The following is a 72,089-nucleotide window of genomic DNA, read 5'->3' on the forward strand; positions in this document are numbered from 1 at the left end:
CCTCCTGCTTCTTCTGCCACTCTGTGTGCCAATTTGGCTGTTTGGTTTTTAGCGATTCTAAGACCTGGATCCCACTTCTTCGCCTATGAACACATAGGCTCCAGGGGTTTCCGTTGTCTACATTGTACCTAGAAGGAGTGCTCCCTCTGGCTACAGGTTACAGGCACCTGGGATCTTTTCATTAAATCAAAGCACTTGGTCTCCACACGCAGAGATTCTGACTTGATCCTGGCCCCCATGCCTGTGAGCTTGGGAAAGCTGTCAGGTGGTTCTCAGGTGCACAGTCAGAGGAGAGAACCACTGTCCTGATTCACACATCAGAACTCAGGAAACTGGCCACTAATTTTCAAAACTAGTATTGCCCAAGCAAAGCCACCTTTCTGGAGCTGTGTTTTCACACTGGGGTTACACAGGTCTGCACAGCAATAGTGGCATTGTCTTTACAAAGGCTGTTTTACCCTAAAATTTCCCCAATCTGAAAAGCAGTGGCTATTATCTAGACAGGCTGATTTTGAAGGGTTTTCCAGCCCACAGGATACTGATCCCCTTGGTCGGAGCCCTGCTTGGCCAGCCACCTTTGTCCCCCATCTGAGCATGATCTTGCCTGAAACCTGGCATGAGGTATAAAATGGTTTGGGGAGAAAATCAACTACATTGAATACTCATAAACATATTGTTTTGATATTTAATGAGCACCTAAAGCATATGACCCCAACTTTTGCACACATGATGAATCAAGCATTGGTCACTCCAGGTGTCTCTGCATCTACATGGAAATCAATGGCTTCCTCGGGTCCTTATTGAGACTTTAATGCCACAGATTCCTCTTCTGTAAGTTGAAGAAAGTAATACACGCTACCTCATATGGAGCGCTATGCAGATGGGATAACACCCAGAGAAACCTGGAGCACAGGCATCATCCAATGAGCAGTAGTGGCTATTATTAGTATTATTATTACTATTGCTATTGCTATTATTAGAAAACAAGGACTGTTCCTGCATTTCTGAAGCTGTTATGCTGAAACAGGGTAACTGCTCTGATAGTCAGATGCCCTGGCCCTTAGTAACATGTTTAAAAACTGCCCCACAGTCGAGTGATAGACATTCTCACAAGTGTTTGAGTTCTGGCTGCAAAGAATATGTCACTTTGTGGCTTATGTGGGTTTCATCTCACCTATTTAGCCTTTATCTTTTCTGAACTTGGTTTAATGCTACCCCAATTGACAAAATCTTTCAGAAACACCATCCTTGTCCCAAATGCTAATTTTCTCTAACGTGCTCAATATGAAAACACAGAGTTAATAACCTTTTTCAGTCTCAACTGGTAACTTTACCAAACAGTGTTTCCCAGAGGAATATAAAAGTTGTCAGCTTGGCAGTTGACACTCCCAGTGAAATCTGCCAAAATCCATAGACGCCATCGAGCCTGCAGAGAACATGATGACTCTCGCCAACTTGAGGACGTCCTCTCCCACAGGTAACATGTGTTCTCCTTACATATGTACTCATTTAATATTTTCAGAGATACACGTTTCTGTGTTTTCATTTATAAGTCACAGTGTTCGTCTAGAAGTGATTTTAGTTAAGAGCCACGTGGTTTTTGGCTCTTATACTTGAAAAACTTGGAAGCAGAATGAAAGCCTTCTTTTTGCTAATATATTCTGTGGTTACCCTTTTTTTAAGCTGTCATTTTGATGTTTACAGCAGAAGTATTTTCAAGGTCTCCAAATTCCAAAAACCTGGACAACTTCTACTAATTTGTAGGAGACATCATCGTGCTATACTTCTGCCAAAGAGGTTCTCCCCCAGACGGTTTCCCCCAGTCATCTCCAGCAAAAATGCAAGAAATCCCTATGTACCCGCACTTCACCATCTGTGACATCTGGTCCTTACCTGTCATCTTCCTGCTGGGTGTACAGAAAGTTTACACCTTGGCCCGAAGTACAATTTGTGAGCTGTCATATGGATTCAGAATCTGAGGCAGACTGCTGATTTTGTGTCTGTTGATCAAGAACTTTGAAAAATCAGCCAACATACCTATATATGTGCCTTATTTTTTCAATCAGATTCTAGGCTTTCAGGGCATGGACAAAATTTCGTGTATAATGCAAACTGTAAAGCAGGCTATATAGCAAAACTTTGTTTCCAGATGAATTGTATTCTGCTTATTTGGCTCCATTACTCACACACACACACACACACACACACACACACATACACACACACACTCACACACACACAAATATTTATTACTGAGTAAGAAAGATCTCATACGAAAATAAAGGAGCATGTACAATTTTATTTGTTTTTTGTAAGACACACATAAAGGAAGAGAGTATGAATTCATGGGGAAGGTGCTCTGTGGAGGTTGGTGACTTGCCTGGGGCACGGGTGCCCAGAGGGCTGACACTAAAACATAGAAACCACCATGCATTATTCACAGCTGACACCACGAGCAGATTTTTTATCAAGGAGTTGTCTAGCTGCTTTCTTTAGAGTTTCTCCTGAAGCCTCTGAAGAGGCTGAAACACTTAAACTCTGGGAAGAGTTTTAAGAAGGGGACTGGAATTCCGGTAACAGGTTAGCAGTGAAATGTGGTCATTCAAAGCAAGTTACTAAACAAAAAAATCACACGTTTTTTTCTTTACCTAGAGCCACTGAAATAGGAAAAGCCTCCTTGTCTGCATCCTATAGACATTTATTAGTTAATAAATCCACATTTCAGAATGATTTGGATCCCAGTTGTATTTCTTGGAACTTCACCAGGACCTCTTAAATGGTCTTAGAAATATGAATATTCTTGGTGAGTCTAGGAGATTTTCATTCGTTGCTCTTAAGAGCGTTCGGATGTGTGTTTGCATGGGATGTGTACAAGTTTGAGGATTGGCTATTTCTAGTTATTAACATTAGCCTGTGACTGGGACTCTCCCATCCCATTCAGTCGAGTCAGCGAGTTTGCAGCCTCCTTCACTTATTCTCCTGCAGCGCCACCTTTTGGCTAAAACTATATTGAAAAATACAAGTACCTAATGCAAGCAATTAGGCACAATCAACAAATGTCTCTTGAGAACAAACGTATGGATACCAAGGGGGGAAAGCAGAGAGGTAGGGTGGTGGTGGTGGGATGAATTGGGAGATTGGGATTGACATTTATACACTAATATGTATGAAATAGATAACTAATAAGAATCTGCTGAATACAAAAAATTATATTAAAAACAAAAACAAATGTATCTTGCAGCCAACAATATGCTGATAGACTGAAAAACACAGCGGTGCAGAAGCAACACAGCCGCTGCCTTCATGAAGTGACCATCCGGTAAAGACAGACATGAATCAATAATTGTAAATAATTAAGTAAACCAGGCCTGAGTGCAGAGGACTAAGCAGAAGAATTAGGTACTACAGGAGAGTGTGATGGTGAACGTTGCTCACTTTCAGGGAGTTTGAGCACAGATTCTTCCAGAAGGTGGTGCTTGTTACACTTGGAAGGGTGACTGTGGATTCTGCACAGTGTAAGCATCGTGAAGGCAGGAACTTTGTTCTGTTCATTGCTGCATCCCCTGGGGGGGCGTCTGCAGCTTAATCAGATCACATGGTTTCCAATCCAGATCCTTTCTATCTTCTTTTTAATTCAATTGCAACAGTCATAAGCACTTATTAAGCACACATGGGGTAACGGACACACCCAGGCATGTTACAGCGGTAAGGACAGCGGCCGCCGAAACCTGGGGGGCATGGGTCCACATACACCCTCTGAGCCCCTGCTGCTCACTGCAGCCCCGAGACTCAGCTGGAGATCAGTACAGGGGGACCTAGGTGAGACCCAGCTGGAGATCAATACAGGGGGTTCTCCAGATCTGGGTCCTTGCAGCGCGGGCAACCTCTTGACCTTCCTGGTTTTCCCCACTTTGGGGTTTGTGTGTGTTTAATCTGCCTTCCTTTAAATCTTAATACAGAAAGAGCATATTTACATGTGTTCTCTGGGCTGTGGCAATACTGTAGCCCACGAGAGGCTGTTCTTTAGGCCCGGGATTTATCCGTGTTTTCCATGACTTTTCAGCAGAGGGACTGCATCGGGGGTTGTGAGCCAACAAGCAAAGCGGATGTTGTTGGCTCTGAAAAGCCCAATCACGTTTCTCCATGGGTCAGTGTGAAAATGTCTCTGGCTTGTCCAAAGATGCGATAAACATCATGAGTCTTTCCAAGGTTCTTTGAGGTCCTTCAAACAAGTGTTTTACTTGTTTGTTTTGGACGTGAGGAAATGGCCCGTCTTACAAAAATAAATAAAAGACACTAGTCTCCTTTCCCCCAGTCCAAAGGGATTTTGATTCCAGGTCAGAATTCCTCAGTGGAGAGGAGTCTTCACTCCCCCTGCCCCAGAGCTACCCTAGGGTTCGACTTTCCTTCCCTACCTAATGGGGGAGAAAATGCCTTTTTTGATATTCTGTTTAAAAATCTGAGAAAAGCAGACATTTTAAAAACAAACATGCTACAAAATTAAAGAGGAAAAAGCCACAAATGGTATAAAATGTCTTTTCTAAAATACAAGTTTCTGATGTTATACATCTCGAAACAGGACAATTTCTGAGATGCCCCAAGATAACTGATCACCCACCTTGGATGAGTCCAGGGCCAGCTACACAATTTGCTAGTTGCAATGCAAAATTAAAATGTGTACTTCTGTTTCAAATAGCAGGAAAAAAGTGCTCCTAAGAGTACTAAAATATAAAGTTTTTCTCTTTCTTCCATGGTTTTTCTCTCAAATTGCCATAGCAGTTTTTAATTTGCCATTTGAGTTTTATGTGAAGAAAAATTTAAATTTACATTATTGGCATAAATTTAACCATAAATCTTTGTACTCTGCAGTGCCAGCTTTGAATGCAAATAAGCATGTAACTCTTACACAGAATCACTGAAGCCACACAATTCGTATTTTGTAGCTTACATATGCATTTGTATTTTGTTCTTAGAGAAACGGTTGACATGCTACACAAAACTAATTCAACTGCTTTTATTTCACGTCTTGGTACACTCACGTGCTACCAACACTCTCTGCATTCCGTTTGCTGATAAGAAAGGACTAAGAGGAAAAGGAACTAAGGTTTGTCTTTCTTCTCTTTCTCTCTGTGTCATTACTTTATACCTAAGGCTTTGGCTAACCAGGGAAAGGACAAGAGTGAGAAAGGATGGGGTAGTGGTTCTTTCAATGTCATTTTTTTCTCCCTTCTTTCGAAACAGATTCTTGTTCAAATGGAAAGCATGTCCTCTGGGGACTGCCAAGGCTCCACCCCTTCCTGGGCCACAGGTAACACTCCCACCTTGCACTCCCATGCATGGGGGTCCGCTGGAATTCGGGGCTCGTGGGCACCAGGAACGTTAAAGGCCAATGGCGCCGTGGACAGGTGGACATGAGTATCACGTGTACCTCCTCTGCTCACGACGCCCTTGTCCTGTGATGTCACTTGCCAAACACAAGTTCAAAGATAAAAGTATTGAACATGTCCAGCCAGGAAGAAGAGAGCACCACGCCAAGTGCCGGGCTCTCTCGGGGTGAGAGTGGGGGCGGGGAGCGGCTGCGCCCTGCCGGGCGGGGCCTCCCATAGCCGCCCCATGGAGTGGGCGTCCCTCCATGGCCCCCCACCCAGCCCCTCCCTCCAGCTGTGTGTCCGGGTGTCGTCCTCAGTGTTGGCTCACCCGACATCCAACTCTGTTCCAAGTTCCAACTACTCATAAGATGGAAACCTGGAAAGCAGCCCGGGAGGAGGCTGGAAGAAGAAACCCCTGGCCAGCCAGGGAGTCGAATACTCTCAATCCGTGTGCCCCTGTGCGTTTGAGGGGAAGCGCAGGTAAGGAGGTCGTGACCACCTCCCTTTCCTTTGCCTCCAAAGTGGGCTTTTCAACCCCCTTCCCGGCTCACGTGGCACCTGGGCTGCGAGCAGGTGGGACCCGCTCTGGGTGTCACGGCGAGCGAGGGGCAGAGTCAGGACCCGGGTCTTCTCCAGGACGATGGCGCGTGGCCCCTCGTGGCGGAGCACGGGGTGCAGGCGTGGGCTCGCCCCCCGCGGGGCTCGGGTCTGGCAGGGACCGCAGCACCGCATGGTCTGCGCATCCTGGACCCGCCCAGCGGCGCAGGGATGCAGGGCTTCAACCGGCCCCGAGAATCGTCAGGAAGGACAGAACCCACACTGTGCAGTGAGGTCGCCCTGCCCCCAGCCAGAGCACAGGTGAGCACACCTGCCAGAGCGGGGACTGCCACCCAGCGCTGCAGCCCTCCCCTCTCCTCTAGAGTCTCCACCCTCCTTCCTTCCAGTGGAAGCAGGGAGTCGGTCCGGGAGGCCCTCTCGTACCTCCACAGTAAAAAAAACAAGAGTGTGTGTTGTGCGGTGGTGGAGGGGATTTGAAGTTAAACAGATCTACCTTCAAATCCCACCTTGTGCACTTGGAAGCTGCAACACCCAAGACAGTTACTTAAAATGGTGTGGTTTTGTTTCTGTTAAAATAATGAAGGTGAAGTGTGGACAGATAGGACGGTCACCTCACCTTTTGTGTGGAAAAAAAGATCCAGTGAGGATCTGGCCACTTGGGCAAAGGATGGCTGGAAAGAAAGAGCGGTTCAGCCTCTTTCCCAGAAACATGGGAGTTACCCCAGACCCAGCGGCTATAAGGATGATACGTGGCATTCTCTGGTTCCTTTTTCTTAAGAGCTCAGAGTGCTTCTGAGACATTATCTCATGAATTTGCAAATCGTTCCTGGGAGTTAGGTAGAAAGGAAGCCAGACAAGTTTCTAGCTTGCCGCTTTACTAAGAGCCAAAGATTGAAATGTCCTCTCTGCAAGTAGACACACCTTCTGGGCATAGAAACACTATTACTCAAATCACACATGGGGTAGGTCAACGTGCAGATGAAAATAACACACACCTTCCGGAAGGTAAGTATTGTAACAAAAGTCTTCCTCCCTGATTTCTTGATAATGAAAGTGTTTATGGAGTTTTGCTCCCAGAAGTGGGATGGGACATTCACGTCCACGCAGGTACTGTGTCCCTGCAAATGTGAGCCGTGATGGGAGCACGATTGCCCTTTGAGAGCTAACTGTAAAATCAACCCCAAACTGACGAGGCCGGAAACGTGCAGTCACCTTAAATACACAAGATAAGCCGCGATCAACATGACCTCACTACCCTGATTGAAGACGCTAACAGATCTAAAGAACGTGCTAGTTAAATGGAATAGAAACGTATGGAAAGCGCAGAGCAGTCCCCCCCTGTGACCAGATAAACACCATGCCATAGAAAAGGAGACTCAGTCAATACGCCATCAATATCTGGTCCCATTAGCAAGGCAGTTTCTAGAGGGAATGTTCCCCTTGACAGTTGCTTTTGGCACAAGGATAAGGAGGTAAACATGAGGTCCCCAGACTCACAGACTCTGGGAAATGCACCTCCAGCCGGGCCTGAGTCCGGGCAGGCAGAGAGAAGAGCCTGTCGGAAGAACGATGGCCCCGCTGAGCAGAGACTTGGGGTTGGGGTGGGGGGGGGGGGGATTCTGCTGCAAGAGCTTGGCTGAGGGGGGCTCTCAGGAGGAGGGGGAAGGGGAGGGAAGCAGGTGGGCAGGGCGGAAGATCTGAGGAAGGCTGGGGACTCACAGAGCCCAGCTTGCACCTTGGTTTTGATGTCACCCATACATATTAGGAAGAATACTATGCACCTGCAAGAAAAGAATAACGATGAGTTCCATGTACTGATCCGAAGGATCTCATGCATATTGTTAAGTGAAAAAACAAAGGGCAGATGTACACATAGAATGGTCCATTCTGTGTATAGAAGTGAGCCAAATAATAACGTAGAGTCATATTTACAATAAAATAAAATGATTCACAGGGACAAATAAAAGGTGCCTATAAGTGTGTGAGGGGAGGTGGAAAGAACAGAGTGGGAATGGGAATTCTCAACATATCAATTTTGTATTGTTTGGATTCTTCACCACACAAACTTATCACATAAATAATTTCTACTAGACCAAAATTGTTAAAATTTATATTTCAAAGTTGTATTTAAGATTGGATTTTAGTAAGCAATTCTAGAAGACTGTAGTTCAGTTTAACAATGGGTGAGAGTATATACTGTGAAGTGAAAAACACAGGGGGTAGAACAGTTAATTTAGTGTCCTGTCTTTTGTGAAAGAAAGGAGAGGAAGTGTGTGTGTCTGTGTGTGAGTGAGTGTGTGTGTTTGCTTATTTATGTAAAAAAAATACAGGATGGATAACCAGAGACTGAGGGCTTGGATTGGAGCAAGACTTCTCTGAGTGTACATTTTAATATAATTTTGATATATAAATGGAACATGTAAATATTTTCTATATTTAAAAAGTTAAATTACATAAAAAGATATAAAAAGAAAATCCTAAAACTGAAACACAAGTGAACTGAATTCTATATTACATTGACATCTTAATTACAGAGAGAGAACATTTTAAGAAATCCTCAAACATGATATTCCGACTATAATTTCTGCACACTTTTTCAGTGGGGAATTGTTAACAGCAATATTGGTACTGTAATCTTGAAACTATTTTATGCTTATAAATAAAAAGATAAAACCAAAAGAATGAATATGTTCATAGGAATCAGGAGTTTTGTGTAAGAAAAAAAGAGGTTCAAATACAAAATGATTTAAGAAAAAAACAATAACACTGAACTTGAATTGGAAACCTCCATATTTACTCATGATTTAAAAAATACATCTTTACAGCTTTGTCCCCTGAAAAGTTCAGGAAACAAGGACGCCCCTGTAGCAGTTAGCACCCCTAGGGCCATATTTGACTTTCTAAGAACCATTTCCCTCTGGAAGGAATCCTGGCTCAGAGAAGAAATGGCTGAGTCCAGGTCTGAGATAAGCAAAGTGCAAAGTGAGCCGGAAAGCAAAGGCTCCCAGAAGACGGGACTGGCCAAAAAGACCCCGGAGACAGTTTGCAGATACCCTTCCTGGTCAACTTGGGGAATTCTGGGCATTAGTAAAAATCATCACGATAATGGATTTTCACACACTGAATAAATAAATGAGTCCATACTAATATTTAAAAAGTGGGGGCTAGAGAGAACACGTTTCTTTATATATAATAACATACAAATAATAATAATAAAGAAGAAATGATGGAATTTGGTGCACACAAACACAACACACGCAGAGATCTGGGCAGGAATCATTAATGGGATCTAAAACCATTAAGTGGAAGGAGGAAAGGAAGTTGTTGGCAAACAGGATGTTTGTGAAACCTCACCTGGCAGATTATTCGCCGGTTGCTGAAGGAGAATGGAATGATCTGTCACTTTAACCATGTCATCACATTTCATTTCACCAGTGGGAGGGCCTGGCATCATGGGCCTCTTGATGTGATGCTCCGTGAAGGACCCAACGTCAGCTTTGAAGTGTTCAAACTGAATGTAATGAAGCCTCGAGAGTCCCAGTTTAAAGGACATTCAAGGAATAGCATGGATGAGTTACATGGTACCACGAGGAGCCTAGATGTTCAGGCCAAAAATCTAGAACCTCCAAAATGTGGGTGGAACATTTTACAAGACAAAGGGGAGGCATAACCACCAAATGCAACGCATGAACTTTGATCAGACGCTGCTTCAAAAAAAAGCTATAAAAGACATTTTGGGGGTTTTGGGGGAAACTTGAATATGGATTGGATATTGGACAATATTTTTAAATTATAGGTTTTTTTGTTAGATACAATAATGATACTGTAGAAGGAGGTCTTAGGAGATGCCTGCTAAACTATTTAGGAGTGCAGTTTCATCATGTCTACAGTTTATTTTCAAATGGTTATTATCAAAATATATATATCTTTATTTTCAAATAGTTAACAGCAACAATAACAACTATATATATATGTGTGTGTGTATCTATATATATAGATACACACACACACACATAGAGAGAGAGGGGGGAGGGGGAGGAGAGAGAGAAGGGGACAAATATGATGCACATTAAAAATTTTTGAATCTACGTAAACGATATGTAAGCACTTATTGTATTTTCCTTTCAACTTTTTCTGTGTGTTTAAAATTTTTGAAAAGTTGGTGAAAATTTTAAGTATCTTTTTTAAGTAGTAAATAATTCTAGAACAAGAGAAAAGACAATGGTTTTCATCAAAAAGAAAATGCTCATAAAGCTTTGCTGATTTCAGACTATTCCCTTTTAATGTCATTGAGTGCAAGTGACAAACTGCTCATAGGATTAGATTTTGAGACAAATATGTCCCATGAATTTTTAGCCCTTAAATAGCTGTGAAACCAAAATGTCATTTAATTTTTAAACAGTTTGTGTCTTTTCATATGTCCATATTTTAAAAGTGACTCTAACATTTAAGACTTTTCATGTCTCATCTATAACTAAAGGAAAGCTTGTTCTGACTTTCAAAACTTTAAAAAGTTAAAAAGATTAAAATTATCTTAAGAGGTTTTATGAAGTTTGTGAGAACTGTGCAGCAATTTTGTGACAGCACAGCTTGGAAGGCACCTAGGATTTTGGTTTGGTAATTACAGAGCTATGGTATTTAACATCATATTTTTGCAGTTTTGTCTTGTGCTCTTCTGCAGCCAAGAAGAAAAGTAGCAAACCATTTTCATCCCACTTTTTCCCAAAGAAAAGAGAAACAGTACCATGACAATGAGACCATTGTATTAAATTCACATGAATTTGCAAATGCAATGAATATATATAGTAGCTCTTCTGAGCTTTGAAGTTCCCTGGCTACAAAATGCTCACATAATTCTCCATCCCCTTTTTCTTCCCCCCGCCCCCTGACCCCCGCATTCTCTCTCTCCCTCCCTCCCTCTTCCCAAGTCACAGCTCTCACTATCAAGTTCAAATTCAGTCTCCCTGGAGCATCTTCAAAAACAGGGATGGGGTGACAAAAGTGGCCGAGAAAAGATGACAGAAGGAAAAATTCTGGGGGAATCAAAGACAAACAAAGCTCAGGAGACACAGAAATCAGCAAGCACCAGCTCGCTGGCCACTGAATCCCTGGCCGCGTGGCCCACTTGTACTTTTCATTTAGAGGGCAGCCCTTCGCCCAATGCTCTCACCTCTCCTTCTGTATGTCCACCTCTCCATTCCTCCCTCCTTCCAACCCCACTGTCACTTTCAGTTCAAGGTGCAGCCACATGTGCCTTATAGTACATCGTGATACTAGACTCTCAGCCCATCCCTTCTCTGGCTTCTTTCACGCCTGAAGGCCCTAGACACATTCGGAAGGTGTATGAGTGACCAGCTGAAGGAAGAGAGGCGAGAAGAAATCTTCAAAACTGAAATGCCTAGAAAACATCTCTCGGGTGCCCTATATGCAGCATAGCTACACTCAATCTATTCAAACTATAGACACCAATCTCTGATACACTAACCCCATCTTCAACTGATGTTTTATAAGAAAAGTTGATTGACTAAGATTAAAGTGATCTGCAAAGTAAAGGAAACTCCATAGTCACCACTGGGCCTGTTCTTGCCTTTAAAATCACACAGTGACACCCATGTAAAGCAAACACCTCGCTATAGGCCTGTGAGCCACAAGGGAGAGCAGCAGGGCACCCAAACAGCCTTAAATTCCATCACGTAGAGCTTTGGGTGTCTTTAAGTTCAGCGCTTGGAACACAGATGGTCTTCATAACATATTACACCTGTAATAGCAACTTAGAATTTGTAACCCAGGCCCCAGACACGCCCTGGAACGTGCTCCCTAATCCAGGACAGTTGATACTAAGTGTCTCTTGGAAGGCTTGTGTTTCTCAGGTTATGCCATTTGGCACATTTCAGGATGTTCTGGCAGAGTTTATTCACCTCCTTCCTCCATGGGCCTTGCAGGATTGCCAGCTGAAGAGATTCCGTATGACTCAGACCATCCACGGTCCCACATCTCCTGCAAAAACCATCAGAAGTCAGTGCGAGGTTGAATAAAACTCCAGAGGACCATCAGGTGATGATGCCTTTTCCCTGGAACATCAGTCCTAAAATAACCTCGTCCATGTCTAGGTCAGGCAACTCCCCCTGGAAGCATCAAACAGGCATTCCAGCCTGAAAAATAGAAAAACTGGGCTGCTCCCAAGAAGGAACCCAAAAGGCACTAAGGGAGGAATGCCACAAAACCTCAGACAAGGTGCCCCCTGCGTCCCATCCTGCTCCTGTAATCAGACACATCAGTAACATGCACTGTGTTCAGAGATGTTCCCTGAGCTCCTACTGTGGGCTGGGCAGCCTCCTCCTCCCCCGTCTGCCCCCCCCCCGCCGTGAGCTGCACTGTGTACCTTCTTACATACAACTGTACCTGCCCCTACACACACTCGGTCCTAAACTCCTCCAAGGGGACAGGCTGTGTCTCGTGTGACGCTGTGCACTCAGCAGGAAGTAGCGTGCTCGGCACGCAGTGGGCACTCAGTGAAGAGCTGCTGAGTGAATGACCACTGGCGGGGGGCTCGTCAGCTCTCTGTTGGAATAGAAGGTTAGAACAGTCTGTTTTGAGCTCTTGCTGTGTATCAGCCGCATGTTCAGAAATGCATTACGTCACTTACTTTAGTCCCGACGACAGCTCTGCGGGGAAGGAGCCACCATCCCTGGGTTACAGACGAGGTGACCCGGGGGAAGGGGGCAGGTAACTGGGCATGGCCGCGATTTGAGCATCAGTCTCTGGTGCCAAAGACATTCCCTTTCCCCCAGGAACCTAGGACTCCCCGAGGGAAGGCATGGGTGACCTGCAGCCGGGGTGACCCCTCACTCAGGCTCCCTCGAGGCTGCTGTGGATTCAGTGCTGTTGGGACGTGGCAGGGGAGGGTGAGGCACGTCCAGGCTGGTGGTGAGGGACCAAGGGAGGTAGTGGGGCATCTGGCATCAGGTCATCATCAGAAAGATGCAGAGCAGGCAGGCAGGCTCACCCCCAGCTGTGGGTCAGCGGAACGATCCAGCAGCAGGATGGAGTGGGGCTGGTCCTGGAGACAGGACACGGACCAGATTCTGGTGAAAACTGGATGAATAGGGGGCTGAATGGCAGGAGAGGGAGGGGCTTGGGTGAGGCGATGGAGAGGTCGTTTGCAGGGGACTCGGGTAAATAAAGTAACATGGTGGGGCACCGTTTTTGAAGAATGAGCTGGTGCGTGTTTACCCCGGACCTTCCCGTCCAGGTTATGGGTCGGAGGACGGGGCCGGGCTATGCCACAGCCCCTCCAGTTCGTGGCTGCAGTATCCCTGATGAAATCCTGGGTCCTGAGCTTCCTGCTTCCTGACGCCGATTGCTTGTCCCTTTCCACTGTGTCAGGGGTCCCTCCGGCTGAATTAACCCCAAGAAACCATCAGAGCACACGGGAAGAGGTGTAGAGCCAGGTGCAGTGAGGACCACGGCCCCTGTCCCCGATGGCAAGGTTGGTGGGTGAACAGTGACACGGTGCATGTTACTGATGGAGTCTTAAATTTAGGGGGTTTGATAGAATAAGTGCTTATCTGGGGTTTGGAGTGTGAGAAGGAGACAAGCTTTGGCTAAGGTGGCCCTCAACACAGGGCAGAGAACACAGACCCGGTTCAAGGCAGCCTCTTCTGTGCGTCCAGGAGCTGGTGGCCTTCCAGAACTGCCCCGCTGCCCCGCAGGTGGGCCGCGCAGATCAGCAAGGGGCGGGCAATACCCCCTCGCATCCACTGGAACCCAGGGTGCTTCGCAAACAGCATTTAGAGCTCCCATCCGGACTGGGGGCAGTGTGGACGCCTACAGTTGGGTGCCAGCTGAGGCCAGAGAAGGGGTTTTGGAGTCAAGCCAGCTGCCATGGGGGTGGGACTGGCTCCAGCACAGCCTGCCTGCTGGGTGAGGGCACACGGCTGCTCCAACCGGGACTGCAGTGTAGACGGATCCTGCAGAGCAGGCTTGGAACGTGAGAGGACGCTGGAGGTGCTGGTGGGGGGCGGTCCAGACAACAATCTGTGGGGCCTCCCTGACAGCAGAACCTGACAGACACAGGGAGAGCTTGCAGATTAAAAAAAGACCCTCTCCTTTTGAGGGAATTGGGCAATCTGCTCTTTTTTTTTTTTTTTTTTCATTTGAAAGCCTCACTTCTCCCCTAGGGAATAGTTACAAGGAGAGAAGGGCTGCGTTACCTGTGAAATAAAATCTTCATGTCACAACATTTGTGGCTTTAGAGCAAATGGGAGAGAGAGGGAGAAAGAGAGAGAGAGAGAGGGACTATAGAAGCCACGAGGGCATGAGTTGGCCCCAGGCTTTGTGAACAAGAAACCCACAACTAAATTTCTGGCTCAGCCCCATAAAAGAGGCAACAAAACCCAATGCTTAAATCCAGGCTGGTGACTCAACAGGGTGCCAAACTGAGTGGGCACCCTGATTGATGGCCCTGTCAAGCTCTCAGCAGTTTTCTGGTTTGTTTGGGGCACAACACCTCAAAGTCCATAAGTCACTGCCACCAAAGGCTGCGGGCATGGGGAGGGGGGCTGAGACCCCTCCCGCGTGCACACAGACCTTCTTTGTTGAGCCCGGCAGAGTTCACGGCAGCAGACTCCCATCTCTCGTTTCTTTTTGAGTTTACTTTAAATTTGACTCAGAAAAGAAAGAAATCAAACATTTTAAAGATCATTTGGGGCTCATTTTTCATCCAGACTTACTCAATTATAGAAAAACAAATTCATTTTCAAGGAACAGAGTCTTCGTCAATTACATTGAAGAATCCATTTCAAACACAGGAGTAATTTAATAGGGATGTTGCTGCATTTATAGGCATTCATAATATACGCTTTGCTTTAAAAGAGAAATAAGATGTCAAAGGTCTTTCATAATTCTAAAAGTGACAATAAATGTCACTTCATCACAGTGACATGACAATAAATCCATCATGACAGTAAATCCATCCATTTTACTAACACATCGGTTCTATCAGTGATAACATTCTCCTTGAGAATAATCTATTTCAAGCATCTAAGAGAAGAATGCAAATTAGCAAAATGACATGTGTTCCCAAAGTTTAATTATATTTTAGTTATTTGTGCTTAAAATCCAGAATTGGAAGAGGTGGGTTACAGGTACAGCAATAAATAAGCCAATTTATTCAGGATATGTCAATCCATTATACAACTAAATTACAGCAGTTCAAAATCTAACCACCAATTTAAAACAATATTTCTGGAACAAGTAGCTTTAGGTTCCAATTTAGGCTATTAGGGAAAAAATTAATCCCACACCTCCTCAGCCTCTCGCTCAAGAGCCTGGGTATGAAATCCGAGGGGCGCCGAGCTCCCTCTGGGGTGATTCTCCCATTCTGGGGGAGTGGGGGGAGAGGCTCATTGCTGAGATGCTTCTTAGGGCTGGGCAAGTCCTAAGAAGAAGAGGCAAGTCTCCTCCTGGCAGGAGCCTGAGAAATATTTAGCTGAAAGATTGATTCATAAATGAGAAGTGAATGTGCTTTCCCATCATGCACAAAATCATTGATTATTTGTCATTGTTTATCACGTGCCTTCTCTCCCACTAGACTGCAAGCTCCAGGATGTCAGGAACCTTGTTGGCCTCACTCTTTGTGTGCCGTCAGCACAGACCCTTGTTCATAGGAAGAGAATGGAGTCCGGTGATTTGGAAGGATATTATGGATATTACATGTGCCATAATGACTTAAGATCTCTGAGTCTTAGAATATTGAAAAGGACAAATAAAATGAGACTGTGTAAGGGGGATAAGAAAAGATATTAATAAACTCTAATTCAAAAAGATACATGCACCCCAATATTCATAGCAGCACTATTTACAATTGCCAAGACATGGAAGCAACCTAAGTGCCCATGAACAGATGAATGGATAAGAAGATGTGGTATATATATATACATACACACACACAATGGAATATTACTCAGCCATAAAAAAGAATGAAATAATGTCATTTGCAGCAATGGGGATGGACCTGGAGATTATCATACTAAGTGAAGTAAGTCAGACAGAGAAAGGCAAATATCATATGATATCATTTACGTGTGGAATCTAAAAAATGAAACAAATGAACTTATTTACAAAACAGAAATAGACTCACAAACATAGGAAACAAACTTATGGTTACCAAAGGGGAAGGGGAGGGGGGAGGGACAGACAAATTTTGAGTTTGGGATTAACAGATACAGACTACTATATATGAAATAGATAACCAACAAGGACCTACTGTATAGCACAGGGAACTATAGTCAACATCCTGTAAAAATCATAATGGAAAAGAATATAAAAAAGAATATATATATATATAACTGAATCACTTTGCTGTACCCCTGAAACTAACACAACATTGTAAATCAACTATACTTCAATAAAAAAAGACAAGATATTAAAGCACTGAAATTCTTCCTCCTTGTGCACCATAGAAATCATTGAACATTAAGGCCTGGAGGGAATCCTACAAGTTATCTGCTCCAACCTAGTCATGTTCGTTTTCCTTTGATTCGAGGCACTAATGGAGAGCAGCAAACTCATCCTCCACATTGGTTATCCTTAGAGAACTGTGTGCTTCAAACTCTAAGGAAGGGCTATGAACTGTTTTCGAGAGCAAGGATGTTTAAAAATATGTCATGTGAAGCACGGTAGGCCTTTTTAGGGTCAGATCATGTAAAATGAGAAATCAACCAGACTTACGGAAACACTTTGGACTAATCTCCTAACCGTCTACTCTAAATTAATGCTTAATTTAGCTTCGTGCCATAGTCTAGTCTCAACCAAATAATGTTGATAAACCAAATGTTCAGAGACAGATATGCAAATTTTTAGTAATTACCTTATTAGGTTCACTTTGACTTTTCTAATTCAGAGCAGTAGTATTAATAATAACCTTCTTGAGATTGTCCGTCTTGTAGGGTTAGGCAACAACACGGCCCACTAAAAAGAGCTCTTGATTCTAAGTAGGCAGGGGTCCTTAAAATAGTCCTTCACACCAACCACAAAACTAAGCACATAGCAGGAGTTTTAAAACTAAGTTACTTAGTAACTTATGAAGATTTCATTGTAAAGATTTTGGTTTTAAAATGACAAAAAAAAGAAATAGGGACAATAACAAGAGAAGAAGCTATTGATGTTGTTTTCACTAAAAACTACCCAAGGCAAAAACAGGCCAGCAGCATGAGGTACTCAATCACTACGCTGAGATTTCCCAGAAATAATCTGAACAGAGAGAAGAAAGAACATGATTCTAATTTAAAGCAGAAGCTAGAAGCTTCCCAAACTAGAACATCTTCTGACAACATATAGACAAAAATACCATTGTTTTCATAAGGAAATACTTCTAGAAGTGTCTTATAATCAGGAAGTTAATCAATCAATAATAAAATACAATGTATTTGATTAAACGGGGCTGAAATTTCTATAGTATAAAAAGGCCATCTTCAAAAGCTGGCCTTTTTTATCATTTAATAATTTATTATTGAAATAATAAATTTCAACAGGGAAAATCCCACAGTTTCCAAATAGATCTGTGATAGGCCAGAGTGAACTGATGAGGCATAAAGAAAATAGCAGAACCGAAAGCATGAAATTAGTACTTGTTTTTCCCAACATAATTCATGGTTAAGCACAGAGGAAATATTGACTCAGAACACAATTTGAGTAATGCTTAATAATCAGTTGAGTGTGTAAAGTTTTACGCATTGCCAAAGAGGCTAAAATAAAATAAATTAAAACACCAATATACTGAATGATTCACATCAGCTTTTAAGATGAAAAACATCTACTTACTATGAAAATTATGATTTTATTTAGAATGACAGATTTAAAGTTAAATATCCATTGGCTTCCTATGCAAAGAATTAAAGTACAATTTGTCGTTTATCTAACTTAATTATTACAATTATAAGTTAATAGAGTCTGCCTTCCCCAAAGTCTCTATCCAGTGTTTAGACTCTGACTCTCAGCATTTAGAAAATCATTCATTTCCATCACTTGGCTAAAAGGTTTCAAGAGCTCAGAGAAGCTGGGTCATCAGTCCGGAAGTCATGAAGTCAAAGAAAAGTTAACCACAAAATGCAAACTTGCTTTTAAGTTCACAGAGCCGTTTAGAAAGGTTACTGTCATACTTAATGCGAATTGAATCACACAAAAGTCAATACATAAAGACATATTGCCTTTGTTCAGTAAGGATGTTTCCTCAGCCCATGCCAATTTTTTACACAGACCTCTGCACAATCAGCATATCAACAAGGAAATGAGATCTACGGAGACTTTAATTCACTTTTGGGGGTAAGGCTGAAGGGAATTATAACCATAATGTGACAGCCTAAATATGCAGTAATCTAAGAAAATTTTGTTTATTTAGCAGAAAGCATAGTAAGGGGTACATTATAAGAAACCCTGTAGGTAGCTGCTTTTTGTTTTTTGCTTGTGTGTTTTCTTTTCTAATAAAAACAATCTTATTTATACCATATTGTGGAAAGCATTATTAAAATATTCAGTTATTCTCTAGGCCAGAAAAATATGTGTTAACATACAATATTAATATAATCCCATAATTAGCTTAAAATGAGAGGTTTAAAGAAATCCTGAGTTAAATAGTATCAGAAGTGAGAGTTTTATCAAGGGAAAAAAATTTAGTTACAAATGTAAAAATGAGCAGATTTAAGTATATCAAATTGTTCTTTCTTTCTACTTACTTTCTTTTCATATTTATCCATCATTTTGTGATAATATCATCACAGTTTGCCTTTGGACCGAACGTGCTGGTCTGTGTCTAAGCGGCACTTTGGTGACCACTGGTTTTTTAGCTGAAAAAGCTTGGACACAAGGAGTGGCCTGGGCCTTGGAGCATGCACACGCGATGGCATCTTCTAAGATGGTTTTCTTTCCTAAATAACCTACGAGGATGCAGCCCCAGTGCAGGAACTGATGAAGAGGACCAGAGCTGGGCCTGCTGAACTTTCAAATTCCTTGAGGATTGTTCTGTCGAAAGCCAGAGCTGGCAAGAAATGTCTTCCTCTCCTCTCTCTGATCCTGGCTTGACTTGGAACTTTGGCTTCACATCAGTCCAAGTGGACAGGCCCCAGTTACCTGTGGCCTACAGTCACATGTCATTGTTCAAAGTCAATTCTTTGATTTCCATTAAGCAAATCTCTGGTTTGAGAAAAATATGTAGTTGAAAAATCATCTGTTTTAGAGTCATAACACTTGGCCCCGAAGTCCTGACTACTGGGCAGAAGAATGGTCCCCAAAGACGTCCACGTCCTAATCCCCAGAGCCTGTGAATATGTTAGGTTATGTATGAGGCGAAAGGAGAGGAGGATTTGCCAATCAATGACCTTAAAATAGGGAGTTGATTTCGGATTATTTCAATGGGCTCAATGTAATCACAGTGGTCCTTAAAATGGGAAAGGGAGGCTGAAGATGAACGTCCGAGAAGGCATGTGATGAGAGAACAGGTAAGGGAGACGGTGGGCTGCTGACCTGGCAGGTGGAGGAGGGGCCACCAGCCCCAGGTGCAGGCTCCTCTAGAGCTGGACCAGCATGGAAACGGGTCCTCCCTTGGGCCTCCGGAAGGAACATCCCTGCCAACACCTCGATTTTAGCCCAGGGACACCTGTGTTGGACCCTGAACCACAGAACTGTGAGATAACACACTTTTGCTGTCTTAGGCCTCTAAGTTTGTGATAACTTGCTAAAGCAGCAGTGAGGCAAGAGTCACAAAATCTCTTTGAGATCCGTTATGTGTCAGATAAATAGGTTACATTAGGGCCTTTAGGACTCTGAAAATAGGACACATCATGAACTGCCCTTTGAGTCTGCAGGACCAAGTATGTAACAGAAGGGCCATGTGTGCCGCTTCACAGAAGGCTGGGGAGAAGGTGGGGTTTCAGTTACGTGCAGAGCACGGCTGGTGGTCAGGCAACTGCAGAGTCTGGCATGTCCCGCGCGATGCTCATGCTGTGAATCTTTACTGAGCACTTACCAAGCACCAGACCCTGTGCAGGGTCCTTCCCGTATATTCCCCAAGAACTTTATGAGGTTGGTATAAAAATTATGCCTATTTTACCTGTATGAAGACTGAGTCTCATTGTCATTGGCAGTCTTTTGTCCCAGTCCACACATCTGCTAAGTGGCTGAGCTGTGATTTGGACACCCACACCTACGTATTTTGATAAATTAGTCTTAAAATAGTGAGGTTTGACTGTGGCAAATGGAAGAGAACATTTCTACATAATAAGTTACTAAAAATCAAGTGGGCAAATACATTGAAAGCTAGGAATGAGGGGATATCACAGGTATGATTCTTTTTCCCCTATATGGTGATATCCTGATCAAAGTTCAGTAGAGAATATAAGCTTAAGTATTTTAAATAAAAAAAAAATCTTGGTTATACAGGGGTTTTTTTTCTACCAACAAATTTTAAGCTTCCCTCAAAAATAAGTAGTAGAGATTATTCTCTAAGGTTACACCTCACATTTCCAGTAATATGTACTCTCTTTGCTAAGGCAGTAGAGTATTATCTTTTAAAGCAATTATTCCTCCTATGAAAAGAAAAAATATTTTTTGATAGTTACTTTTTTCCTTTGGAAATTAACCTGTATTCTATACATGTAAATGTGCACTACACACACACGCACGCACACACACACACACACACACACGCTACCTGACAATTGCTCTAGATACCCCAAAAGTCAAGCAAGAGGGAAAAAAATGGTGACTGACTTCAGATTTGCCTTTGGAAGAAAATGCCATACATTATAAAGACCCAAACTGCCAACAGAATTAAGACAGTAAAGGGAATTAACTTTGGTTGAGTGTCCACATGCAAATCCCCACCAAGTTGCTGGGGGGGCGGGGCTGAGGGACCCCAGCTCAGGAGGACTGCACAGCTGGAGAGAAGACCCCAAGGAGGGGCCACCCTCCTTACGATAGAAAATGTAGGCTCTACATAAAGTCCTAAGATATTTATGAAAATGGTCAGAAGATTTGTTTCTTATGCGGCATCTACTACCAAGATGTCTGTGTTGAAAAGATAATTACAGACGAAAGCCATTGCTTACCTCATCTTCTTTGGGAAGAAAGAATATTATGTTAAGAAAATTTTTAAAAAGAAAGAAAGAAGCTTTTAGTGTTGGAACTCTGAAGTTCAACTGTAGTAATTCTAGAAGGATGGAAAGATAAAAAAAAAAAAAAGCCAAATAGACGCTTTGTCAGCAGTGATAGACTCTGCAGAGGACAAAAGGAAAAGCAATGGCAGGTGTTGTCAACTGTGTAATGAAGATTTCTTAGCAACTGCAGACATCCCAAGTCTTGGCAGTATCTGGCTCATCTGAAATGTTTGTCTATAAATTTCTGTAGGCTGCTGACCTAAGTGTTATTTAAAAAGTTTCTGTACCCATTAGGTCTGGAATGCCACAGAGAAGGTAAGACTTATTGCTAGTTGAATTTTAAGGTCAATATGATTGATCTGAAATCCCCACATTGAATATGTACATGGTAGACATCTCTACATAAAGATTACTTTTAAATATATATCTGTAATTAATGTATATGTGTATTGAAGACTTTGGGTGGGTAAAAGGATATTTAGATTTTTAAAACATCATTTTGCCAAAGTCCATTCTATGTCCCAATTTAGTTTAGTAACAACCCCCTGAACCTGAACACTTCTAATGGGGATTGTAATATGAGTAAGTACCCTTGTTTAAGGAAGGGTCCATCGTGGCACGGTCAGCCCTCCACATCCGCGGTTCCGCATCCCCGGATTCAACCAACCGCGGATGGAAAATCCTGCACTATTCGCCATTGGTTGAATCCGCAAATGTGGAACCCGAGGCTACGGAGGGCCAACTGCAAGGACTTGAGCACCTGCAGATTCTGGTATCCTCAGAGGGTCCTGGAACCGATACCCGGCGGATACCGAGGGATCACTGTATTTAATAAAAAACGATGGCGGTTGTCATTTACTGGAACATCCTGTGTGTGGAGGGGGGTTTAAGAGGCAGCTACGCTGATAGATCTCACCAGTGCCCTTGCTCTTTGGGGGACCAAAAAGCAAAAGGAGGAGAGCATTCCTACTTAATAAATTACTAAAAATCAAGTGAGCATTATTTATTGAAAGCTAAGAATGAGGGAATATCACAGGTATGATTGTTTTTCCCCTAAGTGGTGATATTCCAATCATCCCAGCACCTAGTCTGGGATACCTGAGAGATAAAAAGAAAACCCAGAAATCCACCACAATGTGTTTCAATACCTCTGTCTGTTTTTAGTATCAAAGTAATGCTGACCTCATAGAATGAGTTGGGAAATATCCCCTAACTTTCAACTTTTTGGAAGAATTGTCTATAATTGCTATTATTTATTTCTTTAATGCTTAGCAGAATTTGCCAATAAAGACATCTGGGCCTGGAGTTTTCTTTTCAGCTACATTAGTAAATATAGTGGAATTCAGTTTCTCATTTTTTTTTGAGCAGGTTTTGTCAGGTTGTCTCTTCCAAGGAACTGACCATTTCATCAACATTATTATTTGTCATAAAGCTGCTCATAAGTTTCCCTTATTATTCTTTCAATATTGTGATGTCACCTATCTCATTTCTGATATCTGTGATTTGTGCATGCTTTTTTTTCCTTATCAGTCCGAATAGATGATTGCCAGTTTCATTTTCATTAAATTCAAAAGACTTTCTATCCCTCCCCACATTCCTTCCCCCCTCCCCGGCCTTTTTCCATGGACTACTTGGTGTGTCTCTTAGTTTCCAAATATTTAGGGATTTTCCTGATATTTTTCTGTTATTGACCTTTAAATGATTGTCACTGTGGGAAAAGGACATACTTTGTATGACTTGGATCCTTTTGAATTTGGGGGATTTGTTTCATGGCCCAGAATATGGTCTGTTTTGGTACGTGTCCACATGGACTTCTGAGCACTCTGACCGGTGCCCCATGACTTATGAGGTGTCCCGCTCTGGCTGCTGGGAGCAGGGAACATTCCCACCTGATTGCAGCTCCAGCTTCATTTCCTCTTTTCCTTTTGGGTGGGTCTTTCCCCAGCGCTCGGTATTTTCCTTACTTCAAGCAGTGACTCACAGTCAGCTGAAGACTTCAGGGCAAAGATCTCCGTGGCTCCTTCTCGGGGCTCCCCCTCCGTGAAGTCCAGCTGCTCAGCCCTGCCCAGACTCACAGCTTTCCTTCTTCTTCTGGCAAGACCACCCTACTAGCCCTGGTCCCCCCACCTTGGGCAGCCTCCTCACTAACAGAGAGTGGCTCCCCTATCTGCCTCCACACTCAAAGTGTACCAATGTGTTGTTTGGGAGAAAGAACATCCAGCCTCACAGAGATGTACAATGTATTTGGAAAACACAAGATTATTTTAGTAGTTTTCCCAGATTATTATAGGTATTTTTCATTGACGGTACACCCAATTTTGACACATGGTAATTTCTCAAAGTTTAATTGCAGCGAGGAATCACTAATCATGTTGATGAAAAGGGACCCTCCTATGCTGTTGGTGGGAGTGTAAATTGGTGCAGCCACTGTGGAAAACAGTATAGAGGTTCCTTAAAAAACTAAAAATAGAGTTGCCATATGATCCAGCAATCCAACTCTTGGGGCATGTATCTGGAAAAGATGAAAGCTCTCATTCAAAAAGATACATGCACCCCAATATTCATAGCAGCACTATTTATAATAGCCAAGACATGGAAGCAACCTAAGTGCCCATCAACAGATGAATGGATAAAGAAGATGTGGTACATATATATAAGGGAATATTACTCAGCCATAAAAAAGAATGAAATAATGCCATGTGCAGCAACATGGATGGACCTAAAGATTATCATACTAAGTGAAGTAAGTCAGACAAGGAAAGGCAAATATCATATAATATCACTTATATGTGGAATCTAAAAAATGATACAAATGAACTTATTTACAAAACAGAAATAGACTCACAGACATAGAAAACAAACTAATGGTTACCAAAGGGGAAAGGGGGGGGGGGTGGATAAATTAGGAGTTTGGGATTAACATACACACACTAATATATATAAAATAGATAACCAACAAGGGCCTACTATATAGCACAGGGAACTATACTCAATATCTTGTAATAATCTATAAGGGAAACAAATCTGAAAAAGAATATATATGTATTATATGTATAATATATTATATATATATATATAACTAAATCACTTTGCTGTACCCCTGAAACTAACACAACATTGTAAATCAACTATACTTGAATTAAAAAAAAAAATTGGTCTGTGCTTCACTTGGAATGGATCACTATCTATACAAGATTTTGCTACATCATGCATTCATCATTTGGCAAACACTGACACAGAGCTATGCTGACTTTATAAAGGCTGATACATTTCATCACACAATATGAAAAATTGACAGTTGTTATTTTCATTGCAAATCTCATCATCGAGTCTTTAAAACTGGGAAGAGGTCAGGCTCACAGTAGCTAATTCCAAGTTTTCAAGAATTCTAATTTTCACTCGAAACTTTGAAGTTTATCATTGGCAACAAATACTGTCCATTGTTTTATTTAAAGTAACAGACTCTGTTCTTTTCTGAGGACATCTTTGGCCAAAACCCAGGTCTGGGAAACTGAAGTTTGTCAGGGATCTTTCAGGAAGAATCATGTTGATCACAGCTGATCCACCTGTGAGCGTGTGGCCATGAAGAGGACAGTGGTGACTTCTGGTTTTGCCACGATTCCCGCCCAGGGGCTAACATTTCTTCTGATCTTTTAAATACCAAAGTCAACATGGTTAAAAAGGCAAATAGCATGTTAGTTTTATTATGAAAATCATTTTGTTTTTTTGTTTGTTTGTTCTTTATTTTTTGGCTGCGCTGGGTCTTTGTTGCTGTGCGCGGGCTTTCTCTAGTTGCGGCGAGCAGGGGCTACTCTTCATTGCGGTGCGCGGGCTTCTCATTGCGGTCGCTTCTCTTGTTGCGGAACACGGGCTCTAGGCACGCGGGCTTCAGTAGTTGTGGTGCACGGGCTTAGTTGCTCCATGGCATGTGGGATCTTCATGGACCAGGGCTCGAACCCGTGTCCCCTGCGTTGGCAGGCGGATTCTTAACCACTGTGCCACCAGGGAAGCCCAAGAAAATCGTTTTGACCTCATGAATTTTTAAAAAAATTCATAGAAACTCCAAGAGTGCACCCTTGGAAATCCCACTTTGAGAGTCACTGGTTTAGGGAAACTACATATGGTTACGCTTTGTCCCGATTCATGGAATCAGGTCCCTCTGGAGTGGAGCTGACCCTCAGCTCTTTCCCCGACACCATCCAAAATGTTTTCTCAATCTTGAGCCTGCTGTTTGGAAGAGTTAAGAATATGCTGAGGTGAAAGAGAGAAACTCCATGTTTCTTTGCAGCCAAGGCTTAGCTCCAACACCTTTTTCTTGTTAGCTTGATGTCATTCTGCCTTCCACTGGGTCAGTTATAAGAGCTAAAAGCATTACTGTTCTCAGAGTTAGGGACTTTGTGCCGAAAGCCAGCCAAGCTGCCTCAGGCCGAGTTTTCTTTCTTTTCACCCTGAGGCAAGAGAAACCCAAAAAAGTCTAAACAAAAGACATCCAGACCAGGACGCTTGATGTTGCTGCTGAATTTTAATGTTCAGACACATCATCTCGCCAGAAATTTCACTTCCAGCCGCTGACGAATGCCAGGCCTCGAGTTCTTTCATATTATGTCACTCATCTGTCTGGTTGGGGGGAAAGAAAGGGATATCTTTTCACTGGGAAAATATGTATTTACTTTGAAATTATTCTGTTATAGTTATTGAATCATAAGTTCAATTAAGAAAACATACTTGCATGAATATCCTCTTTCTTTAATTATCTCAAATTACACATAAAAGAGAAATCATTTGCAGGTGAACGTTTTCATTGCTGTTTTCTGTACCAGGGTCCCTTGTTTATGACCTGCTGGGGCGCCCTGGCCCGCCCGTCCCAGGACTCACTGTATGAGACCCCTGAGCCCTGCTGTCTGTCACTTTCCAGACGATCTGTATTCGGAGAAAAGGAAACTTGGGCCAGCTAGCAGACTGGCTCAGTACACACACATTTCCTACTGAAAGTATTTTCAGGGCTTTTTAATTGTCCCTGAGATTTTTTTTAAATGATTATTATTTTAGGTTAAGGTACTGATATGCCATGAAATGTCGTGCTCCACGTTACTTGAGAGAGAGAGTGTATTACTATTCTTCACATCCGAGATAAGCTCTACCAAATTTTCACCTGGGAAAATCATGAAATGTGGGAGACAAGACAAGTGAAAGTTAAGGAATATGAAGGCGTGGAGGGTGCAGGCTGTGTGGGACACCCGTGCTCTTGTCTTTGGAAGCATCAGATAACTTCCGGTGTATTGTTAACAGCAACACCTTATGTGAGTCACTGACAGATTTTTACTAACTTCCGATTTGAATCAACATGTAAACAATTATGGAGAAATCACTACATATAATACACCTCTATTTTTTAAAAAAAACAACTGTCCATGCCCATCGTACAGGGATATGAAATAATTTTTTTATAGGAAAAAAGTTCTGCTTTCCTTTATATACAAGTTTGTTAAGAGCTAGAAGTTTGTAGAAAACAAGTGATGGTAACAACGTATCTGAATTGCGGCTTAAATAGCAAACACTAGCTTCCTAGAAAAGGGCAGAGGTCACAAGCCTAATACAGGAAAATCTCCTAATTGGAGAAAAAAAAAATCACCATGTTTATTACCACTCCTAACAACTCCAGTCTTTCTTGGTTCTCTCTGGCTTGAGGAAAATCAAGGCAAAGAGCTAATGGGAGCGAGGAGAGAGGCAATGCAGTGACTTTTAGACTCTTATTAACAGTGTGTATTTTTAGATCCTCTTAGAACTCTTATTAGTGCACTAAGAAGCTGTCTAAAGTCTGGAAACAGACTTTCACACACAGCGAAGGGAAAAGCAAGGAAAAGAAATAAAAGGAAGAGGTGGCGTAGAAGATACAGTTGCAGATAGAGGAAATTTCATTTTTATTCTTGTTTAAATTACATCATCTTACTCTTAATATTTGCAGAGATATTTCTGAAATTCCTAGTCCTGTTAGAAGCCTGGTTGTCTGGCTAGGAAGGCGTCATAGTTACCTGCCCTCCAAACTGTGCCAGGTGCCCACCATCACTCACCTCTGCCAAGGAAGAAATGAATAGCTTCATCCAGGCCAGCAAACATCACTGCAGTACAAGAAAACCAGCTTTCATCCTCTTTAGCAGTGGGAAAGGACTACATCGTGCTTGCGGAAACCCACTACACTGGCCGTCTTTTTTCTCCTCCTGATACAAATGTTCAGTATGAAACTGTTTCTGTTGCACAGTGCATGAAATGGGGGTGTTCATGTCATTCTACAGAATGTTTGTCATGTTTTGAGGCTGCTCAGTAGTTTTTGAACCGTCTAATATTTGAAGAGTTTGGTACCCTGAAAGCCCCAGATCCCCAGGACAGAGCCAGAAACGCACCGCCCGCCTCCCTTGCAGATCTGGGCCTCACACGGCGCAGGCTCCCCCGTCTCTGGGGTGGGTCTGCCTGCGGAGGTGATTCCTGCATGTGGAAAGGTGGTCAGAACCCGGGCCTCTGCGTCCGGAAGACCTGCAGTCAAAGGTTAGATGAGGCCACCGACAGTAAGAGCAACACTGATTGATCTGGTGCTCACCTGGTCCGTAGCAGGCACTGCATACACTTGCTATCGAGGGCAGTTTTTACAACTTTCCTTGTTATTATTATATACATTTTATAGAGTAGGAAATAGAATCAAAAGGAGATAAAATAATTTTCAGAATTACATAGCCAGTAAGTGGAGCTAAGACTCAAAATCACCATCCTCTTCCATTTGTAAAGCCCATGTCCTCCATATTCTCATCTCCAGCAGTTTGCCGCCCTTACAAGCCCAAACCCTTTTCCTTCCTTTCTTTTTTTTTCTTTCTTTCTTTTTTTTTTTTGGTGCATTATGTGCCTTGGCAACATCTTTCATATAATTATCATCCTGGCAAGTAGTTCTTTCCTCCTCAGTCATAGTAAATCCTAACCTATGTTTATAGTTGAAAGGAACAAGTAGAAAAGACCATGAATGCAATGCTTAATTTGCATAATGTTTTGATTAACTATTTGCAAATCTCTAATGTTTGGTAGTCAACTAATTTCTAAGTGCTACGTTTTCTGTCTCCTTTTTTTTTAACCTTTTGAGCCCTTTTTGTTATCATGTCACATCTACACAATTTATGGCTCTGTTGAAATGATATCTAAGCTCTCAGGCCAACCCACTTCTTTGGATCTTCGCTTCTTTTCCAGGAAGGCACTTTTGTCATGTAAAAATTAACATCAAATAAAATTTGTATGCTTCTCTCCTGTTAATCTGTCTTTTGTCAGTCTAATTTGAACCTGAGAGGGTAGAGGGAAAAGTTTTTTCCTCCCCTCCACTTGCTAAGTGAATTCAACTAAATTTATATGTCTAGATAATTCGTCATTGTAAGACTAGGGAGGGTAAAACACGGAAGCTTAAGAGCCGAGTGTACAACAATGATGAGCAATGTGGTGCCTTTATTCCGCACCCAGAAAAATAATCCCACAAGAGACACCCAGCCAACATGGGCTACCAGACAGGGTGTGAGCTGTGACAGTGTTGGTGATAATAGAAATTCACCTCCACGCCTGGAAAAGTGGCTCCAACTGATGTCACTAGCATATGTGCGGACCGTCAACCATTCAGGAGAAAACACTCTTAAGAAGTTACTCTAAGAAGAGGGATTTCCTGGTTTAAGAACAATATTCATGATGTCGGCCAATGAACCAAAGGGGAGTAACCTCGAACCCATTTGTTTGTAGCCTTGAACGAAGGAAAACTCTTTCTGAGCAAAAAGTCATCAATACTCAAGAAGTGGAACTTTCAGAAGCCAGTTTAAGGATTTTATCAGCGTCCCATCCAGGTGGGGAGCAAGCGGCTGAAATTCTCTTTTTCTTTTTCCATTTATTTATTTATTTATTTATTTATTTTATTTTTTCCCTGAGTTTGGTCTTCGTTGCTGCGCTCAGGCTTTCTCTAGTTGCGATGAGCGGGGGCTACTCTTCGTTGCAGTGCGCAGGCTTCTCATTGCGGTGGCCTCTCGTTGCAGAGCATGGGCTCTGGGCACTGGGGCTTCAGTAGTTGTAGCACGCGGCTCAGTAGTTGTGGCTCACGGGCTCTAGAGCACAGGCTCAGTAGTTGTGACGCACAGGCTTAGTTGCTCCACGGCATGTGGGATCTTCCCGGACCAGGGCTCGAACCCGTGTCTCCTGCATTGGCAGGCAGATTCTTAAACACTGTGCCACCAGGGAAACCCTGAAATTCTCTTATTTAACATAGTTACATATGGATGCCGAGTCACATTATCATTTGACCAATGCCTGTCTCTTTTTTTATCAAAGCTAAAGAACTGATATAAATGATTATTGCAAACGTTTTGATATCAAAGTCACTGAACTGTGCTTGAGTAAAGAGTGTTGAAAATATTTTTTTGCATTCGTGATACATAATTGAATTAAAAGTCATTTCTGCAGTTAGAAAATACTTGTTTTTATGGGAGGGACACACTGGACATTAGGCCAGCCATAAAATTCCACATATTTATTGAGGATACAGAAAAATCAGTCTTCTTAACAAAACAATCACATCTTCTTCCTTCCTCTTCCCAGCCTCCCTCAAGAAAAAGACATAGAAACACACATCCAAGTATTTTCCCCATCATTATATGATAATTCTACCAAAAGTGGGAAATATATAGCAGAAGACAGCTGTATAGCAAGAAAGTAATATCTACATACTTAAATGCTAATTAATGCTTTTCCTAAATGTTTGTAATAAACATAGCCTGAAGATCCTAGACCCCTACTTTATTTCCAGATAAGCTGCGGGAAAAAATAGTAGTTTCAAATAATATCCCTGCCACTAATCTAAAAAATTAATAGCGGGACTTCCCTGGTGGCGCAGTGGTTAGGAATCCGCCTGCCATTGCGGGTGACACGGGTTTGAGCCCTGGTCCAGGAAGATCCCACATGCAGCAGAACAACTAAGCCCCTGCGCCACAACTACTGAGCCTGCGCCCTAGAGCCTGTGTGCCACAACTACTGAAGCCCTCGTGCCTAGAGCCTGCACACCACAGCGAAGAGTAGCCCCCACTTGTTGCAACTAGAGAAAGCCCACACTCAGCAGTGAAGACCCAACGCAGCCAAAAATAAATAAATAAATTTATAAATAAAATAAAATAAAAAATTAATAGCAGAAAAGAATTGTAAAAGAGTATTTCTAATTGTCCTTCTGAAGGATAAATTTTATTTGTTTGGTCCTCAACATTCCCATTGTCATTTGCCTAAATATGTTTATTAGACCTATCTCCTGCCTATGGAATTGAAAATAAAATTTACTGTTGGAGAGATGGAGAAAAGATCTGAATATGTCCAAATAAAGTTCTTCCAGCTGATTGAAAATGAAAACATTTTTCCTATTTCTAGTAAAAATTCAAATCAGAAAAGCTTAATATTTATCTTCATTAGTGAGTCACACACCTCTACCGCTGTTACTACGGCAACTGAGATCTCAGGTCTCTGATAATCAGCATCACCTCTTTCTTCCCAGGTGGGTTCTGGCTTCTGTAAGTAAGTTCTGCCCCAATCCCATCCCTGAAGTTGGTTCAGGCAAGCCCAACAGCCTGTGTCCCACAGCTAATAAATCTTGCAAAGTTCATGGAAATACCATCTACAAAGTGTCTCATCTCTAAAGCTAGGCTGCAGACAGTATTTTTGTATTTGCAATTAATTATCTCCAGCTGTTGGAAAGCAAAATCTCCAACCTAAAGCATCAAATGAATATTCTTCATGCCCTGGGGGTGCAAAGTTCACTGCGCTCTTGTGAACGTCACAGAATCGGCACAGAATCGTTAGGGGCAGGAAATGACGTTCAGTTCAACACTCCCAGTTTCACAGGGAAAGTGAGTCTCAGAGATTGTGAGTTCTGTGTCCAAGGTCAAACTCCTGACTAGTAGTTGGTCCAGAACATGCTCTGAGTCTAGAGGTTTTGTGTGGTATGTTTTTCTTAAATGTTGTTCCACTTTCTTAACGAGGAATCCTAGATACCTATAACCTACCCTCAGGTGTACACAGCACGTGTGTGTGTGTGTGTGTGTGTGTGTGTGTGTGTGTGTGTGTGAGAAGAGAGGAAAAGTAAAGAAGCAGCAATGTAAATTAGGGAAAACTTCAAGTGTATTTTAGCCAACAGGCACGTGTCCAAGCAAACCCCTTCCCGGGGCTGCTAAATAAGAAAACAAAGTGGCCCTTTGAGTTTTGCCTCTTCTTCCCCCCTCTCACCCAGACTCTCACAGAAATGATGTAATGCAGTGCCTTGGATGGAGAGTGGGCGTTTGGAGGGGGAGATAAGAGAGAAGGAGATTGGAATCCATGAAGTGCAGCCCCTCAATTACTGAGTGTTGGCTGCAGAATTACACTGGGAGAGTGTTGAAACACTGCCCAACTTTTAGTTAATAGAGTCAAGAATGAATAATGTAAGCTTCTTGCTCAGTATCATAATCATAAGGTACCAGTGAACAACTGACTTTGTCTCAAAAACCCCTTTTAGGTGCTGAGATACACCATCTCATCAAGACCACGATCACTTGGAGACGCATCAGGAGCCATCCATCACGGCCACTCACTTCGCGCACGATGAGAGGCCTGTGTCTTCCCTTTACGGCATCGTCTCTTTGGTCCAGCAGGTTGGCACACCACTGCTGAGACGTGAGATGACTCACGGGGATCAAAGGCGAGGCCACGTTTCCCTGCTCAGGGCCAACCCACAGAGAAACGACGCTGACTCGTTTCAGTGGCCACGTTTTCCCAAGCGCTCGTCTGTAAAATGTTAACAGTGATCAGTGAGATGCAAACCCTTCATGTCCCCGTGAGCTCGCAGTCACCCACATGCCCACAGTGACTGCGGGGCCACCGGTCGGGACCTGCCATCCAGGTCCATGGCTCTTGGAGGAGCCCACTCCCACCCCCATGCTCGTGTTGCTGATGGAGGTAACTGGAAGCCCCAGCGCTGGCCTGGATATTGCCCGTGCGTGCACACAAACACACACACACGCACGTACGTGCACACACACACACGCACACTCCTCACACTTCCGACTGGGGTCGCACACGTGCTGACACGGCCGTGCCTTCCTTGCCTCTGGGACCTCACGTGCTGCTCCCCTGCTCTCTCCTCATCCAGCCCCTGACAACGCCTGGTCAGCCTTCAGAATCCACGTCAGCTGCCACCGTCTCTGTTCAGCCTTCTCTGTTCCTCCAAAGCTTGATTTGATTCCTCTCTTTAGGCCATCCGTACACTCCCGCTATGCATGTGTCTGCAAGCACCTAACTTTTGTTAGAATCGAATGTTTCTGGGTCTGTCTTCACTACATTGTGTTTATCTCAAGAATCTCGCACATAAGTTGGTGCCCCATAAATTAAATAATGATTGAGGAGTGAGTGTGTGAATGGGTTTTGCACAAAGACAATCCCTTGGGGGAGGCATTCTATACATCGGGGATGGGCTGCCTTGAATCAGAAAGCTCCCAGAAGTGATCCTTTGAAGAATTTGTCCATCATCCAGTGAAAACAGCGAGCTTCAGGGAACTCAACACCTCCACGGTCATCACCACCGTGGGTCCCTCCACGCATACACTTACACACACACACACTTACACACACACACACACCCCATTTCCTGGGAAACTTTGTGGTTATCAGCCAAGCCTTTGCTTTTGGACACACATCCACATACCACAAAACAACTGTTGCTATGAAATATGTACACACAGTTGGACTTACTAATAAATAGCAGGATGAACTGGCTTTACTCTGCTCACACCCTCTGGTAGTCACTGCTTTTGAGCTGAAATCTGTGGTGTTCTGTCTCTTTTTACATGGTTGATACTTTTCTTCATTCTCACATCCCTTACTCTGTTTCCTTGCCAAGAATTTACTGCTTGTTTGGGGGCTTCTCATTGGAGACCTTCACTGAGAGTTTTTAAATCTTCCTTTCTTGCAAAATATGCTCATTTTGCAAATTCCTACTTATCAGGTCCAAGAAACTCTGTAGCCAAGAATCATACAGTTTCAGCATTTCTTGGGCTCTTTTTTGCTAAGATATCAGAGTATTCACCTCCCTCGTACATTTAACTCTATTCCCCTCATCGTTCTCTGTACAGGAGACCCTCACCTGCTCCTGGCAATTTCAAATTAGGAATTTTCTCTCATGTAACAACATTTAGGAATCCTCTATTTTTTCGGAGTGATCTGTTCATACGAAAGGCAGGCTGAGCAGAAAAAGTACAAACTGCAGAAATCCCAACCCTGGGGGTTGGTTCCTCTATCTCCCCGTTGGGGGTGCACACCCACCCCTGGCCACCCTGGACTTCCCGGGTCTAAAATTGCCTTTAAGACCAAGATCACATTCTTTGCTTTGCTGAAGGATACACAGCAGCTGGGACTCTGCTTTTCCAATAACACAAACTCACCTCAAACTCCATAAAGCAAAGCAGCAAACTTACAGTGAAGATATTGGGTGTCAGAGACCAGGGGCAGCAACGGGGTTGAGCTTCAGGCTTGATGGGGACCAGAAAGACGCCAAGCTTCTCTCTCCTCTCCCTTCTCCCTGCATTCTGGGTATCTGAGCCCTTAGTTCTCTCCGCATCGGCCCCCTCTGCTGCTCAGTCGGCAAGGCCATCACCTGTTCCTTCCCTTCATATCATAGGATGAGGGCACCCAGAAGAGACTGATTCTCTTTTTTTGCTCCTTCCAAAATTCTTGAAGGAGAGATTTGTAGTAACCTGAATTGCTCTCATTCCCAGCCCAGGACAAATACATGCTGGCCTGCAAGGGGGGGTTACCTGACTGATACGGTAGTTCCCAGAATCGCCATGTGAACCGGGATTGAAGACAGCACCTTTCAGGGAGGGATGCTGGGCAAACATTCCTGCTGGTCTCCATCATTGTCGCTGTTGATAAATCCTGGACAAAATAGCGTGTACCTCTGTGTCTCAGCTATAACTAGGGTGTACTGTCAGTGATATTTTATCTTCCTCCCTAGACCCAGCTTTACCCCAACCCGCTTATTCCCCTAACACACACACACACACACAGTGGACAAAGAATCTAGTCCCATATACAGGCTAGAGAGCTTGTCTCAGGAAATTACTGACCTGGACCATGAGAGAATGAAAAAGTGTTACCAAATGAAATTCTTTTTTCTTACACTTCTAAACAAATGAAGTTCATTGGGAAATGCTAACCCTTGACCTCTAGACCAGCTGAATATTTTGTGTAAAACTTCATTAAATTCTTATCTTACCCAAAAAGCTGACTTCATGATTTCCTTTGCAAAATATGCCTAACAGCCAATAGAGATAACAGTGTTTGTGATTTCTGGAATAGCTGCTTCTTCTCACTCGTGTCTCAGTTGCCAGAACCATTTCTATCAAATCTTCCCTGGGTACAGTTTATCCATAAAAGTCAGAGGGAGATGGGGTAGAATTTTTGTCACCATAGCAGAACCAGGGGTGAATAAATAACTCTGTTTGTGAAGAGTGGGCTTAATTTGGTGAGAAATTCCCTTGTTCTCAAATAGATCATTGTGAATATAGGAAACGATTTTTCTTTTACTTGGGGCCCTCTAATGCGACAGCGGCTCCCAAGGTAGAGCAGGGAGGACACGCAGGGTGGAGGGAGCCGTGTGGGGAGCAGGGGCTTGTGGATGTAACGGGACATTCACGGTTACCTTTCCTGCTGTCCCAGGTCTGACTAAGGCCCCAGAGGCTGAGATCCTTACATTAGATGCCAAGTCTGATCACGATATAGACGCCCCTTGACCACCTACACGTCTCCTGCTTAGAGATGCTCCAATGAGTCCTCACAGCCCTGGCCCATCACCCACCTCCAGACAGTGTAAGAGGCGGTAAATCACTCGCACTGAGCCTGAAGGGAGCAGCATCAGGACACCTTTGAAGGTCAGTGTCACTGGGCCCTGTGTTTCCATTACTGTTGGGTTGGACAAAAAGTTCACTGGGGTTTTTCCACATCTTTCAGAAAAACCCAAACAAACTTTTTGGCCAACCCGATACTACATCCAAAGATGTTTCCCTCTAGAAAGTTTCTCTCTCCCCAGTAAGTAAACGTCCTGAGGGCTTGCCTCACTGATTTTTCAGAGATGTCTGAGTGGGCCTGGGAAATTGTCCTCCTCGTCCCTCCCAGGCTCAGAACACACTGAGACATAAGTCCAAGAGGGATACAGATGGAGACCCAGAATATTTCCTTTTATTACACATAAAGGCCACGTTGGATGAAGCATCTAACTGTGAGAAGAGAATGGATCTTCTCACCTCAGACTATGGGTACCTCTTACGACAATGTCAAGATGACATTGATGGTGGTGACGATGATGATGATGTGAGGATGGTGATGGTGATGATGGTGATGGTGTTGATGGTGTTGATGGTGAGGATGGTGATGGTGATGATGGTGATGGTGATGCTGCTGATGCTGATGGTGATGGTGTTGATGGTGAGGATGGTGATGGTGATGATGGTGATGGTGTTGATGGTGAGGATGGTGATGGTGATGATGGTGATGGTGATGCTGCTGATGTTGACGGTGATGGTGTTGATGGTGAGGATGGTGATGGTGAGGATGGTGATGGTGTTGATGGTGTTGATGGTGAGGATGGTGATGGTGATGATGATGCTGCTGATGCTGATGGTGACGGTGGTGATGATAATGGATGATGTGATCATGGTGATCATGGTGATGATGAGGATGATAATCATGGTGACCACAATAGAGATGGGAGCAGAAGCCAGGGCAGAGTCCCAGACTTGGCAAGTGCCATCTGAAAGAGTGACACAGGGAGAGGTGGCACCATCGTGGTGTCCCCTGCTCTTCGCCTCTGGGCTCAGGCTGTGTGCTGCTCCCCTCATGCCAGACACTCCCCCATCCTGCAGAACTGGAACCATACTGTCTGAGCCCTTTACTGAGGTCTGCACTGACAGTCTGCATGTCACGAGTGCACTTTGCTGAAGAAACACTGAACTAGAACAAGTCCTGAGAACTTCACCGTCTCCATCTGAAATATAACCAGGCAATTCCACTGAAATCTCGAGGCCAATGAGATAAACCCGAGTCTGCAGTCTGCTCTGGAGGGTCTTCGGATGACAGATATTATTATAAGTCCCAATTTCAGACATTATATCAAGTCATCATGCATTTCAAGGTCAGAAGCGTCAACTATATTGTATATTATGCACACTAAATATTATATATATGCACAAATATATACATATGTACATACATATATGTATATAATACTAAATACAAATATTACATTTAACCAGATTTAACTATCAATTATCTAAAATCCCTAGGATTTCTGAGACTGCTAAACTAGTTATCCCAAATATCTATACACTTATTTGAAGTTAGTGAATAATTTTTACCTTTATCCGTTTAATTTTAATTAATGCACATTCAAGACCTATAGCACGTATTCAGCCATTTGTCTATAGTAACACACTTCTGTTGGTACCAACTCAGAATATAAAGTACATTTCATCAAATCTAAGGCACGTCAGGGTTTCAGAGATAATAAAATGTGAAAAAAATGTGTCTTAGAATCAAGGAGATATAATATATTTTCTATGTGTGAGAATGACTGCATTTTCGTAGATTGTCCTACATTCTCAGGCCACCCAGAGCCAGAAACGTGGATAAAGGCACTCAAAAAATAACACTTTTCTTTTGGGAAAGCACAGAATATCTCCAACCCTAAACTGAGTGGCTACCTCCGTCGATATCTAGTATGCATTCAAGTTCATTGAAAAAAAGCTTTAATATTAACATTAGCATAAATAGGTGCACATCACCCGTACAAAGTTAAAAAAATACATTTTCTAAAAGCCAAATTTTGAGGCATTTTATCAGTAATGTCCTTCTATCAGAAGCTTGACCCCGTCTATACATCGGCAGATCCCTCGTTCCCTAACTAGGCTGCCCCATTCTCCCAGCTGAGCCTCTGGGGACTCGGAGGCAGAGAAAGAGGTGACAGAAGGAGCCTGAGACGGACTCCGAGAACTGTGATCGTTGCCCTTGTATGTAAATTCCACTTTGTAAAATTGACACCCACCATCTCAGTGGCACTTTACATCCTAGAACCACATATGAGCATCACATAAATCAATCAGTAAGAAACTGCTTTACAAATATTTGAAGTGGTGGCCCATGTTAAATTAGATTTACTTTGAAAGCACTTGGATTTTACTTCATTGTGATGTATGCCAAACTTATTATAAGGATTTACTCCTGTGGTTAAATTTCTCTTCATTTTGTGACAAAAAAAATCAATCAAGAAAATGACAAGGTTTATGATGTCTCAGCCGGAAAGATGACAGTGGCTGATGAAATTGAAGCATTATGCTTGTCTTCCCAGATACCATATCACCCTAGACCACATCTTTCAACCTCTTCTATCTCCCACCCATAAAGTTTTAAATGGCAAGGATGAATTTTGATTCTGTACTAGAAAGACATTTCTAGAATGAAATTAATTGGTGTCATCCATGAAATCAAAAAAGGTAAATAAAAATTGTTCACTAAGTGAATGATTTTTAGTTTTTCCTTCCCTCTGAACCGTCACTCTTCTCATCCTTGACAAGATCAGCAAGACCCTATGGGGCCTTCCCAGGACAGACCCCACGCCCCATGCCCTTGCCCGCCTCTTGTCTGTAGAAAAGCTTTAGCCTCCTAGGCCTTCCCAAAAGTTTCAAAGAATAGATTTACTCAGATAAATGAGAAAATGCAGAAAGAAAGAAAAAGAGTCGAGCAATACAAAATAATAATAGTTTAGCCATTAAACAAAGTCAAGGGCTTTTAGTTCCTCCTCAAGGGCTATAGATAATATTCTGAGCCATGTCCTTTGAGCTGTTATTTCCACTGCGATGTCTATTTAGAGGTAGCGCCACGAGTTCTAAGATGAAGCAAACTAATCACAAACCGCGGTCAGACTAAAGGGGTATGGGAGAGGCCTCGCTGGCCAAGAGTCACCCTTTCGTTCTGCAGGGGTCATTGGCTGGTGACCGGAGCCAGCCTGAGTCCAGTAAATACTTTCCATCCAAACTGTAACAACATTGGTAATCAACTAGACCCCAATATAAAACAAAAATATTTATCAAGAAGCCGGTATGCACGTCAGACTGGGTGCTAGAGGCACTTCTGGGGAATCAGAAGGGTGGTCGACTACATACTTGTGGGTTCGGATGCAGAGATTATAAGGGAACTTTTATTTCTTTTGGCCAGTAAGGATACATCTTCCATGAATCATAGTTTTTTTTCACCCTAATCCTTAACTACACTATAAAAAGACCTTTGGAAATACGGTTTTTCAATAAATTACAGGCGTTTTTTTTCTAATCCTTAGTTACAATATTAAAGGAACTTTGGATATAGGGAGATTTAAGGCTTTGGAATTTTTTTTAAGGCTTTCTTAAAACATATACATGGCTTGTCAACCTGTCACAGCAACTTGCAGCAGTGCTGTGGGCATGACCAGCACACACGACGGACTACTGTTAGGGGGTGTGTGACCCAGGGATTCTTCCGGGCAGAACTGACCGTGTGACAATCCTCAGGCATTATTTCTCAGGCACAGCACCAGCAAGAGTGAAGCTGAGGATTAGAAAGTGTGTCTCAGCATCTTCCCCGCTCCCATTAGTGCCCCGTCCCCTGCCCCGATGCGGCCAGTCTTTGCTCTCAGTCCCCCACGTGGCACCTCAAGGCCTTTCCTTCCTGAGCCATTCCAGAACCTTCCCCTCCAGTTACTCTGAGCCTGGTGAGTCTGTCTCCCTCTCCCGTGGGGAGAGACGGTCTGTCCCTTGCTCTTCCCCCCGGGGTATCTGTATGTCCCCACGGCTTCCAAACTTGGGATACCCCGAGTGGAGGCCCAGTAGGTGGCTGTAGGGCTTGGGGGCGAGCTGGCGGCCCTGGGGTGCTGTCTCTCCTACACCAGCACCAAGCACTGAGCCTGACTTCCTGACTCCTCCCACCCCCCCCCCAAATCGCTCTCACGACTCACACACCTGCTGTGAAGCCACCCCGGTCACCCCTCATCCGGCCCTCCTTTTTTTTTTTTAATTTTTGTTTTATATTGGGGTCTAGTTGATTACCAATGTTGTGCTAGTTTCAGGTGTACAGCAAAGTGATTCAGTTCTACATATATATGTATCTATTCTTTTTCAGATTCTTTCCCCATTTAGGTTATTACAGAATACTGAGCAGAGTTCCCTGTGCTCTACAGTAGGTCCTTGCTGGTTATCCATTTTAAATGTAGCAGTGGGTACATGTCAATCCCAAACTCCCTAACTATCCCTCTCCCCCTCCCATCCCCCCTGGTAACCACAAGTTGGTTTTCTATGTCTGTGAGTCTGTTTCTGTTTCGTAAATAAGTTCATCTGTATCATTTTTTAGATTCCGCATAAAGCGGTATCGAATGATATTTGTCTTTCTCGTCCTGCCCTCTCTCCTCCCGCGTCTCGTATCCGCTCACACTGACATGCTATTTCCCGCCCCCAGCACCCCTAAACCAATACACAGATATATACAACTCCAAGTCCCCCTCCCCCCGAAACTCAGAAATGAAATAAAAGCGAATATAGTTCTCTGCCATGATGGAAACAACAGAACGCAAAGGGACAAATGAACGTGTAGTGGCATGATGTGCGTGAGTGACTGGAGACGGGGTCTGACAAGTAAAGAGAGACACCGTAACCAGCAGGCCTTTCCCCACAGCTGGAGCGGAACTTATTTCTACAGAGAAGACAGCGAACAAGAGACAGAGCAGGACATCATGAGAGACGCAAGACAGGAAACCCAGAAGGGCAACTCATCTCCGCGCAGGAGTGCCCGCCGGTGCCCGCGAGGAGGCTCCACACTAACGAGAAGGTTCCGCGGCGCCCTCAGTGGAGACACGTCAAAAAGCCCGTCCCCGCCCACAACCCCGCTGCTTCTGGTCTCAGCGTCCCCTGCAGCGCACCTCTCCCGAGGCCCTAAGTGCCGCCTCTCCAGACTCCGTTCAGCTCCTCTCCACACTCGTTTTAATATTTCATGGTTCTCTTGGAAGAGGGAGGAGCAGCATCTCTCTGTGCACGTTCCTCTTACTCGATTTGTTACGGCGATTATTATTTTTTTACTCCAGAGGATGCGAAGGAGACTGCTGCTTCCTGGAAAGGGAGTGTTTTGGAAGATGGTGAAATGCAAGTGTCCTCCCCACGGTGCCACTTGTGGCGTGTTCCCCGGAGACTTCCCCGCTTTTCTGGAAAGCCAGGGTCCTTCCAGCCTGGGGGCTGATGGCTAAGACCTCGTCTGAGGTGAGTGGACAAACTGTCGGGTTCATTTGGAAGAGGAACTTAGACAAGAGAGAGTTGGGCCAGAGGCTTCCCTCGAGAGAAGGTGCGGAGATGGGTCTCTTCCCATGAACGTGGCCTCGTGGCTTCCCGCAGTCCCACAGAGCTCGCCGAGCCCTGGACCTCCAGCCCCGTCTGCGAACAGCCAGTGAGCTGTTCGTCCCAGTACATCTAATGTTTTCTTGAAGTTTTTACTCCCAGATTTGGAAATGATTGTTTCAGGTAACACTGATTAATTCTGCATTGTTATATTCTGGAAATTTCATAAATCCAACATGGAAATAATATGCAAAATAGTAGCTATTGACTAAAAAAAATCAGATAGAATTATGCTAAATTAACCTCGTAAACATTTCATCTTTCCTTCCTCCCTCCCTCCCTCCTTCCTTCCTTCCCTCAGAAGGTGACATGATACAACCTGGGTTTTCACAGGGTCACTGTTGCTGCTGTGAGGCCAAACCACAGAGGCTGTTCCCATCACGTTTGTAACCATCCTCATTTCCTCAACTTTCGATACGTAACCTGTGTCAAAGCACAGAGTTATAGCTGAGGACAGTCTCTGAAATAGTATAATGTGTAGTCACCCTGAAGGAACTGGTGAGTGAAAACAAAACTATGACTTTTCTGTAAGAACAAAACAGCCACTTTTTTTTCAAAGTATGGCAAAGATTTGATTAACCTGAGGAATGCAGGGTACTGATTGAGTTTTCTGATGAACTGACAGGTTAGTCTGATGGGAAAACAGATGAGAACGAAAACCATCCACGTTCCTATCTTATTAAGAAAGTGTATAATGCACAACACAGGTCACTTTGATGGTAATATCTTTTTCCTACTCCAAGTCATTGTCAGAAATACCTACAGGGCCAGAGAGATGGTACATGGGCTGGGCTCATGGACAGATAGTCCTGGGGGCCACGAGGGAAATTCCGGGGAGGAAGGACCTTGTGGGGAGATGGGGGGAGGGCAGAGGGCACTTGACAGTTCTTCTCCTGAAGAATCGACTCCTTCAACTGAGCTAAATAAATAAGATTCTGGGCCACATCGAAATGAGAGGAGATGCTCTCAGAAGGAAGTCTCCAGACTCCAAGTCCTCAGCCAGCATCACGGGGGTGGGGGGTTGGGCAGGGAACTCTGCTTTCTTCCTCTCACAATGGCTCACGTGTCCGCTGGTACATTTCACCATGGTCGACTCGTACCTTGTATCTGCGTGACCACCCCTGTCTCTTGGGCACGCTCACAAAATAAACTTGTTCTCAGGGAAAGATTTAGACCACTGGCCAAATCACCCCCCTCAAACACAGGTTGATCTTTCCCAGCCCTCCTGTTATGTTAATAATTTAACTCTCATCAGACACTGACATCTGACACTGAAAGTATTTGAATGTTTTGTTTTTTCCCAAGTGACCGAGTTTCTTCTTTGCTCTCTGCCATCCCCAAGCAGGAAGGCAGCTGAGCCCTGGGATTCAGAGCCTGGAATCACATTCCTGGGCTGAGAGTAGCTGAACAGTCACTGAGCCGCAGGTCAGACGCCCCTCGGCCCTGGGACGCGGTGGGTGTGAGCACAGGGCCTGAGGCGTGTGCAGCTACTCAGATGGAAGCGCCTGTCAGCATCTTGGTGACAAGCTGTAAATGCATTTACACTGTGTTCCATGGTAAGTGAACTCCTCTAACCATCAGCTTCAGAGGTCTGGGCAGTGGAGCTGGGTGGATACGCACCAGCACAGGCCCAGGTGTGAGGCAGAAACACTGAATGTACTATTCGTGGCGCACACCTTCCGGCCGCCGCTGGTCCACCCGACAGCCGGGCCAGGCAGAGGGACGGGGTGATCTGTGGACCTCTGGTCCCCAATAACCCCAAGCCCGACTGGAATACTGAGATGCAAATACTTACTCAGGGTTATCTTTTGTAATTTTTCCTACTTTCGGGTTGTGGGGTTTTTAGCTAGAAATAAAGGAAGGGGGACCCTTCCCTCCCTGGAGTCCTTCGGAGATGCTGTGTTGACGGACTCTGCCCCTGACCGGCGGAAGAAGCGATTCACACTCCACACCGCTGTCCAGGGGCGATTCAGCTGCTCCGCCAGCACCTTCATTTCTTCTCTTGCACTTTCCTCATTCAACTTCTCAGCCATGTAAACCAACCACAGTTACAACCACTGTAAAGCAGACGGGCAGTGGGGAGGGGCCATTAATGCTGAGAATGGACTGACTCTGTGACCAGGGCAGTGGTCCTGCCTTCCTGACAGCACAGAGAGGCATTACAGTTTCATGGGTCACCTAGACTCTAAAATCAAACTCAGGGCAGTAGCTACTAGCGACCTTGTTTGCTGCCTATGTTCTACCCGTAGAATGTAAGCACAAAAAGGTAAGGATTTTCACCATTTTATTCTTTGCTGTGTGCACTGCCTTGGAAACCAAACATCAGCCCAGAGGCCCAGTGAATATTAGCAGTGCAGGAGTGCCCAGCATGGTAGTAAAATCATTCTGTGTTTCTATTTACAGCTCATAAAAGCAGATTAATTTACATGCTAGGTGTCTATTTACACAGTAAATAACAGTGTATGTTTTCACCAATCTCCTTGTACCCACTGTTAAAACAGCAAACGAATAATCCCTTGATCTGTATTTCTCTTCATCTTGGGGAACTATTGTTTATCCCATTGACTTCGGAAGAAATTGAAAGAGTAAAAAAGTTGGCCATTTGTCTGAAATGAGAGTGTGTTTTTTAAAAAAGAAAAGCCTCCCCAGAGAGTATTTTAATGCTGTTGAGCATTTAGTAAGAAAACATTTCAAAATAACCAGCATCAATGGAATTGTGGAGCCTGCAGCGCTGTCACTTAATTTCAAAGGAGAGACAGGCTAAATCCAGAAGACGACACAGCACAGGGCTCCATCGCACCTGCCTCGTCAACTTCGGGGTTTAAAAATGGAGACACATCAGTATGAATTGCTTCCGATAGCCAAGCGTTCACAGCGGAGGGTTTGTTCTTAACTGTTTTTCTACTGCCAACCTGGGCTCGATGGCAGCGTTTTCCATGATGTGCCCGTGATGAAATTGGATGCACTGCATGTGAGGGTTCCATCCAGTTAAGACCATGTTTGGGGAGAAGCCAATTGCAGATACAGTGTTCTGCCTATGGTCTGGAAACTCCAAGGTCACTAAAGTGCAGGAAGTTCAGAGAGACAGATCACAGGGAAGGATGGACTTGCCTGTTTGGAGGCTCAGGGTCATCACAGGACACCGAGCCCAGGCAGCTCAGTTCACAGGCACGTGGGGAGGCTAGGGAAGCTGGGAGGCTGGGGAGGAGGCTTGATTCTCTCCTCTCCTCCGCTGGCCTCCACATCCTTTCTCTTGGGAGACCCTCAGTGAAGATGCATGAATTGGTTTTGTCTTCTGACGATAGTCCATGGTTTTGTTCCAGAAATCCTTATTAAAATAGCACTCAGGGCTTCCCTGGTGGCGCAGTGGTTGAGAATCCGCCTGCCAATGCAGGGGACACGGGTTCGAGCCCTGGTCTGGGAGGATCCCACATGCCGCGGAGCAACTGGGCCCGTGAGCCACAACTACTGAGCCTGCGCGTCTGGAGCCTGTGCTCCGCAACAAGAGAGGCCGCGATAGTGAGAGGCCCGCGCACCGCGATGAAGAGTGGCCCCTGCTCGCCACAACTAGAGAAAGCCCTCGCACAGAAACGAAGACCCAGCACAGCCAAAAATAAATAAATTAAAAAAAAAAAAAAAAACACTCAGACTTTTCAAAAACTTTTTGTTTTACATTTTTGCCTCACTCTCGTAACAACACAGAAATGACTGCAGGGGGCTTACCGCCTCCAGTAAGCCTCCCAGGCACCCGCAGACCAGAACAGAGCATTGTAATACCTTGATCACGCCTCACAGCTACACGAGGGGACGCCAGGCCACGGTCCAGACTTGCGGGCTCCAGGAGGGCACCTCCCTGTCACGCTGCACATGCTGCTCGAATGCGAGGCTGCACGACTGCAAATTCAGGTTTGAAAACAGAAACAAACCTGTAAAGCAAAACATAGTAGATATAAGCCTAGAAAGAGTGGTGAAAAATCTCAAATATAAACTCTAAATCCAAAAGCAAAAGTTAACTTAAAAAACTGAGTTATTGAGGGTGAGGAAACATTTTCCTGCATAGAAAAGTGGTGCCCAGGATGGATGGTGGGAGCAGAGAAAATGAATCTGCCAGCACTGTTCTGTGACACAATGCAAGTCGCTGACCATCTAGTTCAGGGGCTGGCACATTTTTCCTGTAAAGGTAAGTATTTTAGGCTCTGTGAGCCATATGATGGCACCCGTTCCACTCCACCATGGTAGCGAGGGCACAGCCGTAGAAAACATGCAGACAAACGAGCCTGACTGTGTCTGTGAAGTTTCTTTACAAGATTAGGCAGACGCCTGGTGTAGTGTGTTCATCGTTAAATCTCTTATTCATGCCTTGCATCCGCTTATCAATGACATCGTCAGGAACAGCTTGAATTGAATTTTGGAGGATCTTTGTTCAGCTTCATAAGGACACCACATTGGGTGAAATCCTTATGGGAAGACCAAAAACGTTTGTGATTTTTAAAATTTTCCACTGAAATCTAACCTTTGTCAGAGATCTTTCTACAGAAGTTGTTTTCACCACCAAGGAGCTACAATCCTGATTAGCTAAGATCAAAGATTTGAACTTGCAAGTACCTCTGCTGTCAGGCAATCTCCTAGAGCTGTAATTTCTGCATCTAACGGCTGGTTTTAGAATAAGAAACCAAGTTACCTCACGGATTGATTTCCAAAATATATATAAATGATTTTCCTAGGATATTATAAAGGCTTGAGTTTGTTTACCAAGAACTTCTAGGTTAGTGCAAATTTTTCCTGTAATTAAGAAGGATCTGAGGAGCCCAAAAGAGTCAGATCTGGGCTTCCAGTGGTTTGGTTTTTGTTATTTTGTAATTTTGTTCTTGTTTTCCTTCTACTGTTCAGCTGTGTTTCAGATTATTTGCAGTTGATACATTTCTATGTTCTTTAAATCTCTAGATTGAGAACTATTTAAATATTTCTTGCTAGAAAATGGGAATTCAAAATCTAGAACAATCGTGAAATTAAGAATTTGATATTTTAAACCATTACCTTTATGTTGATATATTCAGTTAAATGCAGTTATTCTTGAGAGCTCATATACACAAAGCAAAAAGTTGCAGAGTATAAAATTAAGTTCTTGGCATTTTAGAAATTACCTAGAGTATAGATTCCCACTGCTTGTTTCTATGAGAAATAAAACTTCTCAAGAAAAACACAAACCTGCCTCCACTACTTTAATCCATACTTGAGAAGCTCCCATTTACATCACTTTTATGAATCTACTTGAATTGACTTCTGGTTAGTATCAAATGTTGCTTTGAAATGTTTTCCAAGGAGGTTTTTTTTTTTTTTTTTTTAAGAAAAACTGTCGACACTAAACACCATAATGTCACTAAATCAGACAATTTTTCTCCAACAAGTAACAGACTCAGACAATTTAAAACATCCTAAGTATTGGCTTTGGTCTTTATTTAAACCTTTTGAAAGCAGAAAGAAATGTGTGTATAAGAATATGTCGGTTTTAACAAAATTTATGGCATATCTTGTAATTTGATCTTTCTTATAGCTTAAACTATAGACTTTTTCAGGATTTGAAATATGAGAATATGCTTTCAGAAGGTTCAGTTGTTAAATGATTTGAGGAGATAATCCTAAACTATGTTTAATCCGCCTCTGGTACCTAATTATAACCCGTGTCTAGATTTCCTGTGGGTAGCATCCCATGACTGAGGACCAATGAAATTACTTTGTTCATTGACTGATTCCTTCCTATTTGACCTTCTTTCTTATCAGGGATCTTTTTCTTTGGATGAGGGTAGCAGAACAAAATGATATGCATGGCAAAGAGTTTTGACACATAAGGATCGCCACTGATGGAGCCATTTGGGGTGGGAGAACAGGGGGACAGAGGCTGCCTGGACCCACACACTGAGTTCTCAGCCCAGCTCTGCAGCCCCTTCTTACTCATGTCAACTTGGGTGACTGCTACTGCCTTTGGGCCCCAGTTTATCAGTAAAATAAAGAAAAGAATACGGACCTTGAAGACTGGACTTGCATTCATTCAAAAAGTAACTGACATTTTGTCAGGGATGCCCTGCCTCCACCACTTCCTGGCTGTGCCATCTTTAGCAGGTTACTTAACTTCTCTGTGCTTTGGTGGCCTCATCTGTAAAATAAGGGTATTAGCACCTCTGTGTCTCACTGGGAGAGAGGATTAATGAGAGAGAGGTGCCTGCAGTGTTTAGGACGATACTTAGCACGTGGTAAGTGCTCAAGAAATAGTAAATATTGTTGTTGTTAAGACTGTTATTTTTAAGGTATTATTAATGGTGGCCAATGGACGACTCTGTATCGGGCTTACAGCCTAGCAGGGAAGAGTGATGCAGTGTGCCTCATGCTGCCACAGAGGAGAGGAGGGAAGGGGGAAGAAAATAGCCAGGGCAGACCCATAGACTGAGAGACAAGCTCCTGAATGCGGCCTGAGGGCCGAGCAGGGGTCTGCTAAGCAAAGGGGTGGGGAAGTTAGAGGCACAGACAGAAAACAAGAAAGTGTCGGGGGGCCTGGAGCATTGGAGGAGCTGAAAGGTGCTGGTTCATTGAGCCTGAAACGGGGCTGGTGAAAATGCAGCCGGAGGGCTGGGAAGAAGCGGCTTAGGAGTCCCCCAAACCTTAGGGAGGGTTGTGGTTTTTATCCTGACAGCGATGGAAGCCAGAAAAGAGACTTAAGCGGGGAACGGAGAGGAGTTTCTCTTGAGAAGCACCGTTCTGGCTGCATTTGAAAGATTCCACTGAAAAGGCAGGACTGGAGGCAGCAGGGACCTCATCCTGGGTGCAGGAGGGCGTAGAGAGTTGGTGTCTCACTGCAGTCCTGTGATGACACTTCTCCTGACCGTGCATGAGGGCAGGTCATTACTGTGCCCGACACTGGTAATTCGGGGACTCTCTGAACTGACAGGATCTACAGGTGGTCTCTTTAAGGATTAAAGCCAGTCAGCACCTTAGTCCATTTTGTTATGCTTTCTGCAGCTCTGGGATTCTAACTTGCACAGAACTGTGCTGCCAGTTTCTCCCCATTTTCCTTCAAAAGGAACGCAAGTCAGCTGGTCTCCACCATCCAGGAGAACTTGCAGTCAGGTCTTTCACAAGGCAGAGAAGTGGGGTTCACCATTGAACAGAGAAGGCTGAAAAGTGTTCATCAACTCTCTCCTGCTGATGGAAGATGCAGGTTAAGAAATGAAATTACCTGGATATCAGTTCAGGAAAAGTGGGACAGCAGCGGGCCAAGCTCTTGGACCACACAGTCCGTCTTTAAAACTTTGTGCACAACGTAGCCGCCACCACGTCCCTGGGGGGGGCCACCTCCTCTCAGTCTCCAAGTCATCTTTTAGTAAATTCCCAAGTGAAACTTGGTCCTCAACTTTCACCCACTGCCTTGGAGTGTGAAGGAAGCATCATTTTGAAAGTCACGGGTCAAAGGCGCCATGTGAAGGGAGCTGAGACCAAGCCCCAAACCACACGAGCAAAAACTTGTTTCCTTAGATCCAGACGTCTTTAGGCGAGTGCCCTGGGGACTGAGTTCTCTGCGAGAAGGGACCACTCTCCGTAGTCCCTAAGAGAAGTCCTAGTGATGGAATGTACTGCTAATATGTGTGTATTAATTGCCCACCTGATATTTTATAGCCAAACAAACAATGCAGCACAACAAGCTCATGGAAGATTTCAGCCTTTTTAGAGCAGAAAGGCCAGCGCCATCCCCCACTCACCACCCAAATAATGTCCCATCTACAAGGGACCATCTCCACAACAGCTGCAGAGCCCTGAGTGGTCACCAGGGAGTGTCACTGGGCCCAAATGGAGGTGAGGGAAAGCCCAGGGCACGTGAAGAGAAAAAGATAATTCTCAGTGAGTTTTAATGTTTTAGATTTTAAGACGGAGGTGTGTATAATATCTCTTTTGAACATACCTGGTCTCTCTTAGCTGTGTGACTCCCTCTCCTCCCAGAAGAAGGGTGAGGGGGGCAGGGGTGATGAACGCTTGAGCCCGAAATTGTTGATCTAGTTCCTTGAAAATAAAAGACAAGTTATGCCCTCAGGGGGCCTATCAAAGGAACCAAATATTTTGCAAAGACAATCCTTTTTTACCCTATCCCTTCTTTTCTTTTCTTTAAAGAAGCAAACATGAGTCCTATAATCACGGAATATAGAGGTACACAGGGACGACTGCCACAGGGAAAAGGTAGGAGCTGCGGGGTATTTACGAGGGTGTCCAGCCCAGCCTAGGAGCATCGGGGCAGTTTCTGGAAGGAATGGCCCCAAACTGAGATCAGAAGGTGAGCGGAAGTTAATAAGCAAGGCATAGGAGATCAGCAGAGGCCCTGAGCAAACTGAGGAAGTAGAATCGCGATTGAGGGTGGGAAGAGGGAGGAGGAGAGGGGCGGCGATGGGGAGGGGACACCCGCAGGGGACACATGTCCCTGAAGGATTTCATCCTGAACAGCAGAGCGAAGACAGCAGGCCGTGAGCAAGGGGAACACACAGTCGTGTTTGCAGCCCCACGGTGGCTCTTCGGAGCCTGGGACAGTGGGGGATGAACCAACACAGGGACGGGGTGGGGTGATGGCAGTCATGTAGGAGAAAGGACAGTACTGGGACTGCGGTGGTGGCAATGGCTGAGGGTGAGGAAAGAGGGCGGCCTCCAGAGCTGTGCTGAATTGGAGAGCTCCTCCGAGCTGAAGCTTCCTCCTCCACGTAGATCTTTCTGTTTCAGCACCAGTGACTGTAAACACTTGCTGTTTACACGTCTTTCTCCCCCACTAGACAGTGAGCTACTCCAAGCTGAGAGCGAGGTCTTCCCGTTTGCATCCCCGGAGCTTGGCCTTTTCAATCCAGATGGATGGAAAAGTGGGGGGAGGGGGTCACAGGGAGACTAACAAGCACAGACTCCCACGGGAGCTTACGGGCGGGCAAAGATGCCAGAAAAAATGGTAGATGGTGAGGGTTCCAGGAAGAAGAAAGCCTGAAAACCTAGGAGGTGATGGTCACTCTCACTTTTTCTGTGACACGCGCTGCCACACCCAATAAATCTGACCATCCCAGCAACAGTCCCCTCAGTTCCTTATACCTTGCAGACACCCACCCTCAGTCCTTCGAACCTGGAGTCAAACTTCCAGAAAGAGTCATGCCCTTATTAACCATAAAATACAAAATTCCCAAGACAAGAGAGGCCCTTCCGTCCCTCAGTCCCTTGGGCAAGGTCTACGCCCACGACACCATCTCAACACCGGAGCCGGACTGTAGGGTCCGCACAGGCCAAGGGCCTCAAAGCTGCTTCACCCTCTCCTGGGACCTCATGGGGTTGGCCCCCACCCTGGGATGGGGCACCGTGACCCGCTTAGGGTGCAAGGGCCACAGACCCGGAGCACAGGTATAACAGGTGCGCTTCCCTGTGCCCGAGGGCACGGACACACTCAGCAAGGACTCCAGGCCACTTGTGCCCGCTCGGTCTACCGTGTCCCCCTCAGGATGGTCAAGGACAGCTGTTCTGTGTTCCCTGCTGGGGGGAAGGGCCAGGTGCCAGCAGGGCCACAGCAGCCTTCTCCTTGCTCACCCTCTTGCCGTGGAGACGCTTCCCTCCCGCCATCCAGACACCTTCGGTCTCGTCTCTGGAACATGAAAAATCTTGAACTTGGGCTTTCCTGATGTCTGACAGACCCCCATTCCTGTGGCCTCCGGGCTCTAGGGCCTCTGGACAATCCTCTTCTCCCCTCCCCCTCCCCCCTCCTCCCCTCCCCCTCCCTTGACACCAGCACACACTCAGTGGCCGGGGACAGTGGAGAATTTCCACGTGGGGGCGGCCATCTGGAGGGCGGGGGCAGCGCTGGGAAAGAGGGCTTGAACCCGGTCTGCAGAAGGGTCCTGCTCAGAGAGCGCACTGGATGGGGGCAGCTCAGAAGGGCCGCTGCTCACTCCAGAACCGTCCAGCCCTCCGCCAAGTCCCCCGCTATAGGCACGTGGGGTCGCGCTGTGGTTCACATCTGGCCGACTTTCCGGTAGGGTTCCTACCTGGCTATCAGGCTGAAACCTCTCCTTCCTAACACGTGCACTGGTGGCTGGTCACCTGGCTGGAAGTCACTCCCTCTCCCTCCTGTCCTCTGCTGGACTGAAGCTGGGCCCCGACCCCAGGTGCAGACTGTGGAGAGAGATGGGCCAGCACTGATTGCTTCACCACCTTGGCAACCATTTAGTGAATTCTTCCTTAGCTGGGACTCCAGGAATACAAGTATGAAGGAGTGAAGTCCGTACCTCCTCAAGGAACCAGCAGTCAGACGGGAGAGAGACCAGTGACTGGGCAGGGATGACGGAGAGACGCAGGCTCTGACTCAGGTGGTCCCGGTTGCTGGGGGACACAGAGGCGAGGCCAGACTCAGCTGTGGGACACAGGGAAGGGTCCCTGAAGGTGCTGGTTTCCTGGACCAGCTCTAGTACCTCTCGGTGCCTTCCTTTATCTCTGAAGCATCCACATCTGATGTGAAACGGAGCCGTGCCTTGGAAAGCAACGCTGGATGGGGTCGGACCGCAGTGCACCACTTACGCTTGCAGATTTAGAAGCCGGTTCTCCAAAGGTGCTCATGTACCTGGGGGTGCAAAACAGAGTGCTGGGGGCAGGTGCCCAAACCTCTGCTGATATCCATCCACTGTGATCTCCACCTAAAAACAGAAAAAGCTCAGGTGCTCCTCCCACTGAACATGGACGGACACACACGTCCCTCCATGTGTGTGTCAGGCGTTGTCACACAGCCGAGAGGGGCGGGCACGTCCTGGCCAGCCCACTTGTTTAGCTTTCTGTGATGCATCGCCGGCTACATGTGCCCACAATTTACTAATTGCATCATCTGGATTTAACTGATAAACCACAGATTGAAGACAATTCTTGTGATATGAGCTCAAGAAAACAAGAAAGTGGGGAACTCCCACTCCTAGCAGGAGCCATGTCTGCAGGTAAAAATAATAATTTCATTTTCATGTGGACCTTTATAAATTACTATTTCATTTAAAATGTACAGGACACAAAATATGCCTGTACAACAGAATGTGCTCCAGTTTACAAGTGAATACGTCAATTCACAGTGTGTTTTCAAATGTTTCATTGATAACGATTTTTCATTAAAAATACCTGTCGGGGCTTCCCTGGCGGCGCAGTGGTCGAGAATCTGCCTGCCAATGCAGCGGACACGGGTTCGAGCCCTGGTCTGGGAAGATCCCACATGCCGTGGAGCAACTAGGCCCGTGAGCCACAACCACTGAGCCTGCGCGTCTGGAGCTTGTGCTCCGCAACAAGAGAGGCCGCGATAGTGAGAGGTCCGCGCACCGCGATGAAGAGTGGCCCCCGCTTGCCGCAACTAGAGAAAGCCCTCTCACAGAAACGAAGACCCAACGCAGCCATAAATAAATAAATAAATAATTTTTAAAAAAATACCTGTGGACCATTGGTTTAGCTCGCCAATGCCCACCTCAAGGCAGGAAGCCCACCTGTTCCTCACCTTGCTGGCTTGGCTTTCCCATCCTTGACACCAGAAGCTGTAGCTCATGTAGGTGACAACTGTGGCCACACCAACCATGGGACAAGGAAACAAAACAATGCCTTGGGTAAATCACAAAGTGACCGTCCAGAGGAACTCCTCCTGCTTCCGGGCTCTTCCCACACGCGTATGAAAGCAACAGGACGCTGGTGGCAGGCTGCCGCTCACTTTCGCTGGAGGTGTCCACAATGGTTTTATGACGTCTCCTCTTTGATTTGGCTCCTGGAGGTTTGCAGTTTGAAGAATAACCTTGCTCTGGAGGGAAACCATGTCCAATGATCACACTCTATCCTGTTTCCATTCGACACTCTGAATTCATTGGCCCCCATCCAAACCAAACCTCAGCCCCGATTTCCTCAATATTTGGCCCACATTTATAAACCTCGGAGAACCTCCCAGCCAAACTGGCTTGAATCTCAAGTCTCTTTACCCACATTGTACACAGCCCTGCTTTTAAAATCAGCAAGCCCTCCATTGACCACTCAAGAATCCCGTAGCTTCCCCTGGTTCTGTTGTAATGTCTGTATTGTTTGGTTAAGGAAGAAGAAAAATTGCTTTGTGACTCAAATCACGTAAGCTTACTAGAACCGCAATGATCTGGGCAATCATTTTTGAAGCTGCAATAGCTAATCATTGTAGGTCAAGCTATGTATCCTGACAGACACATGGAGAATATTAACAGAAATCTTCCCACAAAGTTTCTTTTAGAGCTTAAAGTTGCAATTTGCTAAATGTTCTCCCTCACTTTCTGTAGAAAAGTTCGTGGTCCCTTTTTAAATAAAATACGCTAATGCTTTCTACGTATTGCATTTGTAAAAAAAAATGCATAAATGTGTGCAAAAAAAGGGGGGGGGAATATTTGCACGTGGCAACATGTCACGTAGTTCGAATCACGACATTGCAGAGTTTAACGCCACCTGTGAAAAATGTTGGTTCAGTGAGAATGTTTGTACTGTACGTACAGGAGGAACACACTGTGTGTATTACACCCTATAAATGTAATAGAGGAAATTAACATTAAGACATCTGCAAAGTGAAAGCTCATATATCTCTCTCCCACGCAGGGTCCCCAGACTTGACTTCATCCCCCAAACACGGGACAAGGATGCTTCTGAAGTCTGCGTGTTGATTCTCCATCAGTCCTGTACACACCCTCAGATAAGTGAGAGGGAAAGGCTGCATTTGTTTTCCTTTCCTAATATTTATTATAGCACCTGGGAGACATAAGCAGGAGATGATGGCAGTCAGACCTCTGGCCAGATTCAGAGACTGGGGTGCAGGAAAGGTGTGGGTGTAGGTGAGGGGCCTCTTGTACATGTGCAGCCTCCTGTTACGTGCGGGGGCGAGGGGAGGGCTATGCTGGCTGCTGGGTTCAGCCTTCAGTTTAGATGTGAGGGGCAGGATAAACAGAGACAAACAGCGAGGTGTTGTTTGAGGGATGGAAGCTGCCAGACCACCCGGCCAAAGAAGAGACATCTTGAACCATGAGCAAGAAAAACAGCAAGGAGAGAGGCCAGGTACATCCACGTGTGCTACAGGCTAAAAGCAAACACCCGTTTAAACTGAGGCTTAGAAACGGAGGTGGGAGGGGGGACCTGCCTTAGCATCCCAGGTTGTTTACCCCCATTCTCACTGCAAATTGCACAGCCCTCCATCTCACTTCGTGGTGTAGGAAGCGACTAGACCTCAGCCCGTCCTCCTGAGTGAAGTTCCCAGAGGGCTGCCGTCCTAACCAAGGCCTTTGTAGATTTTGAACCTGAGTTTCCTATTCACAAGTCAGGCAGCAAGTTGAAATGCTGATTTCTAAATTCAATCAGAGATCACTGAAGAGGTTCACCCCGGAAGGTAAATGGGAATGTCTCGTAGTTAATTCATGGCCTTATCTCACTATCTTCACTTATTTAACAACTGCTGTTCATTGACTCTAAGACACCCTTGATTTGTCATGTGCACCTTTATTTTTTGTTCCTCTAAGGAAAATATTACATTACGCTGCCAATAACCGTGAGAGCCATCTGTTGAAAGGTGCACACTGATTTCTTTTTTCTCTTTTTTAAAAATTTTTATTGAAATATAGTTGATTTACAATGCTGTGTTACTTTCAGATGTACATCAAAGTGATTCAATTATATTCAATGCATATATAAATGTATATATTCTTTTTTTACATTCTCTTCCATTATAGGTTATTACAAGATACCGAGTATAGTTCCCCGTGCTGTACAGTAGGTCCTTGTTGGTTATCTATTTTATATATAGTAGTGTGTATAAATTTGTGCCAAGTGGTATATTAACCCAAGGGTGTTTGCAAAAATCTCAGATAAAAAGCTGTTTATAAATCAAGTTACTAGATGTTCACTCTTAGCCATATTTTCAATTCACACCTCACATGAGCTTGTAGTGGCCACGTTTCCTGAACAGTGAAGACACATGATATGGACGCGGATAACAGATCAGAACATTTGAAACAAGGACTGTCCTGAAAATTTGAGCTGCATGACCCCAGATACCTGCTTTCAATCATTGATACACGTGTACAGTCCCACAGTCTGAACCTATAAAAACACTCTAAATATTATTTTCAAAAATCATATTTGCCTTTCTTCCCAGGATCCTGGCGACACTAGTGGGACACATATTTCCTTTCTTTTACTTAAGAAGGAGTCTGTGTTTTCTCTATTAAAAACGTAGGCACAAGAGATCCCCCATCACTACCACTCCTTCTAGTCAGTGGTTTAAAAGGTAGGGGCCAGGGTGGGAGGGGGCAGGGCAGGGTCTGGCAGGGGTCAGCATCAAAATCATGGTCTTTGGGGTCAAGTGTAAGTGTGAGATAAAGCTTTTTATTTAATCATCAGAAATAAGGTTTAATGAGTACTATGCCTGGGAGTAGAAATTTGGTGATTTGAATTTATCCTACATTATACATGGATTGTAATTTTTAATTTTTTTATGCCTTCCTTTATAAAATTAAAGAAAAGGGAATATAGGTAGTTTACATAAATACATACCTACTGTAACAAAATTTAAAATAAAGGTGATGAGGAAAGCAATAAAGTAATGAAAGCAGCAAAGCAGCAATAAGGATAAACCCAATTCATGGCTTGAGGTCTTCTATATTTATGAGAAGCCTATTTTTTTTTTATAAATTTATTTATTTAATTTATTTATTTTTGGCTGCGTTGGGTCTTTGTTGCTGTGCACAGACTTTCTCTAGTTGTGGTGAGCGGGAGCTACTCTTCATTGCGGTGCACGGTCTTCTCATTGTGGTGGCTTCTCTTGTTGCGGAGCGCAGGCTCTAGGCACACAGGCTTCAGTAGTTGTGGCACGTGGGCTCAGTAGTTGTGGCGCACAGACTTAGTTGCTCTGCGACATGTGGGATCTTCCCAGACCAGGGCTCGAACCCGTGTCCCCTGCATTGGCAGGTGGATTCTTGACCACTGAGCCGCCAGGGAAGCCCAATAAGTCTATTTTTTAAAAAAAGCTCTGAATGTTTTGGCCACTGATTAAAAGAGAGAAATAATAGTCAGTCATATTACTTGAAATTCCTGAAAGATAACACTCACCAGTGGTCAGGGGCCGCCTGCCGCTAATTAAAGCCACTCCTTGTCCACGTGGAAGACACAGAAAGGCCGTCACTATGGCACAAGCAGCAAATGGCACAACATCCTTCACGTGGGTTCTTGAGGTGCATACCTGGGATCACGACCCCGCAGAATTCAGTGACAGCAATTTCACAGCTCGGTCCAATTTCTATTTTTCCAAGAATAAATTGTTTAGTATCTAGAAAAATGCGTTGAAGGCCAATCCTCCAGGCAGTCACCTATGGATATTCCTTACAATGTGGTTTCCATTAGGTAGAGAAAGACAGTGATTCGGGTTTATACTCTGAAACATAGCTGCAGTGGAGTGGATTGTATTGAACCATGTTGTTCAAACGCCAGGCGTGGCCTGAGCCAACTCCAGGGTGGGCTGGAATGGGGTCGTCCTGGGAAAGATGAGCCATGTGACCAGGACAGTACTGGACACAACCCACCCCCCTTCCCGATGTGGACCAAGGGATGCTTGGGAAGCGCCCCATCTTCGTTAAGAAACAAATTTGTTTCACTATGACTAGACGCTGGAGGGTCATCTTCAGAAGTTCTCAGTCCTCATCCATGCTTTCAAGGTGGTTATGGCAATTAGACCCTTTATTCCAATAGATTTTTTTTTTTTTTTTAGAAATATGTCAGCATCTTTGGTTTTTTGTTTGTTTTATCTTTTTATCTTATTTTTTTATTATTTGGCCATACCAAGTAGCATGTGGGATCTTAGTTCCCCGACCAGGGATCGAACCCACACCCCCTGCATTGAAAGTGTGGAGTCTTAACCACTGGACCACCAGGGAAGTCCCTATTCCAATAGAATCTTATGTGAATACCTGACCTCTGCCAAAACGATGGAGGCAGCTGCCCCCGTTGAGGCAGGGGTGATGCCTGCAGCCCCACCTCGCTCTTCTGTGGACCCTCCACCGGGACCCCAGCACCTGAGAGCAAGTCTGGAAAGACTAACCCCACGGTCACTCTTCCGACAAGTTCCAGAAAGCCGTTTCTTTTGAGGTTGACAAAAACAACCAGGAATCTTTAAAATCAAGAACAAACACTCACCTTGTAATTGAAAAAAAATCAATAAAACTGTCACAGAATATTTAATACTAAGCAATGAAACTGCCTGATGAGCTCACCAAGATAGAATGGTTGCAAATTGTGTGTCTGGGCAACTCAGTAAGTTTGTTAACTCGAAGGCAATCAAATGTTGGTGAAAGTCTAACAAAACTGATGTCTAAAAAAAATGATGTAATTTGGTAGTATTGTCAACTGACCCTTAAAGCCTAATTAATAACATAGAACTCACATTTTTTTTTAACATCTTTATTGGGGTATAATTGCTTTACAGTGCTTTGTTAGTTTCTGCTGTATAACAAAGCGAATTAGCTACATGTATACATATATCTCCATATCCCCTCCCTCTTGCATCTCCCTCCCACCCTCCCTACCCCACCCCTCTAGGTGGTCACACAGCACCCAGCTGATGTCCCCGTGGGATGCAGCTGCTTCCCACTAGCTATCTGTTTTACATTTGGTAGTGTATATATGTCAATGCTACTCTCTCACTTCGTCCCAGCTTACACTTCCCCCTCCCTGTGTCCTCACGTCCATTCTCTACGTCTGTATCTTTATTCCTGTCCTACCCCTAGGTTCTTCATAACCTTTTTTTTTTTTTTTTTTAGGTTCCATATATATGTGTTAGCATACGGTATTTGTTTTTCTCTTTCTGACTCACTTCACTCTGTATGACAGACTCTAGGTCCATCCACCTCACTACAAATAACTCAATTTCGTTTCTTTTTATGGCTGAGTAATATTCCATTGTATACATGTGCCACATCTTCTTTATCCATTCATCTGTCAATAGGCACTTGGGTTGCTTCCATGTCCTGGCTATTGTAAATAGAGCTGCAATGAACATTTTGGTACATGACTCTTTCTGAATTATGGTTTTCTCAAGGTATATGCCCAGTAGTGGGATTGATGGGTCACATGGTAGTTCTATTTTTAGTTTTTTAAGGAACCTCCATACTGTTCTCCATAGGGGCTGTATCAATTTACATTCCCACCAACAGTGCAAGAGGGTTTCCTTTTCTCCACACCCTCTCCAGCATTTAGTTTGTAGATTTTCTGATAAGGACCATTTTGACTGGTGTGAGGTGATACCTCATTGTAGTTTTGATTTGCATTTCTCTAACGATTAATGATGTTTAGCATACTTTCATGTGTTTGTTGGCAATCTGTATATCTTCTTTGGAGAAATGTCTATTTAGGTCTTATGCCCATTTTTGGATTGGGTTGTTTGTTTTTTGATATTGAGCTGCATGAGCTGCTTGTATATGTTGGAGATTAATCCTTTGTCATTTGCTTTGTGTGCAAATATTATCTCCCATTCTGAGGGTTGTCTTTTCGTCTTGTTTATGGTTTCCTTTGCTGTGCAAAAGCTTTTAAGTTTCATTCGGTCCCATTTGTTTATTTTTGTTTTTATTTCCATTTCTCTGGGAGGTGGGTCAAAAAGGATCTTGCTGTGATTTATGTCAAAGAGTGTTCTGCCTATGTTTTCCTCTAAGAGTTTTATAGTGTCTGGCCTTACATTTAGGTCTTTAATCCATTTTGAGTTTATTTTTGTATATGGTGTTAGGGAGTGTTCTAATTTCATTCTTTTACATGTAGCTGTCCAGTTTTCCCAGCACCACTTATTGAAGAGGCTGTCTTTTCTCCATTGTATATTCTTGCCTCCTTTATCAAAGATAAGGTGACCATATGTGTGTGGGTTTATCTCTGGGCTTTCTATTCTGTTCCATTGATCTATATTTCTGTTTTTGTGCCAGTACCATATAACTCACACTTTTTAATCTTCATTTAAAAGAATGTCTTTGTTGTTGTCCTCTATGAATAATGAAGTCATTCAAAAGACAGGCCTTTCCTAAGGGAGCTAAGACACCTGAAAACCTTAAAGAAGGTAAGATTTGAACATGATAAAATTTAAAGGCTTTTTAAAGATAACATTTAAGAAATTAAAAGGCAAACAAGACACTGGGAGCTTAACATTTAAAAAAGAAAAGGTTAATGTTTATAAAAAGTTTCTAAAAATAAATAACAAAAAGGCAAACATACAAAAATGAACAAAGTCAAGAAAATATAAAATTTGGCACATCACACTGGCACCCTCCCCAGTCCACTTGTTGCATTTTCCGTCCTCTTCTCTCTCCCATGGAAACTTACTTCCCCCGTGTTCTTCTTCTCCTTCTATTCACTCTTCAAAACCTGCTTTGGGAAGTGGGCTGATAAGTTGAGACTTATCCAGTAGCTTCCTTGGGGATTTGTATTTTAACAGAGGCAAGGGTCCTTGTGTTAAAAGACTACATCTCCAACCGTGGCATCCCCAACATCATCGAGCAGAAAGAAGATTTCATTTTTAAGAAGAGCAAGCATTCCTGGTGACCCTCTATCCACCTGGTGACCAGCTGCTCTGCCTTCATCTAAGACTGATGCTGTTTCCATGTGTCATTAACTGGAGTAAATCTCCCTTCCTAAAATAAATCCAGGAGCCAGCTACGTCTGTGTCCTTTTCTGGCATCTGAGTATTGACACAGTCTGAAAGGAGTCTGTGCCCTCTGGCTCCAAACACCAAGTGTCGAAAAGCAAAGTCTATCAGCTCCTAGAAATAAATACATATATACAGATACAAAAATTGCAGAACCAAAATAAACTAAAACATTTTTCCTTCGTGGTACACGTTGTGGTAATCAAATCTCATCTAGAATACTTTATGCACAACCTCAGGCACAGAGAAGGAATTTAAACACGGTAGTGATTCAGAATCAAAGAATAAACACAAGCATGTGGCTTCAGCAGAAGAGAGAACCTGGCGACAGGATGTGGCTGCAGAAAGAATATTTCCCCTTCAAACCACTGGCTTCAGGAGGCCTTTGGAAAGAAAGGATTAACAGGTTACTTTCATCTGAGGGCCTACATGAAAGAATTTTTAACTTAAATAGCCACCAAACGTACTAAAAATATAAGGAGGCTTTGGTTTGTTAGTTGATACGAACGTGGTAAGATCAGGCTTATAGATAATCCACAATCTAAGAAAGTCAGTTAATGATCTAATGTCTTATACCACTGCATTGCCAGATTATGACTCTTTGTTATTACCATAGCAATTCCTCAAGGATTGTTTTTTACTAAGTTTCAGGACAGTAAATAAAGAGGGTTCTAGAATGAAAACAACCATAAGGAATAAATACCTAGGTTTATAGCTTAAGCATTTGTGTAACTTCCTGAAGTCCAAAGTAGGAAGATGGGGAGGGAAGAGGACAGGGAGCAGGATAGATGGAGGAAAAGGATAATTCTGTTTTGGCCATCTTCAGTTTGAATTACCTGTAGAAAACTCAAAAAGAGAGGTCAAGTACACAGTGGGTTACACAAATTTAGAATGCTGTAGAAATTTGGTCAGGAGATGTAAACGTAGGAGTCATTAGCATGTAAATAGCGTTAAGGTCATGGAGAAAATGCAGAGGAAGACCAGGACCCAAGGCAAAGGCCTGGGTGTCACTGTAGTGAACGCACAGCACAAAGTGGATGCAGCGAGCCTCCTTGCTGGCCTGGGGGTTCCAGCCTCAAATCCTTAGATTCACGGAGCCTTTGCTTCTTAGTGATACTGACCAGGGTTCTTGGCCTCCTTTTTGTTTTTTAATTTATTTTATTTATTCATTTTTTTGGGCTGCGTTGGGTCTTCATTGCTGCATGTGGGCTTTCTCTAGTTGCGGCGAGCGGGGGCTACTCTTCGTTGCGGTGCATGGGCTTCTCATTGCGGTGGCTTCTCTTGTTGTGGAGCACGGGCTCTAGGCGCGCGGGCTTCAGTAGTTGTGGCACAAGTGCTCAGTAGTTGTGGCTCGCGGGATCTAGAGTGCAGGCTCAGTAGTTGTGGCTCACGGGCTTAGTTGCTCCATGGCATGTGGGATCTTCCCGGACCAGGGCTCGAACTCATGTCCCCTGCATTGGCAGGCGGATTCTTAACCACTGCGCCACCAGGGAAGTCCCTCTTGGCCTCCTTAATCAATAGAAATTGATCAGAGGCCAGACAAGAAATTCAGGCCAGGCTTTATTAGGGCCCCTGCTGCAGCAGAGGGAAGTGAAAACAAGTAACAGGTTCCCTCGCTCGTTCGCTCCCTGAGGTGGGGGGGTGAGCTGGTTTCTTATATGGAGTGAGGGTTGAGGCAGGCCCAGGGGTGGGGCCGGAGGGGTGGCTTAGGTGGTCTGCCCACCCCTTTGGTGGTGTTGAGTGCAGGGGGCGTATGCGGTACCCTGCTTTTGCTCCCAGCTCTTCAGAAGTGGCAGTTGGGGTTTTTTAGCCTTTTTGTATCTTGTTGTCCATAATTTGCCCCAACTGCACATGCACACAGTTATTTTTAGTCCTTTACAGTTTCCTTGTATTTTGTTGCCCAAGGAGATGTGTGTCCAGGTGCAAGCACTGCAGCAAAGGGTCCCAGGTCCCAGGTCCCAGGTCCCGGCCTGTCTCATTAGGACCAGTTAAAGTGGGTGATTGAAGAGTTTAGTGAGGGAGGAGCTTCAAGATGGCAGAAGAGTAAGACATGGAGATCACCTTCCTCTCCACAAATACATCAGAAATACATCTACATGTGGAACAGCTCCTATAGAACACCTACTGAAGGCTGGCAGAAGACCTCAGACCTCCCAAAAGGCAAGAAACTCCCCACGTACCTGGCCGTATGGATGAAAGGATCTTGGTGCTCCAGCCAGGCGTCAGGGCTGTGCCTCTGAGGTGGGAGAGCCAAGTTCAGGACACTGGTCCACAAGAGACCTCCCAGCTCCACATAATATTAAACGGCGAAAATCTCCCAGAGATCTCCATCTCAACGCCAAGACCCAGCTCCACTCAATGACCAACAAGCTACAGTGCTGGACACCCTATGTCAAACAACTAGCAAGACAGGAACACAATAACATGCATTAGCAGAGAGACTGCCTAAAATCATAATAGGGCCACAGACACCCCAAAACACACCACCAGACGTGGACCTGCCCACCAGAAAGACAAGATCCAGCCTCATCCACCAGAACACAGGCACTAGTCTCCTCCATCAGGAAGCCTACACAACCCACTGAACCAACCTTACCCACTGGGGACAGACACCAAAAACAACGGGAACTACGAACCTGCAGCCTGTGAAAAGGAGACCGCAAACACAGTAAGTTAAGCAAAATGAGAAGACAGAAAAACACAGCAGATGAAGGAGCAAGGCAAAAACCCACCACACCTAACAAATGAAGAGGAAATAGGCAGTCTACCTGAAAAAGAATTCAGAATAATGATAGTAAAGATGATCCAAAATCTTGGAAATAGAATAAATACAAGAAACGTTTAACAAGGACCTAGAAGAACTAAAGAGCAAACAAACAGTGATGAACAACACAATAAATGAAATTTAAAATACTCTAGAAGGAATCAATAGCAGAATAACTGAGGCAGAAGAACAGATAAGTCACCTGGAAGATAAAATAGTGGAAATAACTACTGCAGAGCAGAATAAAGAAAAAAGAATGAAAAGAATTGAGGACAGTCTCAGAGACCTCTGGGACAACATTAAATGCACCAACATTCGAATTATAAGGGTCTCAGAAGAAGAAGAGAAAAAGAAAGGGACTGAGAAAATATTTGAAGAGATTATAGTTGAAAACTTCCCTAATATGGGAAAGGAAATAGTTAATTAAGTCCAAGAAGCACAGAGAGTCCCATACAGGACAAATCCAAGGAGAAACACACCAAGACACATATTAATCAAACTATCAAAAATTAAATACAAAGAAAAAATATTAAAAGCAGCAAGGGAAAAGCAACAAATAACACACAAGGGAATCCCCATAAGGTTAACAGCTGATCTTTCAGCAGAAACTCTGCAAGCCAGAAGGGAGTGGCAGGACATATATAAAGTGATGAAGGAGAAAAACCTACAACCAAGATTACTCTACCTGGCAAGGATCTCATTCAGATTTGATGGAGAAATTAAAACCTTTACAGACAAGCAAAAGCTAAGAGAATTCGGCACCACCAAACCAGCTTTACAACAAATGCTAAAGGAACTTCTCTAGGCAGGAAACACAAGAGAAGGAAAAGACCTACAATAGCAAACCCAAAACAATTAAGAAAATGGGAATAGGAACATACATATCGATAATTACCTTGAATGTAAATGGATTAAATGCTCCAACCAAAAGACACACACTGGCTGAATGGATACAAAAACAAGACCCATATATATGCTGTCTACAAGAGACCCACTTCAGACCTAGGGACACATACAGACTGAAAGTGAGGGGATGGAAAAAGATATTCCATGCAAATGGAAATCAAAAGAAAGCTGGAGTAGCAATTCTCATTTCAGAAAAAATGGACTTTAAAATAAAGACTATTACAAGAGACAAAGAAGGACACTACATAGTGATCAAGGGATCGGTCCAAGAAGAAGATATAACAATTGTAAATATTTATGCACCCATCATAGGAGCACCTCAATACATAAGGCAAATACTAGCAGCCATAAAAGGGGAAATCGACAGTAACACAATCATAGTAGGGGACTTTAACACCCCACTTTCACCAATGGAGAGATCATCCAAAATGAAAATAAATAAGGAAACACAAGCTTTAAATGATACATTAAACAAGATGGACTTAATTGATATTTATAGGACATTCCATTCAAAAACAACAGAATACACTTTCTTCTCAAGTGCTCATGGAACATTCTCCAGGATAGATCATATCTTGGGTCACAAATCAAGCCTTGGTAAATTTAAGAAAATTGAAATCCTATCAAGTATCTTTTCCGACCACAACGCTATAAGACTAGATATCAATTACAGGGAAAAATCTGTAAAAAATACAAACACATGGAGGCTAAACAACACACTACTTAATAACCAAGAGATCACTGAAGAAATCAAAGAGGAAATCAAAAAATACCTAGAAACAAATGACAATGAAAACACGACAACCCAAAACCTATGGGATGCAGCAAAAGCAATTCTAAGAGGGAAGTTTATAGCAATACAATCCTACCTTAAGAAAAAGAAACATCTCAAATAAACAACCTAACATTACACCTAAAGCAATTAGAGAAAGAAGAACAAGAAAACCCCAAAGTTAGCAGAAGGAAAGAAATCATAAAGATCAGATCAGAAATAAATGAAAAAGAAATGAAGGAAACGATAGCAAAGATCAATAAAACTAAAAGCTGGCTCTTTGAGAAGATAAACAAAATTGATAAACCATTATCCAGACTCATCCTGAAAAAAAGGGAGAAGACTCAAATCAATAGAATTAGAAATGAAAAAGGAGACGTAACAACTGACACTGCAGAAATACAAAGGATCATGAGAGATTACTACAAGCAACTCTATGCCAATAAAATGGACAACCCAGAAGAAATGGACAAATTCTTAGAAAGGCACAACCTTCCAAGACTGAACAGGGAAGAAATAGGAAATATGAACAGACTAATTACAAGCACTGAAATTGAAACTGTGATTTAAAATCTTCCAACAAACAAAAGCCCAGGACCAGACCACTTCACAGGCGAATTCTATCAAACATTTAGAGAAGAGCTAACACCTATCCTTCTCAAACTCTTCCAAAATATAGCAGAGGGAGGAACACTCGCAAACTCATTCTACGAGGCCACCATCACCCTGATACCAAAACCAGACAAAGATGTCACAAAGAAAGAAAACTACAGGCCAATATCACTGATGAGCAAAGATGTAAAACTCCTCAACAAAATACTAGCAAACAGAATCCAACAGCACATTAAAAGGATCATACACCATGATCAAGTGGGGTTTATCCCAGGAATGCAAGGATTCTTCAATATGGGCAAGTCAATCAATGTGATAAACCATATTAACAAATTGAAGGAGAAAAACCATATGATCATCTCAATAGATGCAGAGAAAGCTTTCGACAAAATTCAACACCCATTTATGATAAAAACCCTCCAGAAGGTAGGCATAGAGGGAACTTTCCTCAACATAATAAAGGCCATATATGACAAACCCACAGCCAACATCGTCCTCAATGGTGAAAAACTGAAACCATCTTCACTAAGATCAGGAACAAGACAAGGTTGCCCACTCTCACCACTATTATTCAACATAGTTTTGGAAGTTTTAGCCACAGCGATCAGAGAAGAAAAAGAAATAAAAGGAATCCAAATCGGAAAAGAAGAAGTAAAGCTGTCACTGTTTGCAGATGACATGATACTATACATAAAGAATCCTAAAGATGTTACCAGAAAACTACTAGAGCTAATCAATGAATTTGGTAAAGTAGCAGGATACAAAATTAATGCACAGAAATCTCTTGCATTCCTATACACTAATGATGAAAAGTCTGAAAGTGAAATTAAGAAAACACTCCCATTTACCATTGCACAAAAAGAATAAAATATCTAGGAATAAACCTACCTAAGGAGACAAAAGACCTGTATGCAGAAAATTATAAGACACTGATGAAAGAAATTAAAGATGATACAAATAGATGGAGAGATATACCATGTTCTTGGATTGGAAGAATCAACATTGTGAAAATGACTATACTACCCAAAGTAATCTACAGATTCAATGCAATCCCTATCAAACTACCACTGGCAGTTTTCACAGAACTAGAACAAAAAATTTCACAATTTGTATGGAAACACAAAAGACCCCAAATAGCCAAAGCAATCTTGAGAAAGAAAAACGGAGCTGGAGGAATCAGGCTCCCTGACTTCAGACTATACTACAAAGCCACAGTAATCAAGACAGTATGGTACTTGCACAAAAACAGAAATATAGATCAATGGAACAGGATAGAAAGCCCAGAGATAAACCCACGCACATATGGTCACCTTATCTTTGATAAAGGAGGCAAGAATATACAGTGGAGAAAAGACAGCCTCTTCAATAAGTGGTGCTGGGAAAACTGGACAGGTACATATAAAAGTATGAAATTAGAACACTCCCTAACACCATACATAAAAATAAACTCCAAATGGATTAAAGACCTAAATGTAAGGCCAGACACTATCAAACTCTTAGAGGAAAACATAGGCAGAACACTCTATGACGTAAATCACAGCAAGATCCTTTTTGACCCACCTCCTAGAGAAATGGAAATAAAAACAAAAATAAACAGATGGGACCGAATGAAACTTAAAAGCTTTTGCACAGCAAAGGAAACCATAAACAAGATGAAAGGACACCCTCAGAATGGGAGAAAATATTTGCAAATGAAGCAACTGACAAAGTATTAATCTCCAAAGTTTACAAGCAGCTCATGCAGCTCAATATCAAAAAAACAAACAACCCAATCCAAAAATGGGCAGAAGACCTAAATAGACATTTCTCCAGAGAAGATATACAGATTGCCAACAAACACATGAAAGAATGCTCAGCATCATTAATCATTAGAGAAATGCAAATCAAAATTACAATGAGATATCATCTCACACTGGTCAGAATGGCCATCATCAAAAAATCTACAAAAAATAAATGCTGGAGAGTGTGTGGAGAAAAGGGAACCCTCCTGCACTGTTGGTGGGAATGTAAATTGATACAGCAGCTATGGAGAACAGTATGGAGGTTCCTTAAAGAACTAAAAATAGAACTACCATACGACCCAGCAATCCCGCTACTGGGCATATACCCTGAGAAAACCATAATTCAAAAAGAGTCATGTACCAAAATGTTCATTGCAGCTCTATTTACAATAGCCAGGACATGGAAGCAACCTAAGTGTCCATCGACAGATGAATGGATAAAGAAGATGTGGCACATATATATAATGGAATATTACTCAGCCATAAAAAGAAACGAAATTGAGTTATTTGTGGTGAGGTGGATGGACCTAGAGTCTGTCACACAGAGTGAAGTAAGTGAGAAAGAGAAAAACAAATACTGTATGCTAACACATATATATGGAATCTAAGAAAAAAAAAATGGTCATGAAGAACCTAGGGGCAATACGGGAATAAAGACACAGACCTACTAGAGAATGGACTTCAGGATATGGGGAGGGGGAAGGGTAAGCTGTGACAAAGTGAGAGAGTGGCATGGACATATATACACTACCAAATGTAAAATAGATAGCTAGTGGGAAGCAGCCACATAGCACAGGGAGATCAGCTCGGTGTTTTGTGACCACATAGAGGGGTGGGATAGGGAGGGTGGGAGAGAGGGAGACGCAAGAGGGAAGGGATATGGGAACATATGTATATGTATAACGGATTCACTTTGTTATAAAGTAGAAACTAACACACCATTGTAAAGCAATTCTACTCCAATAAAGATGTTAAAAAAAAAAAAAAAGAAAAGCTTGGGAAAAAAAAAAAGAGTTTAGTGAAAGAGTGCTTACCAATGTGCAATCAGGGTCAAAACAACAACAGCAGGGGATGACGGAGCAGCAGGGTTCAAGCCAAAACCGCCAGCCCCAGACCTGCATCGCCTCTGCCCAGGCTGAGGAGATTGGCCCCACTACCTTCCCGCGTTTCCTATCCACTAACCCGGGGAAACCAATGCACCTGACATGGCTGAGCCCATCCTAGAAATCAGCCCCGGGCTCAGGGCAGGGGAGCACGGGGAGAGTGGATGTGGGAGGGAAGACCCAGAATCTCTAGTTCATCTCGTCAGCATAACTAGTGACCACTGTCCCACATCGGGGATTCAGTTTATTTCCAGACACCAGTGACCCAGAACTCAGATGCCATTCAGACTTTGTCCTCCCAAGAGCCAACTTTTCAAAGTGGAGGATAGCCTTGTTCAGTTCTGCCTGTCATTACCTTTCTCTGTTAAAGCTGCATTTGTACCATACCTTTAATGTTTTACTGAATTTTCCATTATTCATTTAGCAAAATGAAAATGATTGTACTATAAAGAATGATACTACAGATACAGAGCATAAGGCTTATAATTTTATATTATTGAAATGAAAATGGAAATCATTAGATGTGCTCATTAGAAGCCAATTTTAGGTTTCAAACAAAAGGGCAGTGCGAAGGAAAAGAATAAAATTAAAGAATTTGTATGAGATGCACAAAACTAATGCCAATAATATGTGTCTAAAAGGGAAGATGTAATTAGAGATTTTAGAATAATTAGGGGTTTTCGGCGAACAAATTTCCTTCCCTCTATCATTTAACCTTTATAAATTTTTTCCAAGAAAACATTTCCTATGATATTCAGTAAGGGTGTAGCCTCTTATTTTGAGGAACTTTCATAATTATTGACTTTTCAGAGTTCTTTTGCAACGGGCACGTACACCTAGACCAACACTGTTTAGAGAACCGGCTGCAGTGATGGGAATGTCCCACATCTCTGCTGCCCCGTGTGGTCACCAGGAGCTGCACATGGCCATTGAGCAGCGGAAGTGTGACTAGTGCAAATGAGGTACTGAATCCTTAATATTACTTCATTTTTATTAATTTATATTTAAATAGCCACCTGTGGCTGGTGGCTGCCATATTGGACAGTGGAAGAATCGATGCATTTGGGGACTTTACCCTACACACACGTGGGTATTAAATATTCTACTTTACACATATGAACACACACATTCAGATAGTCCGATGAGACAGAAAACTGGGGCCTAATTACTGATACCTGTAGATACCACTCACCTCTAAAGTTATAATCATTCAACAACTGATTATTGAGCCCAAATACACGCCCAGCACCAGGATGAAGGGCTAAGTAGATGAACACAGTTCCTGATCCTGACGTTGCCTCTTACCTGACAACATGAGCAGGTGTTTATTTGGGATTAGATATGAGAGAGCATAGTAAACAGTTCCACACAACGTGGCAAGGGCTCTGATGGGAGAACTGAAGGCCACGGAAGCAGGGCAGGAGGCCCCGCCTTGTCCAGGGAGAGCGGAGATTTTTGTATGTGATGCCAGGTGAGCACACACCCAGCTGCCAGGACCGTCCTGGTGACACCTGTTATCGCAGCACAATTAACACCCTTGTGCATTTCCACTCGCAGACTATACGTTACACTTTGGACTATAAATTACACGGTCAGCCCAGAGAGGCCAGTGGGACGTCTTTCTTCCCCTGGAAAAGGGCAGGCTTCCAAAGGGCCTGGAAAAGTTCTTACACTTCTTTATATTCTGTGCAACAGCTGGTGCAGCTTTGGGGTATAAGTAGTCATAACTGTATAGGTGATTTTACAATAATCAATGTAGCGCCTCTATGGGCCAGGTAATCACATGGTCACTTCCACACCTACGTCATGGAGCATCACCGCCTTTTAAAGGTGAGGGTTGGGGGGCAGAGAGGTGAAGCACTTGCTCGAGTTCAGCCAGGTGGTACCCGGCACCGCTGGACCCTGTCCTAGCATCTCACGCCGCCTCTCACGTCCGTTTCCCCCAAGGCAGCCCTGAAGGTCTCTGCCTGTCTGTCAGACGTTTACCCACCTGTCACCTCTGTGGAACTTTGGACAGAGGAGAGTCTAGAGGTTCCGGGGGGGTCATCAATCTTTTCTGCCCACATCACGGCTCTCCCAACGGCCTTGTTCCTCAGGACAGGGTGTTCGCATCCTGGTTCACAATCAGGAGCCTCCTTTGGGGTAATTTCACGTTCCTTGCCATGCGCCTGGGAAAAGCCCAGGAAACCCTGGGGGTCTCCCCACTCCAGACACTAGACAGAGTGACTCACACAGACCCCTCTGCCTTCCGTCTCCCACCCCCACCCCCAGGGCCCCTGAGCGCCCCCAGGAGTATTTCCATCCTGGTCTTATAAGGTTGTTCTCATTCTTATACCCCCACTGGTGTTTAGAGGTCTTTCCATGATATGCTGTATTAGTTTTTTAAAAAGATTGTATTTAACTTTAAATCTAATGTAAATTTAAATAGCCATATCGCGTAGGGGCTACCATACTGGGCAGTGAAGATTTAGTCCATTAGTGTGATGTTCACACTTGTCCTAAGAAAATCTCATACATTTTCATGGAAAGAAGTTAGCAGTTAACAAGTTAATCTTACTCTAGCACTGTGCTGAGTGCTGTCTAGAGGTTAACTCATTGAGTCTTCATGATAAAGAAGGTGAGGTTTGCTAAGAACACCCAGCTCGTTAGGGGCAGAGGAAGGATTTGAACCACATGTGTTGATTTTTAAAAGCTAGGTTCTCTCGTTCTGTTTTCCCGGAGCTGGAGTATCGAGCAGCCTTTAAGAGAGACACTGTAAGTGTAGCTTTAGAGTCAGGCAGATCTTGGTTCAAGTTCCAGCTCAACAAATAGCTTGCCTGTGGCCTTGGAGCACTTGGGTTAGTTACTTAACCTCTCTTTCATCTGCAAAGTGGAGATAATAATAGTAGCTTCATTACCTATTATATATGTGATATAACATTCTGTATTTCATGGTATAATATCATATGTGCAGAACACAGTAACAATTAATATTATTGTTAGTTGTATGTAAAAATTCATTTCAAATCATTCTTTCTTTTTTTTTTTAATAAATAAATTTATTTATTTATTTAGTTATGGCTGCATTGGTCTTCGTTGCTGCGCACGGGCTTTCTCTAGTTGCGGTGAGCCAGGGCTACTCCTCGTTGCGGTGCACGGGCTTCCCATTGCTGTGGCTTCTCTTGTTGCGGAGCATGGGCTCTAGGTGCGCAGGCTTCAGTAGTTGTGGCTCATGGGCTCTAGAGCACAGGCTCAGTAGTGTGTGCACGGGCTTAGTTGCTCTGTGGCATGTGGGATCTTCCCGGACCAGGGCTCGAACCCGTGTCCCTTGCATTAGCAGGTGGATTCTTAACCACTGTGCCACGAGGGAAGTCCTCAAATCATTCTCTTAGTCACTAAAGCAGAATCCCAAAGACCTCTACCCAGGCACATGTTCTTAGACTTCTTTGAGCTAATAATTAACATGAAAGCATAACACGATATCTCTTATTTTTTAAATCTCAGACAAGGGGGAAAATAAAACCTCTTATTCAGTCTAGCATTTTTTTTTTCAGTTATTTTAAGTGGATGATTTAGGGATTGTTTGGTTTTGCCTGCCGTGTCATGAGCAAAGAGGGTAAGAAGATTTCAACAACTATCTGAAACAGAGGCAAACATCCTCCTGTGTGCCAGCCCCTGGCCCGTCCCGAGGAGATGGTCTGTCTCTCAGAGCAGGAGGTCATCGGAGCCATGGCGGTCACCAGGGTCCACTTAAAACTATGTGACCTCAGAGTCCTGAATCGCTCCCAGTTTTCCAGTTCTTTCCCAGTGGAGAAATCCTGAAGGGAGGGGAAAATATCATACTTTAAAGATGAGTCTTTCAAACCCTTTGCCCTGAGAGCCACAGATGCAAGCACATAATTTAAAAAAAATATTTGGCACCGTGTTGACAGTCTGTCAAATATCAGATGGTACCAATATTTTATATTGATTGTATTATTTTTTCCAGAGGAGTGTATCACAGTTAGCCAGGTACACATTCATTATGGTATAATGGTATAAATTAATCTTGTCGACTACGATATTAAATTCTAAAGAACTGCTGACTGCTTCTTCGGGAAGCCAGGAATGTTTCTCATAGGAAGGTTTTCTAAACTCAAGACAGATTTTTCACGGTTCACATGTCAGGCAGTTACGTTCACGGGGAAAGAATCAAACAGCCGGTGATGCCTTTAGGTTGCCAGACAGCGTTTATAACCTGATGCAACCGTGGGGACAGGGGGACATTGGCGAGGGTGGCCAGGGGGCGGGTCCGAGCTGTGCGGTCCGAAAACCCAAATTTCTCCTTTGTCAGTTTCAGAGTGATTGGCTGACTCATGTGGGAAATCCAGTTTCTCCCAGAACCGCAAAGATTTCAAAGATCTGATTGATTCAGAGCAAAGCAATGCTCTGCAGCCTCGCTAGAGATAAGGCTTAACTTTGTGGAACACGTATGATAAGGTGGGCAATGAATGGAGGCCATGTTTCACACTACAGGTAGAGTCACGGGTAGTGGTGGGAGGAGGGGCCGAGCAGGGCCGAGCCTCGGATGCTTGGGAAGGAGGCTAATGGCCCTTTCATTCCCCCCATAGCGTCCACGCAGGGCAGGTGACAGTGGACGGGGGGGTCAGGTGGGACCAGGTGCCGTGTCTGGTGCTCTTAGACCCGATTCCTGCTTCACCTGCTGAGCACCTTTCTGAGTGGAGACGTTTGTCTTCTCTGTACAGCGAAATCAACATCTGAATTAAAACCAGTGTTGGTGCAGTTCTGATTCAGCTGCTAGGGTTCCTCCTGAAGCCTGAACCCTGGAAGAGTAAATGGTCTGTGGCCACGACAAAATGACAAGTGGCAAAGAAAGATCTATTCCTAACCCAACAAGGAGTGG

This window comes from Balaenoptera physalus (assembly GCF_965194825.1).
Source record: "Balaenoptera physalus genome assembly, chromosome: 12".
Lineage (NCBI taxonomy): Eukaryota > Metazoa > Chordata > Mammalia > Artiodactyla > Balaenopteridae > Balaenoptera > Balaenoptera physalus.